This window comes from Bos indicus x Bos taurus, chromosome 23 (assembly GCF_003369695.1).
Source record: "Bos indicus x Bos taurus breed Angus x Brahman F1 hybrid chromosome 23, Bos_hybrid_MaternalHap_v2.0, whole genome shotgun sequence".
Classification (NCBI taxonomy): Eukaryota; Metazoa; Chordata; class Mammalia; order Artiodactyla; family Bovidae; genus Bos; species Bos indicus x Bos taurus.
The window spans coordinates 43,787,230-43,859,318 of NC_040098.1; the positions used below are offsets into that span (position 1 = coordinate 43,787,230).

The window sequence follows — 72,089 nt, forward strand, 5'->3', positions numbered from 1 at the left end:
TTTCTTTGCCAGGATGGAAAGAAGAGATGGACGTGAGGGTCTCCATGCGTGCATGCTGCACGATAAGTCGTCGCTTCGTGTCTGACTCTGTGCAACCCCATGGACTGTAGCCCGCCAGGCTCCTCTGTCCATGGGATTCTCCAGGCAAGAATACTGGAGTGGGTTGCCATGCCCTCCTCCAGGGGATCTTCCTGACCCAGGGATGGAACCCACATCCCCTTTATCTCCTGCATTGGCAGGAGGATTCTTTACCTCTAGTGCCAGCTGGGAAGCCCAATGAGGGTCTCCAGATCCTGCTAATATGTCACACGTGTACTAACCTTTCACCTCAATACCCCTTCCTTTCTCCTAATGACGATAACTATCTGCTTGCTCGTGTGTGACAAAGCTCTCCATATCTACTTTATGGATGAGGTTTTGATACTCAGAATGCTTTGATCTTACTCCTCCAGGACAAAGAAGGAAGTTGAATAATTCTGATGACTATTTCTTGTCTTCATTACATATTTTTTACAACTAGATATGGCTTCTAGGGAAAAGATAATGTCTGTCCAGCTGCACATTTGTTGCCCATAATTTGATAATCCGTGCGGAAAACAGAAGTTGGCTGATGCTGACTCCACAGCAGGGACATGTAGGGTAAAAAGCAGACGAACTTCAAAGGCCTTGGTTAGAACTTGGCTCTAATGCTTGTCATGTGACTCTTTCAACCTTTTCTCAAGAGTTTTACAATCTGTGAAATGAAGCAGTTGGACTGTAATCTTGGAAATCTTTCCAGCTCTAACATTCAATGATCAGAACTTTAAATCTGGTGCATGTTTTTCAAAATTGGGAACCTTAGTTTCCACTCTTTGAGAATTAACTGGGGAAGTTTCATAGGCTCAAAAAAATAACCAGTAGTTAACTGTTCTGCTTGTGCCCTCCTTCTGCACGTTATTTAGCTGCTTCTCTACATGTACTGGGCAGACTGATGCTGGGTTACAGGCACAGTTTGAATGTGTCATTTCATAAAACTTTGGTAAGAATGTAAATTGTCTAATTTGGAAACAAGTTGAAATTGTGGACATTTTACTGCCCCGGCTACAACCAGCCTACTCTTGTCCTCTGATGCATTTCACCGTTCAACTTGGACCTACAGCTTAATTATGTCTCTCTTCTTGACTGTTTTCATAATTCATGTACTGGCTCCATGATTTACACCTATAGTCAGATTCCATATTATAACTGTTTTATCAATTTCCTAGTGAAAAGTTCGCAAAACGAGCACCCATTCCACACAATATCAGTAGATGTTTGGAGGAAAAAACTTTGATGGTTTCATAAGTTTGAGAAAACATTGGATGTAATCATTGAGCAGGTTTCTTTATCTGAGTGTCTAAGACGCTTTACTGGGCTGATGCTCAGTGAGCATCTCTGAGAGGAAGATACAGGGTGCTCAGCTACTCCAATGTGCACAACCAGGAAGTCCTCTCTTCCCGGACCACCTACCTGGATATGATCCATGGCACATATTTTGGAACAACTGTTTTCATAAGATACTCTTTTTAAAAACCATGATTGTTGTAATTTTTTTTCCCCATAAAGTGTGACATGCATGGATGGCACATCAAAGAATCAAGGAATATTTGTACATCATGCAGAATAGAGAGTTAACAGTATGAGTTAAATAATGAATATTTTGGCTTCCGTTGTGGCTCAGCTGGTAAAGAATCCACTTGTAGTGCGTAAGACCTGGGTTCAATCCCTGGGTTGGGAAGATCCTCTGGAGAAGGGAACAGCTACCCACTCCAGTATTCTGGCCTGGAGAATTCCATGGACTACAGTCTATGGGGTCGCAAAGAGTCAGACACAATTGAGTGACTTTTACTTTCACTAATGAATCTTTAGCTCATTTTATCAAGAAATTCTGACAAGGTTCCCACTTGGGATATAAAGCTACAGTGTGGAAGAAGATTGGGCTTCCCTGGTGGCTCAGACAGTAAAGAATCTGCCTGCAGTGCAGGAGACTCGGCTTCGATCCCTGGGTTGGGAAGATCCCCTGGAGAAGGGAATGGCTACCCACTCCAGTATTCTTGCCTGGAGAATTCCAGGGACAGAGGAGCCTGGCAGGCCACAGTCCATAGGGTCACAGAGAGTTGGACACAACTGAGCACCTAAGGCTTTCACACTTGCACACGTGGAAGAGGATTAAGTAGCCAGCTCCTCAAGAGCTGGTGTCCTGGCTCTGTGTCACTCCACCCTCCACTGCAGGAACAGAAAAACCCCACAAAACTGTGATGTGCTGTTGTTCCCTTTCAACTAGTGATTACAGCTCGTTAAATTACGAGCTGTGAATCGTTTCATAATTTTAAAACCCTAAAGGAAAGTAATATGTGTGATGACAATATATTTAGCCATGGAAATACACAGTCCTAGCCAGAGTACCTTGAAAAAAAATCACATCAGATGGAAGCAGTGTCACCAACCAGTCCATCATACAGCTCAGGATAATCTCCATTGCTTAGTAATGGCAAATACTGTCCAAGAGGAAATAATCACCCGAGACAGCTGAATCCATTATTCTTTGAGAAGTCATAAATATAGTCAGAGGTCACAAAAATATTTTTAAATGGTACTTAAATGGACAATTACCAACTGGTGAGAGACTAATGTGGTTCTCTGTCAAGTCTTTTTCAAATTTCATAAAATGTAAAGGCTTGGTATGCATGCATGTGTGTGTGTGTGTGTGTGTGTGTGTGTGCACACATGAACGTGCAGGAGAAATGGCGGGGGCTGGGGGGGGGCAGTGTGGCTGTGAGGAACAGTATGTTCTCCCATGAATGGCATTACAGAAATCAGAGGTAATGGGAAAAAAGGAAAAGTGCAGGAGGTTTTGGCTCAGCATGTTACAAAAACAGATGTCCATTTATTGACTAATAATGTTATTTAGTATTAAAAAACAGCATTTCATAGCAGAAGTGTTGCTTTAATTCATTTTCCACATTAGACACTAAGCTTTCTTATCTATAGATATGAAACACCAAAGGGCTTAATTTATTCTAAACTACTCAGAAGGAATTTGAAACATTAAGCCAGCGCTCAGAATGACCTGACCCTAGTCCAGCACAAGTTTATTACCCAAGAGATAATTCATGCTTGGCTCAACCAAATTAGAACTGTATTGGCAAGAATCAGGGAAAGATACTAAGTTTAGGATTATATAGCATGCATTTTACCCACAAATAATACTTACTAGACATTTAAAAACATTACCTGTAGAGTATAGAATCTTTTATGTGAACCGATAAAAGCTCTGTAAGTGTTTCATCTACCACTCAAGGGGCTGAAAAATCTGAAGCCAGGAGTGACAGAGACAAAGTGCCAGAATGGTATCAAGGCTGGGCACACAGAGTGAACTTTATGAATGAACCCACCACCTAGAGGGGTTTTTATGAATGAACCCACCACCTAGAGGGGTTTTTATGAATGAACTCACCACCTAGAGGGGTTTTAGGAAGGAGAGGAATGGCCAGGAAAAAAAAACAAGAGGTTTTTGTATCTAACCGAACAAGATCATTTTGAGGAATAAATTGAGGAGTGAAACGGATTACTAGAATAACCAGAAAATGAGCTGTCTGAAATGAAGAGTTCAAGAAGAAGACCTGGTAAAGACTGAGGAAAGGGACTCAAGAAAAATCACAGGCATCACTCAGCCAAGATGGATTCCAGCAAGAAGGATTCTGGGAGAAGTTTTCTCTAGTAACCCAACCGCCGTGCACTGCACTGGCGTTTTGAGAGCGGAAAGTAGGCTAAAAGCCAGAGATTTGCCCAAGGTCACATGGGGCTGATCAGGGAACTGCAATCCTGTTCTTTCTCACATCCTGGTTCTAGATTACGTTCATGGTAGCCAGTTACTCCTCACTGCTCTGAGAACATCAGGTGAGATCAAAGGATGTTTGGGAAAGGATTCCCAAAGCCTGCAGCCCCGTTAGTTCCCACTTCTTAGAACCTTAGGCGAGTCTGCACATGAAATGTCCCACGCTTTTTCTTCCTCCCACTTACACAGTGTTGAGAAGCTACTATGAGTCCAGCACTGGGAATACGGAGATGAATAGAAAAGAATTGCCACCCACAAGTCCTCAAGAAGAGACAGAGAGGCACAAGGAGCAAACGCCATATGAAGGCAGAGACTGCGACTGGGATGATACGGCTACCAGCTAAGGAATCCCAACATTACCAGCAGCTGCCAGAAGCCAGGAGAGAGGCAGGGGGCCGATCCTCCTTGCACTTCTGAAAGGGAACAACTGTGACGACATCTTGATTTTGGATTTCTTGCCTTCAGCACTGTGAGAGAATAAACTTTTGTTCCTTAAAGCCAAAAACAGAAAAATCACACAAAGACTAAACATGATTTGAAAGATAACTAGAGAGCTGGTTAAGCAACTTAAGTAGAGAGTAAAGACATGTTTCAGATGGGTGGTTAAGAAACCCAAGTGGTATCATACATTGAAAGTCTGAGGTTAGAGTCAAGTGCATTATTTACAGGTTTAAAAAATGTTATTTCATGGGTGATTTGGGTCTCTTCTTCTATGAGCTCATAGAAAACACCTCAGGAGATAAAAGATTATTATACATTTCCGTTTCTCCCTTCAATAATCGGATGACTGTAAAGACACATTCCAACCTTAACGTCGACCAAAGCTTTAGACAGGCTTCCATGAATCTCTCTCCCGCACCAGACACCTGTCGAGAAGCACTGGACCAGCTTCTCTTGAAAACCTCCAGTGAGAGAGAAGTCAGTTCTCACTGGATTAGATTAGTGAGAAAAGTGAAATAATTGATTCAGGCAAGGATCCTCGCTGGATGCTAAGACCATCAGGTAAAATTTTTAGGGAAAATGGCCATCTGCATAGTACCAAAATTCACCACACAGATTATGTTGTGTTAATTGCACACAGGAAATGGTGAGACCTGGAGGTCACCCCCTCTTAACCGAGTGATGAGTCCGTGTTTCAAACGATGGGGCAACCTTCCACTCATGTCTCCTGATGGGATGCAACTCCAGGTACATGCCATCATCCTAAGACAAACTCTTGCCCCAAATCTGAATCCAATCACGCTTCCAAGCCTAACTCTCAGTTTACAGAAAGTAGAAGTGATAGAAGTTAAATATCACCATTTGTCTGACAGTCAGTCCAATCCAGAAGGTGGGGCATTGACAAGGTAACTGGCCTGCTTTTTTGAGTCAATGTCACAGGAAAACAAGGTGGGGGACTGTTCCAGAATAAAAGAGAATAAGATACACAACAACTGAGTGCAACGTGTGGAGCTTGATGGGATTCTGGTTTGTAATTTGTGTTTCAAATGATGAAAGGTATTTTGGGAACAAATAGAAAAATTTGAGGAGGCTGCGTATTAAATGATATTAGAAAAGTATTTTTAAGTGTTTTAGATACAATAATGATATTTTAGTCAAATTAAAGTATGTCCCTTATTCTTGAGGCTTCCCTGATAGCTCAGTTGGTAAAGAATCCACCTGCAATGCAGGAGACCCCGGTTCAATTCCTGGGTTGGGAAGATCTGCTGGAGAAGGGATAGGCTATCCACTCCAGTATTCTTGGGCTTCCACTGTGGCTCAACTGGTAAAGAATCCGCCCACAATGCAAGAGACCTGTGTTCCATCTCTGGGTTGGGAAGATCCCCTGGAGAAGGGAAAGGCTAACCCACCCCAGTATTCTGGCCTGGAGAATTCCATGGACTTTATATTCTTAGGGGAGAGAGAGCAAAAACAAATATAACAAAAGGTTGACTGTTGATGACTCTCAGTGGGTCTCTCAGCAGATAAGCATAAATTAACATTCTTAAGTTATGACAAGCACAGGTAACTGTTTCCCTTAATCTGATTCTTTCCTCATTTACGTAGAGATTCGAAAATGAATGAAGCCATGACTCTAGATTAACATATGGTGCCAATTTACTAAGTATCATAAGCATAAAACTGTGACATATTCCCAAATTACCATGACCTTGCCCAACACTGGTCATATTTAAATATCAGGTAAATTTTTTACACTTGTACTGATCACACAAGGTTAGTGAATTCCCAACCAAAATGGATTCTGTTTTGCTCAGCAGCTAGGCAGTCTGGAAAACAAATCAAGCACATTAAAACCAAAAAATTTTATTATAAAGACAATGTTTTTATTTCATCTTTCCTACTTTTGTCCTTTTCCTTAAAAAAAAAAAAAAGCACAAAGGTCTTTTATAATAGAGTAGATCAGCTTTGTCAGAAAGTTCTAGAATCTTTATTTGTATAATAAAGGCATTAGCTTAATCAATGTGTTTGAAAGCTCAAGTTTGCAATTATCTAATGTTAAAAGAAGTCCAAAATAATTGAATTTCAACCATCAGTCAGAAAAAAATCAAACGTCTAGCTTGGAAACAATAACAATTTAATGGACAAATAAAACATCACCACAATAAATAAAGGATTGAAGCACTGTCCTTTTTTCATCCAACATCATGAAAAGGTTTTTTGTTGTCATACATTTAAAACTGGTTAACACCAAATTAACTTACTGGCAACTGGGAAAAAAAAAGAAAAGAAACGAAGACTACCACATTACAGAGACACAAAGCGAGCACAGCGGGCCTGGCACAAATAGCAAAACGCACGGCGCCCACAACCAGAGCTCCCTAGAGCGCGCGCCCCCGATAACGCACCAGGCCATCTGACGTTACATTTCAGGCAAAGCAAGCCTTTTTTAAAAACCTCATAAACATATAAATCCAAACCACAAAACACCTCCTAAACATGACATTTACTCTAAGTACAAATGGATATTTGGAAATTGCATTCACAATGCCATCTAAACTAGATTTCGGGAAATTATAAGTATATAGCTATATTGGGGCTTAAATTCACTGGGCCACATCCCACACATACTTTCCCGTCATATTTACCCTGGGCATACATAGTCTCCAAGTTAACAGTTACAGAATTAAAAACTACTCTTCTAGAAAAGTATCGATTTTTCCTGAATAAACAGATTGGAACTGGTCCACTGTCTTTCACCCAACAAATGTTTCGTCACAAATACGTAAAGTAGCCTTAGTAATGCCCTTTTCTAAGAGTTATAAGTATTTAAACATTTATCATCAGTAATGAGTTTTAGGCTAAAAAACCTTTTTTTTTTTTTTGCCTACTTTCTGTGGGCATTCTATTCCCTCAAACCTAAAATCTGTTACCCAATTTCTTCTCGTAAATATATACATTCAATGTCCCCTACCTCACGAAAAGAAGTTCATTAACTCAAGTCATATAAGCTTATGCTTTTATTTGAAATAAACTGCATGAGAACTTGAATCCATTCTAAAAGGGACTTAACAGGGATGGCAATATGGGAGATTGCACTCTGCCCTTCCATTTTGTTATATACTCCCTTGAAGGGCATCAGCTTGACATCTCTCTTGCCCATCCTTTTGCCTGAGCTACTGCACATAAGCCTAAACCATTATATTTTGGTACAGCTCAAAAGAACACAGCAAAATACTTAGGTTCTCGGCACATCAAACCGTGAGCTGGAACAGCTCCTGAACTGGGCCTGGGTTTCCACTGCCACAATTTACACCAAATTGTTACAGGATTAAGTTAAGTGAGTCCATAGTAGAATTTAAAATGAAATGGGGAAAAAATAATCAAAATCCACATATAGTTATAGCAACTAATTTAAATGGAACCCCATCCAGGATAAAGGATGGTGCTGAATGAACAATGTGGTTTAAAAAAAAAAGAAGAAACTAAACTAAAATGCTTTAAGGAAAAGCTCAAATTGGATCTCCATGAACTGCTCTGACAGAATTTCAGAGAAAGCTGGAGAGCAGAAAATAAACATGGAGAAAAAAAAAAAAGGGTGTGTGTCCCAAACGAGTGGCCACATTCTGCTTTGAGGTTTACTGATGCCAATTTCCCGGCGTTTTAAGCTCTCTATAGTAATGTGACAAAACAGGCATATAGCTGAAACCACGCAAGAGGCCGGGTTCCTCTTGGCAAGTACCATGCATGGAGGCACCAGCATCTGAGCTGGAGAGGATCCAGGGAAGTGCCAACCGTGGGCCAGGGGCAGGGGTGTGCACTGTGCAAATGGGTGTGCCCTGGGGCTGCCCCCCTCCTGGGTCTACCCTCCATCCCAGGCTAAGATGATGAGAAGAGGCACCAGTTCATGCCTGACCGTCCACAAAGACTCCAGCCGCCACAGCACAACACGTCAGGCCCCGGGGTCCGTCTAGCAGCCCTGAGTGGCGGCTGCCCTGTCTCTGGGAAGACTCAGTAGCAAAGTGCTAGAAGGCTGAGCTGATCCCTGTCTCTTTTTTGCTAACACGTAAGTAGAAGTGAACATGTTACTTCCAGCATACAGGAAAACCACCGAGTCAATATCTGGATGGAAAACAGACCACAGACATATGCCCAGTGGCTCTGTTCACACCATGGGCGCCGATCACAGAGACTGTGATAGATAGAAAACAAAGGCTAAGTGACCTAACTTGACACGTGGCAAGAGGTGTCTGACTTCTCGGCGCGCCAGTCTCGCTTAAGAGGACGGTGCCAGACAGTCTAGGAATTCATGGCAGACACACTGGCAGAAGCCATACACCATCAGGATGACGAGGCTGGAGGGGACCAGGCTGACGAAGACGACCCCCAGTGTGACCTTCTTGGAGACCAGTAAGTAGATGCCCAAGGGCAGGGAGCTGAAGTACAGCAAGCCCAGCAACCACACCAGCACCCGGATGGACGTCTGAAAGACCAGGGACGTGCAGTTCCACATGGTCCAGTTGTGCGACACGGCGGTGGTCACCGAGTCGAAGCTGGAGGGCCGGTAGAACTCGACCACGGGCGTGGAGCTGAGCGAGGGCGAGCTCTCCCGCTGCACCTCCATGATGGTGATGACCAGGCAGTTGGAGGACGCGTGGGAAGGGCTGACCAGCGAGGCCAGCCGCTTGGGGGTCAGCAAGAGCTCGGTGGGGTTCTCGGGCAGGCACTTCTTGCCTTTGCCGCCGCCGCAGGTCAGGTTCAGCAGGATGTTGTTGTCGTCGGGCAGGCTGCTGACTTCGTCATCCGGTAGGCACGTCTCGAACCTGCAGAAAGGGCAGACGATGACGCCGTGCGGGGAGTCCCCGAAGTTGATGATCTTGCACAGGCATTTGGCACACACGCGGTGGCAGCACCCCAGCACCTTGGGCTTCCTCTGTTTCAGGTTGTACCGGTTGTAGCAGATCTTACACTCCAGCTCGTCTGAGACCTGAGACTCGGCTGCCTCCTCTGGCAGCTGACTGGCCATCCCGGGCTCTGTGCCTCCCGTCCTGAGCCGGACGGGCTGGACGGGTCCCGCAAAAGGAAGGCTTGGACGGCGCCTTCTCTCTGAATTATCACATCGTCCAAATCAGGCAGAGATGCACACAGGCAGGAAAAGGAGGGACAGAAATCGGCCGGGCATTTTCAGTTTCTGCGTATCGCTCTCTGTCTCAAACAGCATATTGACATAAGCCACGAGAGGGGTCTGCAAAGGAAAAGAGATTCTAATATGGTGAGCGGTTCGCTGAAAAGTGCTTTACGGAATTTTCTGAGCTTCCAGCGATTAGAAGTGGCAGACTTGAAAGGTTAAATCCCCAGCATCTTTTCACGCGTTTCTGCCTCCAGGATATAGGAAAGCATTATCTCCATGCTTAGCTTTTTTCAGTCCACAGATATGATAGTAAAGAAGGCATTAAGAATCTTAGCGGTGTGAAGTACACTGCAGAGCACTGTGTGTTCAGCTCAATAGAGAGATTTTTCTCTCTGAAATTGTACAAATTCAGCCTTTTTGAAGACAGAATGGGACACTTACCAGAAATAGATACATTTGCAGTTAAACTCCATTCAGTATAAATTAACTCTTTTAGAGGCCCATTGGTAATAAACTCCGATTGTCTAAATAACCCCAATAGTGCTTCAGAACACACTAAAGGAGGGAAAACTTAAGGATAGATGTTGAAAACGTGTTTTCAGAAAGTAATTTATACAGATGAGAGTGTATTTAAATACAGCAGACTATTCTTACCTTCCCAGTGTAAAGAAATCTGTTACAAGTGTCTTCCTTATTTGACTATTCAATTTCAAACTTTCTGTTTCAATACTAGTCTTGCAAACCATGGCTGTACACATATATTCACTCAAAGAAGAGTGAAGCATATGATACCTAAAATAAGCATTATATCCAAGTCAAGTCTAATTGCCAAGACAGAGAAGAAAACACAGAAATGGAGTTGTTCAGTCGTGTCTGACTCTTTGCGACCCCATGGACAGTCACCTACCAGTCTCTTCTGTCCGTGGGATTTTCCAGGCAAGAATACTGGAGTGAGCTGCCATTTCCTTCTCCAGGGGATCTTCCCAACCCAGGGATCGAACCCAGGTCTCCTGCATTGCAGGCAGGCACTTCAGCATCTGAGCCAAGAGTGTTTAAACACAGAACACACATGCAGTTATGTCTCAAAACATGAAGAATCATGCATGCATGGCTATCACAAAGTACTCAAACTCCAGCCACTTGCCTACTTTAGCTCATGTACTCTCTCTATGGTGAACAGAAAGCATGATGGTTGCTATTACTGCTGACTTTGGACAAATGGCTGAAGACTGATGTCACATAAACAGTCCATTCTCAATTATTAGGACTAAAAGAAGGGAGCAGCAATGTGAGAAATCTCCAAATAATTTTTAGCTTTAATATATGTGATTGGGGGGTGGTAGATTTGTCTTGGGCTTCCCAGGTGGCGATAGGGGAAAAGAATCTGCCTGCCAATGCAGGAGACTTGAGAGACATGGGTTCGATACCTGGGTCAGGAAGATCTCCTGGAGGAGGGCATGGCAACCCACTCCAGTGTTCTTGCCTGGAGAATCCCATGGACAGAGGAGACTGGTGGGCTATGATCCACAGGATCGCTAAGATCCACAACTGAGCAACTTAGCACACAGGCACGCGCAAAGATTTGTCTTAAGTTATATTTTGATTGGAAAAATATCAGAATGTATTTGAATTTCTGAGAAGACCCCCAAGGAAATAACAGCAGAGGGCGGTCATAAGAGTTCTGAGAAGTAGAATGCAACTATGCCAGCATTTTAAATTTGCCATGGACCCTACTGCCTTAACAGAGAAAAGCCAGTGTGCAGGTAAACTTGGATGGTTTTTGAAATCATGATTAACTGGTTTGTGAATATGTATTATGTTCCTTTTAAATTATGACCTTAGTTAATTTTAAACTGACTCAATATAGTACAAGAATGTATAGTGTAATGGCTAGCATGGTAAGATGTACTTTTGGTGGGAAAAGGAAGACAATCAATAAGTTAGGCTCTTACCTCTGGCATCAGCCAATAAGTATAGGTAGAGTTTTTTTAAATAGAGTTTACTATTGCAACCCACTCCAGTATTCTTGTCTGGAGAGCTCCATGGACAGAGGAGCCTGGTGGGCTACAGTCCATGGGGTCACGAAGAGTCGGACATGACTGAGCGACTTTCACATCACTTCACTTTACACTGTATATGAATGCATGTATTTCAAAACTGCTATTAAAGCTAATTTCTCTGTAACTACACTGACATGCAAAAAAGAATATATAGAACTTATTGCGATCATTTCACAATATATATGTAAGTGCCATCCGTTGGGATCCCATGGACTATATCCCGCCAGGCTCCTCTGTCCATGGGATTCTCCAGGCAAGAATACTGGAGTGGGTTGCCATGCCCTCCTCCAGGGGATCTTCCCAACCCAGGGATCAAACCCAGGTCTCCCACATTGCAGGCAGATTCTTTACCAGCTGAGCTACCAGGGAAGCCCCTATAATGCTATATGTAAATTGAATCTCAATAAAACTGAGGGAAATGAAAAAAATTTAAAGGCTGTGTGTGTGTATAAGAATACATTACATTGTCAACATCTGATAGTCAGCTGGTTACTTTAATACTTTCTGTACCCAAGCTTCCTACCATTAAAGGAGCAGCAGGAAAGTTCTATTAATATGTTGAGCCAGCACAATTTTTATTTCCTAATTCTGGGAACATAAGTTATTCACTGAGCCAATGTGTGTCTGAAAGTCGCTCAGTCAGGTCCAACTCTTTGTGACCCCATGGACTATACAGTCCATGCAATTCTGCAGGCCAGAATACTAGAGTGGGTAGCCATTTGCTTCTCCAGCGGATCTTCCTGACCCAGGAATCGAACCGGGGTCTCCTGAGTTGCAGGCGGATTCTTTACCAAGTGAGCTATCAGGGAAGCCTCACTGAGCCAATACTGAGCTATTATTTTCAATAAAGCTTACCTTTTTCACAGAACCACTCTTCATTCCTATGAACATGTTTAGAGTGTTATGATCATAACGTTCTAAAAATTCATACAGGGGCTTCTTGGTAATGTGCAAAAATAAAAATACTGAATGTTTAAATATCCAATCAAAAAAGTACCTACTTTATCTCTAAGGAGTTTTCTAGAAAACCCACTCTATTAGCTTGAAATACTTCATCAACTCCAGGCTCTGAAAGTGGCACTTCTGGGCAGGACTGGCTGACAGCCTTGAGCTCGGGTCACATCCCAGGAAATGCAGCCAGCACAAGGGCTTTCTTTCTGGAATGGCATAAACAGGGCAGTGTCTGTTCCTCTTGGGAGGATGGGGTACCAAGCTCTAGGATACTTAAATACTTCATGTGTCTCATTTTAATTCTAAGGTCCCCCTAAGTACTCAAGTAATAGCCTAAAATCTGTAACTTTATAGGGTTACAATTAGTGGGAGTTGTTAATGTGATCATCCAGAAGTTGGACACTGCAGCTCATTCCCACCCTGCATTCACTCCACAACTGTGGGCCTCAATTCAAATGCTGAATGAAAGAAACTAGACCCCGGAGAGCACACGGTGTATGACTCCATTTTTAGAAAGCTCAAAAAACAGGCAAAGGTAAGCCGTGGTAGGGATGCAAGTATAAGTGGTAAAACCAAGAAGCCAAGCCAGGAAGTGATTAGCATGAAAGTCAGGACAGCAGATACACCTGGGTGTGGGCTGAGAGGCTTGACACGGGCGGCGCCTGTGAGCGTCCCTGTCGTCCTACACCATCGGGCAGCACGTTTTTCTGTACTGGCGTTACTTTCGGAGTAAAAAGTGTTTTGTTTTGTTTTGTTTTTTAACTCCATGGCTAAATACATTTGCTACTTGGATAGCCCAGAGTTTTCTGTCCATGGATACTTTGGATCAACTTATTTTTTCCTCTGTGATCTGTAAGTTCATTCATTTTTTTTTCCCCCACAAAATTGAGATGCCAGTCATTTATTTATCACGTAAATATCCAAGCATCGCTATAAATCAATATTAAAAAGGATGGAGTCTTTAAAGTGAGCAAATCTGGAGCATTACTTGATGAGAAAAACTAAATGTATGTTTCACCAGACACGGCAAAGAATCCGGCATGCTAAACTGCCTCAAAAACAAATACGTGTGGTTACGTGAGGTGAGTGATGTCGTACCTCATCCTGTTAATCACTTTGCAGTACATCCGAGTATCAAATCATCACACTGTGAACTTTGAACTTACATAATATTGTGTACCAATTACATCTCAATAAAGCTGGAGGGAAAATAAATACAAAAGGTAGATTTTCTTTTCCTAGAAAAATATCTATTCAAATATCTGAAGCTGATATTCCTCATTAGCCACTTAAGTCTTTAATCCTTTTATAGATTATCTAGTGTAAGTATATACAAAGAGATAATCACCTACTATAATTCTTATAAATTAACTTGAGCTTTTAGACAAAGGACTAAATATTTTCATTGCCCTAAATGTGTTAAGGTCCATATAGTTAAAGCTGCGGTTTTTCCAGTAGTTATGTACGGATGTGAAATTTGGACCATAAAGAAGGTTGAGAGCCAAAGAACTGATGCCTTCGAACTGTGGTGCTGGAGAAGACTCTTGAGAGTCCCTTGCACAGCAAGGAGATATAACCAGTCAATCCTAAAGGAAATCAATTCTGAATATTCACGGGAAGGACTAATACTGAAGCTGGAGCTCCAATGCTCTTGCCACCTGATGCAAAGAGCCGACTCATTGGAAAAGACCCTGATGCTGGGAAATATTGAAGGCAGAAAGAGAAAGGGATGACAGAAGATAAGATGGTTGGATGGCATCATCAATTTAATGGACATGAGTTTGAGCAAACTCTGGGACATAGTGAAGGACAGGGAAGCCTGGCATGCTGCAGTCCGTGGGGTCACAAAGATCAGACACAACTGAGCGACTGAACAAAAAGTGTGTGGTGGTTACTACTTGACTCAAACCCACTGTCTCCACTACTCAAGTCTTTGCTATTAAAGATGCAAACTTGGCTTGTATTTCGAACCAAAGTCCCTCCAGGGGACATCTGTTGTCCACCCACCCAGGATCTTTTTTTTTTCCTTTAGACCACACTGCTCCTTCCCACCTGCCACGGCTTCTTTGGGGAAGCCTTCCCCTCACTCAGATTCTGTGATGTGGACAATGCCACACTGCCTCCCTTCTCTCCCAAGCTGGGATCCGTGACCCCGGCCTGCCTCACCCCAGGACTCCACAAACCCCGTGCTCACAGGGCCCACAGTCTAGGTGGGGATGCAATTCAAACCAGCCCTGTCACAGCACCTCCTGAGCCTTTTTCAATGTAAAGCTTGGAGGAAAGAAGAAACGTACTGAAGGCCAGGGAAGGGAGGACAGACCAAAAATAAATGTACCGGGGAACTGTCATGCCATCAAGAGGGAGAGAAGCAGAAGATGGGCCAAAAAGAGAGAGAGAGAGAGAGAAGTAAAGGAAGGCAGAGATGCAGGTAAAAACAAAAGACTTTTCCTGAAAGCTGAACTGAGCTTCTGAACCTAATCTTGTGTGAGGCGCACGTGAGTCAGTAAATCCCCATTTTTGCTCATGTTAGATTTTTTGGTAGGATTTCTGCTACTCACAACACAAAGAGCCAGGATATAATTACCATGCTGCATTTAACTTAGAGAATTTACTGTGTATTTATATCTAGGCTTCTGCTTAGTACTACAGAAATTATAAATAAATAATTGAGTAAAACAAGCCAAAGCCAATAGGAATTCTTTAAAAGTTTCATTTGCACATGTGTGTACATGTGCACGCCTGCATGCACACACACACACAAATTTATATACAAAAGCATACAAACATTATCGCCTGTGTGTGTGTGCTCAGTAGTATCCGATTCCTTGAGACCCTATGGGTTGTAGCCCGCCATGCCCTCTGTCCATGGGATTCTCCAGGCAAGAATACTAAAGTGGGTTGCCATTTCTTCCTCCAGGGGATCTTCCCACCCAGGGATTGAACCCATGTCTCCTGTGTCTCCTGTGTTGGCAGGCAGGCCCTTTACAACTGAGCCACTTGGGAAGCCCCCAAAGGCATCATTTTCAGTTCAGTTTCAGCTCAGTCGTGTCAGACTCTTTGCGACCCCATGAACTGCAGCACGCCAGGCCTCCCTGTCCATCACCAACTTCTGGAGTCCACACAAACCCATGCCCATCGAGTCAGTGCTGCCATCCAACCATCTCATCCTCTGTTGTCCCCTTCTCCTCCTGTCTTCAATCTTTCCCAGCATCAGGGTCTTTTCCAAGGAGTCAGCTCTTCGCATCAGGTGGCCAAAGTACTGGAGTTTCAGCTTCAACATCAGTCCTTCCAATGGACACCCAGGACTGATCACCTTTAGGATGGACTGGTTGGATCTCCTTGCAGTCCAAGGGACTCTCAAGAGTCTTCTCCAACACCATAGTTCAAAAGCATCAATTCTTCGGCGCTCAGCTTTCTTCACAGTCCAACTCTCACATCCATACATGACCACTGGAAAAACCACAGCCTTGACTAGACGGACCTTTGTTGGAAAAGTCATCATACATATTGTTTATTTATTAGTGGTCTCTCTATGTGTTCCCTTTTTATTTGGTTAATTTCTCCTCTTCACTTCCCTTCACTGGTATCAGCCTGAAAGGCACTCCCTTCCCTCCAATAACCCATATTAACTACCTGCTATGTTTTCTTCCAGGAGAAGGTGATGGCACCCCACTCCAGTACTCTTGCCTGGAAAATCCCATGGATGGAGGAGCCTGGTGGGCTGCAGTCCATGGGGTCGCAAAGAGTCTGACACTGCTGAGCGACTTCACTTTCACTTTTCACTTTCATGCATTGGAGAAGGAAATGGCAACCCACTCCAGTATTCTTGCCTGGAGGATCCCAGGGACAGTGGAGCCTGGTGGGCTGCCATCTATGGGGTTGCAGAGTCGGACATGACTGAAGCAACTTAGCAGCAGCATGTTTTCTTCCATATATATTCCAACATGCATATTATCTATCCATGTACATATAATTGGAAAGACACTATAAGCACAGTTTTTCCCATTATTTTTCCTAACTATTACACTATATCCAGTTTTCTGCATCTTGTTTTTCCCACTAAATAAAGACTCACTTTTAAAATCTCTCAATTCAACCAATACAGCCCCAAATTCCTTTTTAACGGCTGTATAACATTTCACCATTGGGATGAATGTAATATAGCCCACCATTCCTCCCCTGATAAGCATTCATGTATCTCCATTTTATCCTCCACACTAACATTACTGTAGAACACAATCTTGGGATACACACCCATGCATACAGTGTTTCATTTTTTTAAGAGAACAAGGAGTGGAATTCCTGGGTCAAACAGATGTTACTCCGCACACATGCTGCTGGATTGTCTTCTAAAAAGACTGTCACACAGACTTCAAAACTCAGTAATGTGAGAGCTCTTCTCCCCTAACAGCAATAGATGATATTGATGTAATTTTTGCCAGCCTGAGGGGTGATATGTCATGATTTGAGCGAGACTGTCTTCTCATTTGTTGGCCTCCAGGATTTGTTCTCTGAATTCTGTCTTCACGTTACTGTTGTTTAGTCGCAAAGTTGGGTCTGACTCTTTTGCAGCCCCAGGGACTGTAACCCACCAGGATCCTCTGTCCACGGGGATTTCCCAGGTAAGAATACTGGAATGGGTTGTCATTTCCTTCTCCAGGGGATCTTCCCGGCCCAGGGATGGAACCAGTGTCTCCTGCATTCCAGGCAGATTCTTATCTGCTAAGCCAAGTCTAATTTGTTGGCCTTCTGCATCTGCTTGACATGTATTAAAATCTCATGCGTTCCGAGATCTATTTCCGATGTTCTACTATATTGCATTGATCTATTTGTTTAGCCATCTGTCTCGACCATAGTAACTTGAGTATCATGGCTTTTTAGTATGTTTTGATACCTGGTAAGTTATGTCTCCTTGAGGAAGTCTCCTTTATTAATTCATTCAACTATTTATTAAGTGTCTTGTATGTTCCAGACACAATTGTAGGTGCTGACGATTCAACCGCGAGCAAAATCCCTTCTCTCCTGAGCTTACATTTCAGTGGTCTGGAGGGAGGCAATGGAGGAATTATTTTCTTGGCTATTAGTGGCACTTAACCTTCTGTTATAAATTTTCAGATCATTTTATCAAATTGGAAAAAAAAACCTGTTGGGATTGGAATCGCATCAAATGTATAAATATTAAGACTTCCAAGCAATTATCCTCCAATAAAAAATATACTAAGACTTCCAATCCAAGAACATGGTCTCTCACTTGTTCACAATCTTGATCTGTGTTCTTCAATATATTTTCATTTTCTCCATGTTTCATGCCTTTTAAAATTATTCTTTAGTATTTTTAGGGTTTTGCTACTATTCTAATTTGTCCTTACTCTTCATTTATAAGGGACTGTTGCTATTTTGGGGCAAGAAGGAGGCTTTGATTTTATTTATTTTAAATTTAGCCACTTACCAAATTCTCTTATGTTTACAGGATTTACTGGGGGTGTCTTGGATTTGCAAGGTATACATTGATATCACTAGGGGGAAAAGATAGTTTTAGCTTGTCTTTTCTAGTATTTATTCCAGTTATTTCATTTTTCTTGTTTTAATGAACTTACCACAAACTCTAAGACAAAGTTAACAATTCCCACTAGAATGTAAGCTCCATGAATCACAGCCTTTTCTCTTTTTTATTCATTCCTGAGAATACAGACCAATATCCTGACCCAAAGGAGATGCTGGAAAAAACATTTGTTAAATAAATAAGTGATAGAAAGGTTTAGTTACTTAATAACTAAGTATTAGTAACACTACTGTAAATTTTGTGTTTTGCTGTTTAGGATGACACTGTTTATTTTGGTAAATGGTCCACTGTACTAGGGCTTATACACCAGGGCTTCCCTGGTGGCTCAAAGGGTAAAGAATACACGTGCAGTGAGGGAGACCTGGCTTCGATCCCTGGGTTGGGAACGTCCCCTGGAGGAGGGCATGGCAACCCACTCCAGTACTCTTGCCTGGAGAATCCCCATAGACAGAGGAGCCTGGCAGGCTGCAGTCACGGGACTACAGAGTCGGATTCGACTCATGTAGTTTCTTTCCATTCTTCCTGTTTCTGATTTATATTTTTTTACTGTGTCTACACATTTTATTAAACACTTTTCAGCATCTCCTGATATGACCATATGATTTTCTAGCCCTAATTTGATCCAGTGAAGGATTTCACTGATAAGATTTCCACTCTTCTGTTCTTGGGATAAACCCTACTCAAATGGTAAAGAATCCACCTGCAATGCAGGGGACCTGGGTTCAGTTCCTGGGTTGGGAAGATCCCCTAGAGGAGGGCATGGCAACCCGATCCAGTATTCTTGCCTGGAGAACTCCATGGACAGACGAGCCTGGTGGGCTATAATCCATGGCGTCTCAAAGAGTCAGACATGACTGAGCGACTAAACATTCACACACATAAATCTCATCTATAACTTCATATGATCCCATTGCCTTTTTAAAAATAATTTTTATTTATTTTTTGGTTTTGATCACACTGGGTATTCATTGCTGCAAGCAGGTTTTCTCGAGTTGCAGAGCACAGGCTTCTCACTGTGGTGGCTTCTCTCGTTGTGGAGCAAGGCACTGGGGCACTCGGGCTTCAGTAGTTGCTGCCCAGGGGCTCATTAGCTGTGGTTCGCGGGCCCTAGGGGGCACAGGCTTCAGCAGTTGTGGCGCATGGGCTCGGTTGCCCGTGGCATGTAGGATCTTCCCCAATCAGGGACCAAATCCGTGTCCCCTGCATTAGCAGACCGTCTCTCACTCATTATACCATGAGGGAAGTCCCACCACGGCCTTTTTAAAGGGAAGATCTTTAATCACTTTTCCAATGTCTTTTATGGTATTTATTGTCTTACTCAAATTTTCTACTTTTTCCTGAGTCAAGTTTAGACATTTATATTTGGCAAGGAAATAAGCCATTTCAGGTTTCTGAAACTTTATTGTCCTGGAGCTGAATGAAGTTACCTTTTTTAATCTTTGTTTTTATTTATGTATTGGTTTGCACTGGGTCTTAGGTGCAGCACGCCGGATCCTTTATTTCTGTTGTGGCATGCAGCGGGATCCTTGCTTGCAGCCTGGGGGATCTCGTTCCCTGACCAGGGATGAATCCTGGGCCCCCGGCATTAGGAGCACAGAGTCCTAGCCACTGGACCACCAGGGAGGTCTCAAATGCAGTTGTGTTTGTTATCTTCTTTGAATTGCTCCTGTAGCTCTGATTATATCCTTTTTCTCATTTCTAGTCTGTAAATTTTTCACTCTCTATTCATTTCCTAATCAGACACAAATCTTTATGTCTTATCTTACTGTTTCAAAGAACCAGCTGTTTACAGCTGGATCCCAGGGACAGAGGAGCCTCATGGGCTCTACAGTCCATAGCGTAGGACACGACTGAGGCAATTCAGCACATGTAAATTTAGCATACGTATTTATCCTTTCTATTATTTTTTATTTCACTAACTTCAGCTTTTGCTATTGTCTCCTTCTGATTACTTTAGTTTGTTTTGTCATTCTTCTTTCTCATTTCATGATGAGGTACACTTTGTCTCTATTCTTAAATAATGAACACATCCCAAGGCTGTAAACTTCCACTGCCTATAGCTTTCATTCTACCTCACAGCTTTTAGAATAAATCATGCCCCCTTTATTGATTTCTAGATATCGTGTAAATTGACTTTTGCCTCTTCTTTTGATACAAAGGCCATAAAGAGTGATTTTAAATTTCCAAGTAAAGTTTCTTTTTTATTACCTTCTCTTGTTCATTTCTAATCTTACTGGATTATGATCAGAGAATGAGATCTGTAAAAATCTCTTTTCCTTTGGCTTTGTTAAGGTCTTCTTTGTGGTCAAGTATATAATCAAGGTTTGTAAGTAAACCAGAAAAGAAATATTCTGTATTCAAAGGATGTAAGGTTCTTGCATATCTGTTAAATCTAACTTTTTTACTTATTCAATTTCTCCATCTTAGAGGTCTGCATGAACTTAAGATGGGTTGAGACAAACGAGAAAGGCTTACTAAAGTGTCTCATCGTAACTGCATTTCTAATCCTCTGCTTTACAGATTTAATGGCTATGTTCTTTATATATACAGGCTTATGTATCTTCTTCATAAACTGTGCTTTTTAAGAATCATTATATAATCTCTTTCCTTATCCTAAGTATGCCTTTATCTTAAATATAACTTAAATACTAAACCTAATATTACTAGTTCTTCTGACTCTCTGTATTGACCTGGGATCTTTGTCTACCGTTTTTTTTTTTTTGTTTTGTTTTTTCAACTTCCATTACTTTGTTTCAAATGTTTCTTAAAAATACCATATAGCTGGGTTTTGCTTTTGAATTTAGTCTAATAGTATCAAATTTTTAATGGGAAAATTCAGTTCATTCACATTTAATGTAAAGACTATTTGAACTTACTCTTTCCTTTCCACTTCAATTAAATGGTTAATTTAGAAATTAAAAAAAAAAATTCCTCTGCTATTATCTCTGCTCACCTTGAAGTATTTCTGATTAACTTTTGTTTAGATGCTTTTCACTTGATACTCTTCTTAAGTACTTTTGTTAGAAAATGGGTGATGACATCTCTGAATTTTTACGTAACAGTAAATTTATTTTACCCTAACAGAGAGATGGTAGCTTGACTGTGTATGCGATTTTCACTTTTGTCTCCATGGTCTATGGAAGGGACTCCACTATCTCTAGTTTCTGGGGTCATCAGTGAGAAATGTGTTGCTAGTCTGCTGCTGCTGCTGCTGCTGCTGCTGCTAAGTCGCATCAGTCGTGTCCGACTCTGTGCGACCCCATAGATGGCAGCCCACCAGGCTCCGCCGTCTCTGGGATTCTCCAGGCCAGAACACTGGAGTGGGTTGCCATTTCCTTCTCCAATGCAAGAAAGTGAAAAGTGAAAGTGAAGTCGCTCAGTCGTGTCCGACTCTTTTCGACCCCATGGACTGTAGCCCACCAGGCTCCTCCGTCCATGGGATTTTCCAGGCAAGAATACTGGAGTGGGGTGCTATTGCCTTCTCTGATAATCCTTAAATGGTAGGTAATTCATTCTCTCTTTCTGGAAGCTTTTAAGGTTTTGCTTTGTATTCTTAAAGAGTTCGAGAACTTTTCCTGTATTACAGAGAATTTAGAAATCTTGCCTGGAACTTGATGAGACATTTGAATGTACAGACACAAGTCTTGATTTTCAAGCTCAGAAAATTTATTTCTTATATTTATTTAATTATTGCCTTTCCTCCATCTGTCCTTTTCCTCCCTCTGGCTCTCCTGTTACTCACATGTTATATTTCCTAGATCCATTTTCTCTTGTGATTTGGATCCCTTTCTTTATATTTTTGTTCTATGCTTTCAGCTTCTTCCACTTGAGAGACCTGGCTCTTCATTCAAGTCTCCAGGAAGACTGTCATCTCCTTCAATTCATTTACTGAAATGTTTGATGGGAAAATCATGCTTTTCCTCTCTAGGAAGTCTTCTTAGGCTGCATTTAAATCTCCTTATGTGCTCTTACTATATTTTGTCAGGTCGGCGTCTGTCTCCAGCTGCCACTCTACCGCATTAACCATGTGTTCATGGAACCATTATTTCTGTTATATCCCTGGGGATCTGGCTGGGAACGGGAGGACCCACGTGACTACACTTCCATGAGGGGACACAAAGGTCTCTACTCTGTGACCTCGCAGAGTGACAGCAGGCAGCCACCATTTATCATCATCCTACCTAAAAGACTTCCTTGAATACTTTGAAGCTGCCTAAGAGATCCTTGCAATTTTTGTTTGTGTTAGAAAGTTCTTGGTCAAAAGAAAGTCCCCTGTACCTTCCTCTATATATAAACTTTTATAATTTTTACTATAATTACTTCTGTTAATTAAGAGACTTTCTCTAAGAAACTGAAAAATTTTAGAAACATACATAACCTTCATAATAATGAAGGGCACCATCATTCCTATTTAATAGACATATGCTGTGCTGTGCTAAGTTGCTTCTGTCGTGTCAGACTCTTTGCGACCCCACGGACTGTAGCCCCCCAGGCTCCTCTGTCCATGGGGATTTTCCAGGCAAGAATACTCAAGTGGGTTGCCATGCCTTTCTCCAGGGGATCTTCCCGACCCAGGGATCAAACCCTTGGCTCTTGTGTCTCCTGTTTTGGCAGGTGGGTTCTTTACTACTAGCACCACCTGGGGAGCCCTAAAGGATATGTAAATGGACACAAAAGATAAGCATTTTTTCTAAGATCACATAAGAAATAAGAACAAAGGGAGCTCAAAAAATAAGCCATCAAATGTGATGCTATTTTGTCGCCTGTCCAGGGCTCTGTCCTCTGCCTCACTCCAGTGTCCATATAAATTATCTTTATATGTCTCAGGGTGAATTTAGTTTCTTCCAATATTTCTCATACTGGTTTCATTTAGCCTGAATCATGCTCACGGAGTCCATCAACCATTTTAATTTGGCATTAACAGGACAGGTTATATTTTTTCCCCTTATGAAACAGCAACACTGCCAAGTCTCAATTCTCATTTCCTGGATCCTCCTCCAATCCTGGAAAATAAACAGTATTAACATTGCTTCCTACATGGGTAGACAGTATATTTTAAAGGGTTCTCTAACCAAAAAACTGATCCAGATTGAGCAGCAGTCACTTACATTACCTATGGTTCCTGTTTTTAGAGATGGTGCTAAAGACTTGCTTCTATCTTTAATTTCTTTTTGTGCAAAACTGGAACATCATTATTCAAACATTTTCGGTTTTTGATCATCAGTTTTTATGACATCTTAAATTCTTGACTGATAGCTCTAACCCACCCCCCACCCAAAAAGTGAAAAACAATATGAGAGATGCCAGCACTTGCAGCACCATCCTTCTTTGTGAATAACCAAGGCAGGACACTGATGTTAAGCTCAGCTACTAAAAATGACACATACTGGCCATATAATGCTAAATCGCATTCACAAATCCCTACACTCCAAATCTTAGTATTATGGCCCTTGAGTCTCAAAGTAAACTTATACCATATATGTGGCATCTACCTTCAAGAATGTCCAGTCTTTCCATCCAGAGATTCATTAAGTTAGCTTCCAGTTAGAGTCTGAAAAACTCACATTACTGTTAATAATTACAAATTGCCAATAATATGCTGATTTCAGTCCCAGTGATCATAGCGCCCCCTTAGGGAACATTAACAACATTTAAGCTTTTGTATAGCATGATAAGCTCAGATTGGTGGGGGTGGGGCGGTTGCTGTGCCTTTTCATTAAGAACAATCCTTCTTGCTATTAAAAAAAGGCTCTAACTTAGAAAACTCTGGAAGAAGAGGCTCAGTAGATGCCGAACGCTCATTCTTGAAGGATCACCAGCCGACTCTAAAACGAATTTAACCTCCAACACCAATAACCCTTAGTGGTTGCTTGGCAGCCTTCTGAGCACTTCCAGAAAACTTCCGTCAAAGACAGAAACTCTTACTTTACCCCTCCTCCACAACCAGGCAATTTAATTTGATGGGGAATCATAATCTATTTATTAGAATACAGCAGAATTAATGACCGAGCGCTCCAGGCTTTAACTGCTGGATGAGAGGCCACTGTTTATACAGATGGAGGAGGGATTTAACGATTCATCATTTGCCAACTCTCTTAAACCAGTGTGTATGTCCAGCAATGACGGAGAAAAGTCAGGTTCTCCTCACCCTACGTATATCCACACCTGCAATCTCAGCACTTGTGGGGAGTCAGAGGCATGGCCATCACTTGAAGGCAGTCTGAAATGAGTCAGGAGACCCAGATGTGGGGCTCAGCTCTGACACTGACAGGCTATCTGATCTTGGACTAAGAAGGAACACCTGTCTCAGCAGTTGTTGTAAGGATTCAATGAAATCATATGGGTAGAAATATTTTACATAAGTAAATACTATACGGATGCTGTCAGAAATTTATAAATAATGTATCCACTGATATTTTTAAGTACTTCGGCATTCTAAACCGGTAGCAGTTATAAGAATATGCACTGAACCAAGCAACCCAGGTTTTCTATCTATAGACAGAACTCACAGCAAGTAAAACGTTATCTACCAAACTTACAGGATTCTAATAATCTCCACGACCTGATGAGTTGAAAGGGAAATTTTATTTTATTTTTTTTCATGAGTATTCTGTCTGTATAGGACATGAACAGATGTCTTATTAAGTCTTATTAAGTTTTGGCTTCCCTGGTGGCTCAGATGGTAAAGAATCTTCCTGCAATGTGAGAGACCCAGGCTTGATCCCTAAGTCAGGAAGATCCCCTGGAGAAGGGAATGGCAATCACTCCAGTATTCTTGCCTAGAGAATTCCATGGACAGAGGAGCCTGGTGGGCTACAGTCCACAGGTCACAAAGAGTCAGACATGACTGAGCGACTACACTTTCTTTCATTCTTTCTTTTATAAGTTTGGATTGCTTATCTGGTATCTTACTTTACTTGGAAGAAGCAAAAGTAGAATATAAGAAGATCAAGTGTTAACAGGAATATAGGCTACAAATTACATTGTTAAAAGTGACTGAATCCTTTCCCATTAGACAAACCTCTTTGCTATTAATCCTTCCCCATAATTTCCCTTGGCCAAATTGAATAAAAGTCTCTAACTATATCAAGAAAGAATAACATGATCAAAGAGACTAACGTAGGTGCTTTGCAACATTTCTACAACTTCAAACTTAGGTAGAAATAAGTTAATTATTTTAATGCTGATTTCAAATAAAACTAATACCACACATACACACATACTCAAATGCTCCTTCTCCCAAACGAATGTAACTGCCTTTCTTTTGGAAAACAGAGGAAACATACCTACTGGTCAAAAAAACTACACAATCATACGCCCGAAATCATAGCTGAAAATCAAAGACTTTCAAAACATTTTAATCAATATATTAGTAATTGATAGGAAAGCCATCTTCAATTCCTACAGAAAATACTTAAAAGAGCAGTAGTTGGATTTTAATTCCGATAGACACATGATGTAGCCCTCTTTTCATACCACCTCTTTCATTTAATTATTCAACAAGTATTTACCCAATGCCTATGATGCGTCAAGCTATGTGCTAGACGTTGAGGATACAAAATCAAGTAAGATGAGATTTCTGAAGGCAGAAGTCGACTATAAAGGTAATAAATGGATCCTTCTCTGCCTTCATCTCGTTTCACCTCTCTAGAGTTTTCCACCCACTGCCCACGGCCTTCCTCCCCAAACCCTCTCTGCTCATCCCTGCCAGGATGCCACATTTCCCCAGTTCTCTTCGGGACCACTCGTTCTCTGCCAGCTCCTCCTCTACCACGTCTCTGAAGGTTGGGGCACCCGAGCACTTGGTCTGGAGCCACTGATCATCGCATCTGCTCCCACAGTTTTAAGTGCCACCTGACAGCCCCCCTGACTCTGGGTCTACAGCTCACACCTTTCCCCTGAGTCACAGACCGCCTACTAGACCCCACCCCTTGTCTTCTCACTAACATTTCAGATCTGAATTCAATCCAAGACCAGTTTTTGATCTTCACTTCTAACCACACCCAGTACAGTTTCTCCATCATAATGAATGGCACCACCCTCCTCTGCTTTTTAAATTAATGATTAGTTACCTTGTAAACTGGGATAAAACTGCTTTACAATGTGTGCTAGTTTCTCATTCTCTGTTTTTCAGGTCACAACCCAAGAGTCCTGCTTCATCCTACCCCGCGTCTCACTCCTCACATCCAACTCACTAGGGAGAAGAGTCAACTCTGCCCACAACGTGTCTCCAGTCTTCCATCTGCACCCACGTGTGACCTTGTCCATTACAATTGCTGTGTTTGACTCTTTGCAACCCCATGGTGGGACCCCATGGGTGACCTACGTGGTCACCCCATGTAGCCTGCCAGGCTTCTCTGTGTCCATGGAATTTTCCCAGCAAGAATACTGGAGTGGGGTGCCATGCCCTCCTCCAGGGGATCTTCCCGACCCAGGGATCACACCCACATTTCCTGCATGTCCTGCATTGGTAGGCAGATTCTTTACCACCAGGACCACCTAGAAAGCCTATCTGTTAGGATATTGTCTCCTAAATAATCTTCCTGCTTCTGTTTTGCCCCACAACAAACTATCTTCTTTGCAGCTCAAATATGAACTTCTAGAAATGTAAATTAGATTATATTTTTATAGACATCAACCTAAGGAGGTATACTTTGTCATTAAGGTTTCTATATTTTCTCTAAATATTGTTTTATATATGAATATTAATACTAAGTTTCCCTGGTGGCTCAGAGGATAAAGTGTCTGCCTGCAGTGCAGGAGACCCAGGTTCGATCCCTGGGTTGAGAAGATCCCCTGGAGAAGGAAATGGCAACCCACTCCAGTATTCTTGCCTGGAGAATCCCATGGACAGAGGAGCCTGGCGGGCTACAGTCCACGGGGTCACAAAGAGTCAGACATGACTGAGTGACTTCACACATTAATACTAAGCAAAACAGTCACCATCACTGAGTAGTTTTCCATTACATAGAGATTAGAGTCCAGACTCCCTACGGCACAGTCTGGCCTCTACATTCCCTTCGGTCTTGTCTGGATTCACCACTCATGTCACCTTCCTGTCACATCCCCATTTGCTAGTTCCAGGAATAGTCCAAACTCATTCCTGCTTTAGGTTGATATGCTGCAGCTGCTGCTGCTGCTAAGTCGCTTCAATCGTGTCCAACTCTGTGCAACCCCATAGACGGCCTCCTACCAGGCTCCCCCGTCCCTGGGATTCTCCAGGCAAGAACACTGGAGTGGGTTGCCATTTCCTTCTCCAATGCATGAAGGTGAAAAGTGAAAGTGAAGTCGCTCAGTCGTGTCTGACTCTTAGCGACCCCATGGACTGCAGCCCACCAGGCTCCTCCATGCATAGGATTCTCCAGGCAAGAGTACTGGAGTGGGGTGCCCTTAAATCATACCATCTAGAAAGCCTCCAATATATGTTGAACAAATGAATGAATTCTTTTATCTTCATCATTGAAAATCCCATTTTCATAAATATTTATCCACAGTCAGCTTCAAGTTTAGGCTCCTAGATACTCATCAATAAAAATCAGAGATTACAACTTCTGTAGGATTGTTTGTCTGTAAATATCAGGACATCAATCTGAAGAGGTATGCTGCTGCTGCTGCTAAGTCGCTTCAGTTGTGTCTGACTCTGTGCGACCCCATAGACGGCAGCCCACCAGGCACCTCCATCCCTTAGATTCTCCAGGCAAGAACACTGGAGTGAGTTACCATTTCCTTCTCCATGAAGAGGTATACTTTGCCCTTAAAGCGTTTTAAATTTTCTCTAAATGTTTCCTTATACACTAAGTAAAAATGACCACTACTAGTCTCGAAACTCACAACTTTCTCAAAATTATAAATATAGTAAAAGCCAGAAAGGTATTCTTGCTATACTATTATTCTAAAGTAAAAACAAAGTCACAAATGAAAATATTTTTCCTTTTCATCTCTCCCAAAAGTGTTTTGCTCACTTCCCATAATTCTAAGGAATGTATTCTCTCTCCTCCATCTTCAATAGAAATGCCTACATATCCTGAATATCTGTACTTACCAAGGCCCACCTGTGGTCTGACTCAGTAAAATGTGATCAATCCGATGAACAAAATACTTCAATTAATAATGGGCAAAGATTTTTAAAGGAAAAAAAATCACTTTCTAAATTCTACCACATTTACTATTTGCCTTAATATAAGCTTGGTAAGCAGAAACAGAAATATTAGATTAAGTGTTATTGAATTTGCCCTGAAGGGCTTTTCTCAAAAGGCCTTTCAGCCTCAATCTTAATGAACGTGTCACTCTGCAACAGTTACATAAAGTGGCTTTATTGATCGACACATACTCAACTGTGAAGATTAGGATAAAGCAAAGAGCTTCAATGTTTTTTTAATGAGATAAAAATGATGTTTGTATAGGAAAAGCAGCACACTGTTAGGAAATAAAGTTTTACATTTATTACACATTAGGGTTAAATGATTTTGTTGTGTGTCAGACATACTAAATACTCACATCTTCAAAAGATAAAAAATAAAACATTGCTTCCCTTCTTATCAGTGCAGAAAATAATGGGTTTGGGGAAGTTTTCAAGTCATGAAAAAAAAAATTCCTCCTAATTTTGTGGTGTTGTTATTTAGTTGTTTAAGCATGTCAGACTCTTCTGCAACCCCATGGACTGTAGCCTGCCAGGCTACTCCATCCTTGAGATTTTCCAGGCAAGAATACTGGAGTGGGTTGCCATTTCCTTCTCCAGGGGATCTTCCTGACTCAAGGATAGAACCCTCATCTCCTGCATTGGTAGGCAGGTTCTTTACCACTGAGCCACCTGCTCGAGCCCCCCCGGTGGCTCAGTGGTAAAGAATCGCCTGCCAATGCAGGAAACTCAAGAGACTGGAGTTCAATCCCTGGGTTGGGAAGATCCCCTGGAGCAGGAAGTGGCAACCCACTTGAGTATCCTTGCCTGAAAAGTCCCATGGACAGAGGAGCCTGGCGGGCTACAGTCCATGGAATTGCCAAAAGCACACACACACACACACACACACACAACCAGTTTTATGGTTCAGAGAAAAGGGGTTCAGCTTCTGGTATCTGAAGATGGTCAGAATTCATCTGGAAAATCTTTCCAGAAAGAAGGGAAACTGGTGGTGTGGCAAGATATATTAAATAGAGAAATGTTATAAAGCAGTCTAAAGCAAGGACAGCCAGCAGATATAGGGCCAGACCAGAGACAGGGTATAGCCGAAGATGGAAACGGAGAGGGATCTGTAGACAAGTTTCAGAAGGCTTTAAACCCATCTTCAAGATCGTTTCATTGATCAGCCAACCACCAGGGACTTCAAGAGGGACAGGACTACATTGAAAGGTACCTCAGGAACACGGTATACTCTCTTCTCTTGGATCTTATCTTCGGTTGTTAAAAAAAAAAAGTAGTCAACGTTTAAACATCTCATCCTTGACAATAAATATAGAAATAGAAACATCGGAGCTCAGCGTTGGAGACAGGGCTCTAGAGTCATGTGCGGAGCGGGGATAATTAAAATCGTGAACCCAAGACTGGCAAACCACGAGCTTCCCAAGCAAGTCAGAGAGAAACGCGGAGGTGAGATCAAACAAGATCCGGGCACATTGCTGGTGGGTTGGGAAAAGAGAGGAGAGGGAAGCAAGCAAGAGGAGGATGAGAAGAAAAACTAAAGGTCGCCCCTAAATCCAAGGAAAGAGAGGGTGACAAGGAGGTGTCAAAAGCAGCAGCAGGGCAGCGACACCGACACTTAAAGGAGACCTCACAGAACCTCAAATAACTGAGGGGAAGACAGAGCCTGTGGGTTTAGGGTGAAAGTCCGGCCACAACAGAGAGAAAATGCAGAGCGAACTCAGCGCTAAAACAAGAGAGAGAGGAAGCGAGAAGGAGCATCGGAACAGTCCACTGATTGAAGAGAACTTTGGCTGATTCACCAGGAGAGAGCATTTCAACATTTCTGACAATGTTAAATTTGAGCTCTTTAAATGTGTCCGTTTTTTCCCCCACTTGGCACTAATGAAAAACCAGAGGGTATTAAATCAAATTTCAGATTGCAGGCTAACTAAATAATATTGCATTGTGAACACTTAAATGTCAATCTCGCTTAATAGCAGTGACTTAGCCATGATTAAAAACAAATGTTTTAACACAGATTAAAAACTATGGAAAGCTATGTGAAAGAATCTCACTGTTGAATTTGAAAAACGTGTTTTTCTTACCTGATAAAACTGGAAACCAGAGCATCGTGGATTCTACAGCTGCAGAAGGAGACCACTTATTCTATAACAACTGTACATCAGAGCCTTTCTGCCAGGGATATAAGGATGCCTGGGAGGAAAGGATCCAGGACTGGGTCTGACATAGAATGGGCACTCATTTAACACCTGCCAAAGGAAAATATTTGAGGACATCTGTCCTTGAGATTTAGATTCACTCAAAGACAAAAAAAATAATAATAACAATAAAATAAAGACGTCTGGGAAGTGCCACACGGCTGCAGTTTAACTATTAAGACAACAGCCGAGAGGCTCTTCTGAGCATGTACAGGGCCCAAGTCTAGGAGGCCTGAAATATCGACCATGTCACAGATCTGGAATTCCATGATGGTACTTTAAAAACAAAATGGTCACCTCTGGAAGATGCTAGGAAACCAACACCATATTCTGAAGGTGGATAATAAACAAAGGGAAAGACTCCAGTATTTACCCTGCTTTTCCTTTACAAACAGTTGCTTAGAGGAGCCGAATACCAGATGAGGTCAAATTCTTTACAGAAGGCTTTCAGTGAATAAACAAAGAAAGAATGATAGAATCATATCATCTTGCAACCCCTTATGAAATAATTGATGTAGGTCAGGAGTCAGCAAAAAAATTGGCCAACAGGCCAGACCTAATCTGGTAAGTAAAGTTTTATAGGAACACAGTTATGCCCAGTTATTTACATGTTACCTAAGGCTGCTATGTGCAATGATGGAGACCATATGGCTCTCAAAGTCTGAAATATTCACTATCTGGCCCTTTATAGAAAGAGTCTGCCAGCCCCTGATCTAGACAATAATTACCAGTGATTGCTAAAACCACCAGGCACAAAGCAGATGGGGGAGTTTATAATGGATGTGTCAGGCTGACGACACTTGTTCGCAGGTCAAACTTAACCCTACAAACAGGAAGGCCAGGTAGCATGTGGCCCCTGATGTCCTGCAGGACAAAGTATACGTGTGTGTGTGCTCAGTCAGTCGTGTCCAACTCTTTGCAACCCCATGGACTGTAGCCCACCAGCCTCCTTTGTCCATGGGATTCTCCAGGCAAGAATGCTGGAGTGGGTTGCCATTTACTCCTCCAGAGAATGTTCCTGATCCAGGGATCAAACCCATGTCTCCGGTACTGCAGGCAGATTCTTTATCACTGAGCCACCAGGGAAGGTCACTAGAAAGCATATGCCCCCTACCCCAAAATCTGCCAAAGCTCTGGTTCTAATTACCAGTTTATGGGAAATACAGGGGACAGGAAAATTAAGCTACATCAGGGCTATACAATTAGCAAAAATTCATACTGTAGGAAATTCTACAGGTGAAGAATTTGGTTTCTGCAATAAATCGCAAGAGGAGGGAGAAAAGGGTGAACCTATAGATTAAAAGAGGCCTGAGACATTTATCAACTAAGCGCATGTGTGGCCCTTATTTGGATCTGATTCTAACTCACCAACTGAGAAAAAATTTACAAGACAATCAGGGAAATCTGAATACGCATCAGATATTTTTGATGACAGCAAAGAATGCTGTTTTCTGGTGTGCTAATAGCATTGTGGTTATTTTTTTTTTTACAAAGGCAAGTCTCTTTATTGTTTTAAAGATACACTCTGGCATAGTCACAGATGAAATAAGACATCTGGGCTTTGTTTAAAATAATCCAGTGGGGAGGGGCAGATGAAAGAAGCTAGATTGGCCATATGTTGACCATTGTTAAGGCTTCATGATTAGTGAAATACGGATTCATTCTACCATTTTCTCTACTTTTGAATACATTTAAAGTTTTTCCATAATAAAAAGACAAAAATAAAAACCACTAGCAACGCTTTCTGTCCCTACTTGCCAATGTTTGTGTTCAGGGATGCTTACTTTGTCCTGCTGGGTGTGGGCTTAGTCACTCAGTCGTGTCTGACACTTTGCGACCCCATGGACAGTGGCCCGCCAGGCTTCTCTGTCCACGGGGATTCTCCAGGCAAGAAGACTGGAGTGGGTTGCCATTTCCTTCTCCAGGAGATATTCCCAACCCAGTAATTGAATCTGCATCTCCTACATTATAGATGGATTCTTAACCACTGAGCCACCAGGGAAGCCCAATTAACACCTAAAACAGCATAAATGAAAAGATTTGACATAAGTAACAAAAATGGTGCATTTTAATCTTTGAAATTTTTAAAACGCTCTAATGCTCACATTTAGGCAAAATAAATAAAGAAAGAAAAGAAAGGTTTGGGTTTTTTGTTTTTGTTTTTTAGATGTGTGTTGGGTTTTTTTGGACTTCGCAGGTGGCGCTGGTGGTAAAGAACTCACCTGCCAATGCAGGAGACACAAGAGATGCGGACTCAATCCCCTGGGTTGGGAAGAGGCCCTGGAGGAGGGCCTGGCAACCCACTCCAGTATTCCCGCCTGGAGAAGCCCATGGACAGAGGAGCCTGGCGGGCTCCAGTCCATAGAGTCACAAAGAGCCGGACAGGACTGAAGCAACTTAGCACGCACGCAGGTTGGCTGTTCTGTTGTTATTGTCATGTTGCTATTCTTTTATTTCTGCCGAAGCTATAGCACTGGGGCTAGGGTGGAGGGGGAGGGCCACTAAAAGCCATCTGGCAGATGGAGGCAGAAGTATCTATACAGAGAGTTCTGCTAAGCCATTAACGGGCTCAAGGACACTGCTGAGTCACTGTCATCTCCACCCACCGACAACTTCACCTTTTAAGGTTATTTTTCTAAAGGAATGCAGTGGAGACGCTGTGGCAGTTTGACATTTGATAAATATGTTCTGTGATAAGGACATCTTAGGGTAAATTTCCAAATCGGGCCACAATAATTTGTCTATTCCAATCCCAGCTCTGTCTAATGAGCAGGCTCTGGGATCTTGGAGTAAATCACTTGGGGAAATCACCTACCCTTTCTGGGTCATGACATTTTCATCCAAGAAATTAAGATTCTGGACTTGATGGCTAAAGACCTCCCTGTTCCAACATCACAAGGATCTAGGATTAGGGCCGGCCTTTCCATAGGTATTAAGGGTGTCGGCAGTCATTCAAATGACAGCTGAGAGCATTTACATCTGGACAAGGCAAAGCACTAGGAACAGTCTGACTTTCTCGCTATTCAGAGTTTATTAGATCTTACTAAATTTTCCCCTTAGGATCTGACACCTAGTAAGCAGCTTATCGATATTAACTGCTACTAATGTAAATTACTTCTAAGAAAAGTAGATTGCTGTATAGCAATATAACACTGGTATATCAGAGTCAGATCAGATCAGATCAGTCGCTCAGTCGTGTCCGACTCTTTGTGACCCCATGAATCACAGCACGCCAGGCCTCCCTGTCCATCACCAACTCCCGGAGTTCACCCAGACTCATGTCCTTCGAGTCAGTGATGCCATCCAGCCATCTCATCCTCTGTCGTCCCCTTCTCCTCCTGCCCCAAATCCCTCCCAGCATCAGACTCTTTTCCAATGAGTCAACTCTTCGATGAGGTGGCCAAAGTACTGGAGTTTCAGCTTCAGCATCATTCCCTCCAAAGAAATCCCAGGGCTGATCTCCTTCAGAATGGACTGGTTGGATCTCCTTGCAGTCCAAGGGACTCTCAAGAGTCTTCTCCAACACCACAGTTCAAAAGCATCAATTCTTCGGTGCTCACTCTTCTTCACGGTCCAACTCTCACAGCCATACATGACCACAGGAAAAACCATAGCCTTGACTAGACGAACCTTTGTTGGCAAAGTAATGTCTCTGCTTTTGAATATGCTATCTAGGTTGGTCATAACTTTCCTTTCAAGGAGTAAGCGTCTTTTAATTTCATGGCTGCAGTCACCATCTGCAGTGATTTTGGAGCCCAGAAAAATAAAGTCTGACACTGTTTCCACTGTTTCCCCATCTATTTCCCATGAAGTGGTGGGACCGGATGCCATGATCTTCGTTTTCTGAATGTTGAGCTTTAAGCCAACTTTTTCACTCTCCACTTTCACTTTCATCAAGAGGCTTTTGAGTTCCTCTTCACTTTCTGCCATAAGGGTGGTGTCATCTGCATATCTGAGGTTATTGATATTTCTCCCGGCAATCTTGATTCCAGTTTGTGTTTCTTCCAGTCCAGCGTTTCTCATGATGTACTCTGCATATAAGTTAAATAAACAGGGTGACAATATACAGCCTTGACGAACTCCTTTTCCTATTTGGAACCAGTCTGTTGTTCCATGTACAATTCTAACTGTTGCTTCCTGACCTGCATACAAATTTCTCAAGAGGCAGATCAGGTGGTCTGGTATTCCCATCTCTTGAAGAATTTTCCACAGTTTATTGTGATCCACACAGTCAAAGGCTTTGGCATAGTCAATAAAGCAGAAATAGATGGTTTTTTTGGAACTCTCTTGCTTTTTCAATGATCCAGCAGATGTTGGCAATTTGATCTCTGGTTCCTCTGCCTTTTCTAAAACCAGCTTGAACATTAGGAAGTTCACGGTTCACATATTGCTGAAGCCTGGCTTGGAGAATTTTGAGCATTACTTTACTAGTGTGTGAGATGAGTGCAATTGTGCGGTAGTTTGAGCATTCTTTGGCATTAAGGAATGAAAACTGACCTTTTCCAGTCCTGTGGCCACTGCTGAGTTTTTGCTGGCATATTGAGTGTAGCACTTTCACAGCATCATCTTTCAGGATTTGGAATAGCTCAACTGGAATTCCATCACCTCCACTAGCTTTGTTCGTAGTGATGCTTTCTTAGGCCCACTTGACTTCACATTCCACGATGTCTGGCTCTAGGTCAGTGATCACACCATCGTGATTATCTGGGTCATGAAGATCTTTTTTGTACAGTTCTTCTGTGTATTCTTGCCATCTTTTCTTAATATCTTCTGTTTCTGTTAGGTCCATACCATTTCTGTCCTTTATCAAGCTCATCTTTGCATGAAATGTTCCTTTAGTATCTCCGATTTTCTTGAGGAGATCCCCAGTCTTTCCCATTCTGTTGTTTTCCTCTATTTCTTTGCATTGATCGCTGAAGAAGGCTTTCTTATCTCTTCTTGCTATTCTTTGGAACTCTGCATTCAGATGTTTATATCCTTCCTTTTCTCCTTTGCTTTTCGCTTCTCTTCTTTTCACAGCTATTTGTAAGGCCTCCCCAGACAGCCATTTTGCTTTTTTTGCATTTCTTTTCCATGGGAATGGTCTTGATCCCTGTCTCCTGTAGTAGGTGAATGTAATTTCTGTGTATCTAACAATTTTTTGAAGACTTTAATTTTTTTTAGAGCAGTTTAAGACTCACAACAAAATTGAGAGTAAGATACAGAGATTTCCCACTTACCGTTTCCCATCACACCTGCACATCCCCCCACATAATCCGTATCATTCATCTGAGCAGTGTATTTGTTACAACTGATGAACCTTACCTAATAATTTTTAAAAGCTATTTTCAAGATTGATTTTTACTTTCTATAATAAAAAGTATTAGATCCAAAATTAACTAGCTCTAAAAATTAAGCATTCTGTGTTGTTTCACTTAAAATAAAAAAACCTAAACAATAATTTGACACTATAAATATTTGTGTTTTCCAAATCGTAAAAACAATATGATTCTTTGCTGTTGTTCAGTCACTCAGTCGTGTCCAACCCTTTGTGACCCGCTGGACATGCCGGGCCTCCCTGTCCTTCATTATGTCCGGGAGTTTGCTCAAACTCACGTCCATTGAGTCGGTGATGCCATCCAACCATCTCATCCTTTGTCGTCCCCTTCTCCTCCTGCCCCCAATCCCTCCCAGCATCAGGGTCTTTTCCAATGAGTCAGCTCTCCGCATCAGGTGGCCAAAGTATCAGAGCTTTAGCCTCAACAACAGTCTTCCCAATGAATATTCAGGGTTGATTTCCTTTAGGAATGACTGGTTTTATCCCCTTGCTGTCCAAAAGACTCTCAAGAGTCTTCTCCAGCACTGCAGTTGGAAAGCAGCAATTCTTTGGCGCTCAGCCTTCATTATGGTCCAACTTGCACATGCATACATAACTACTGGAAAAACCATAGCTTTGACTGTACAGACCTTTGTCAGCAAAGTGATCTCTTTGCTTTTTAATACACTGTCTAGGTTGGTCATAGCTTTTCTTTCAAGAAGCAAGCATCTTTTAATTTCACGGCTGTGGTTACCAAATGCAGTGATTTTGGAGCCCAAGAAAATAAAGTCTGTCACTGTTTCCACTGTCTCCCCATCTATTTGCCATGAAGTGATGCATGTTAAAAAGCAGAGACATTACTTTGTCAACAAAGGTCCATCTTAGTCAAGGCTATGGCTTTTCCAGTGGTCATGTATGGATGTGAGAATTGGACTATAAAGAAAGCTGAGCACCAAAGAATTGATGCTTTTGAACTATGTTGTTGGAGAAGACTCTTGAGAGTCCCTTGGACTGCAAGGAGATCCAATCAGTCCATCCTAAAGTCCTGGATGTTCACCGGAAGGACTGATGTTGAAGATGAAACGCCAATACTTTGGCCACCTGATGCGGAGAGCTGACTCATTGGAAAAGACCCTGATGCTGGGAGGGATTGGGGGCAGGAGGAGAAGGGGACGACAGAGGATGAGATGGCTGGATCACTGACTCGATGGACGTGAGTCTGAGTGAACTCCGGGAGTTGGTGATGGACAGGGAGGCCTGGCGTGCTGCCATTCATGGGGTTGCAAAGAGTTGACATGACTGAGCGATTGAACTGAACTGAACTGATGGGACTGGATGCCATGATCTTCGTTTTTTGAATGTTGAGTTTTAAGCCAGCTTTTTCACTCTCCTTTTTCACCTTCATCAAGAGGCTCTTTAGTTCTTCTATGCTTTCTGCCATTAAGGTGGTGTCATCTGCATATCTGAGGTTATTGATATTTCTCCTGGTAATCTTGATTCCAACTTGAGATTCATCCAGCCCGGCATTTTGCATGATGTACTCTGTATATAAGTTAAATAATCAGGGTGAAAATACACAGTCTTGACGTTCTCCTTTCCCAATTTGGAACCATGTCCAATTCTAACTGTTGTTCCATGTCTGCTGTTCCATGTTCGATTCTAACTGCTGCTTCTTGACCTGCAAACAGGTTTCTTAAGAGGTAGGTAAGGTGGTCTGGTATTCTCATCTCTTTCAGAATTTTCCATAGTTTGCTGTGATCCACACACTAAAAGTCATTATCAAATTTTTGTAAAATTTCCTTATATAGTCATGATTAATTTTACTGTAAGAAGTAATTCAAAATAAAGCATTCATAAGACCAAAATTATAATAACACTGCAGGTCAATTTATGCAAAACAATTTTGTCTCTTAGCTACTGATATATTTTGAGTAAAATTTCCCTAGTTCAAATTTTGCAAGATGATTTTTCAGTCTTTCCAGTCTAGTTATTGTATCTTCAAGAGACTCCTTGATTATTCCAAGATTCTAATCTAGAGAAAAAAATTGCATGATCATACATCTGTCAACTTAGATCAAATAAAGTATAATGACACTAAGAATACTTTTGTGGAGCTCCACTTCCATAAAGAGTGAAGTAGTTGCTATCAGACCAGTAATCCCATGAAGAAAGAGGAGATAAGATTGAAAAAAGCAAAAAGCTGTTCGAGTCCTTAAACAGCAACCCAAGCAACCAGGACTTGAGAGACAAGTTGCTGGAGAGAAGGGAAAAGCACTAAAGTGGGTAACTTGCCATGATCTGCCACGTCGATGGTCAAGTGCACACAATTTCTGTGTACACTTGGGGGCCAGTAGACCATGAAGAAAGTGGTGGTTCAAATATTTTGGTTCAGCGGTATGTGCTCAAGAATTAGAGTTCAGGTTTACCAAAGTGAGTAGGACTGGATGAGCCAAGACACCAAAGAAAAGATAGGTGCAGAGAGCAAGACTAACATTCCACAAAACATTTCCCTTCAAGATTCCTAAGCTGCACACTCTGAGAAGCCAGAAAACAGTGGCACACGTGAGGTTAAAATACTCAGCAGAGATTTTGGTAGATCTGTAGGACTGAAGAAAAGAAAGTGGGGCTCAGGCTCACCAAGAAGGAAGCCCCCAGCAAACACCTTAGGTTTCAATTGGGATCTCTAAAAGCTTGTGCCCCAGGAATAAAAGAATATCAAAGTAAGATATTCCTCAAGAAGAATAAAACTCTGCCACGGTGGACCAGAATCCACCCACCAATGCAGGGGACACAGGTTTGATCCCTGGTGGGGGAAGATTCCACATGCCTCGGGGCAGATAAGCCCGAGCGTTACAACTACTGAAGCCAGCACACTAGAGCCCGGGCTCCCCAACAGGAAAAGCCACCGCAAGGAGAGCCCGAGCACCACAAGGAAGGAGAGCCTCCATGTGTCACAACTAGAGAAAGCCCGCACAAAAGCAGTGAAGACTCAGGGCAGCCAGAAAAACAAACGAAACTCAGAATCACATCGTCTCGATTCTTGACCGAATCAAAACAAGCAGCCCCCTAACTGTCTTCCAGAAGAAAACTTACTGCACTCTGAAGAAAGATTGCATCATTCAGAGCTTCTTACAATTTTTACAAATACACGCTCTGACACTCTAGCAAAAATATCGTGTGAGGGGATAAGACCAAATGTCTAAAATCAGGGCAGAGGTGTGGGGTGGGGAGACATGAGATAAAGTGACTCCACTGGTGATCCAAATACTGGAAGTTATCCAACATGGACATTAAAAGAAATATGATTAATATGTCCAAAAAAAATAAAATGACAAGTGAAGAATTACACCAGAGAACTGGGACCTGTTTTAAAGAGAAAAAGGAAAGGTAAAAATCAAATAAAGATTGTAAATCTCAAAAATACAATAGCTAGAACAGATTCACTTTGGCATGATGAAGAGGTTGATAAATCATCTCCCCACAAAGCAACTATAAAGCCAGTCAGAACTGTCAAATACAATCATTTCGGCATTCTGAAAATTCCAGCAAACAACAAACAGAGGGAGAACTCTGGAGAGCTTAACCTAAGTATTGAGAGCTCTTGCCTGGGCCCTCCCATCACCCCCCGCCCCCGCCCAGCAGCATGCTACTTCACCCAGGGCACGACCAATTGCGAGAAACAGCAGCTCCGCTGCCACTGTCACGGAAGCTCACTTGATACGAAACAGTGTTGTTCAAGGTGGTGATCTCGGTTACAAGCTAAGAGAGACAGCATTTCTGCTAGCCTAAGAAAACAATTTGAGACAAGCCATAGGCAGGATGTTCCGGAAGTTAAGATGGCAAAGACAGGCTTGAAAACTTTTCCACATAGCCTGGGGTTAACCAGAGGCTGAGCACATACATCTCAGAGACTAATGTGTAACACACGAACACATTCACAGCAGAGTCTGAATACCTGCATAGAGAAGACATGAGTGCCCGTGGAAGTAAAAACGAGAGCAGACTTGAAAATGCCCTGAACTCGAATGGACTTCCCAGGCCACATGCAGCTCTCTCCATAGAGAGGGGAAGTCTTCCTGGCTTGAGAAAATTGCGCACAACCTCTGTCTCTGGCTGAACGTACAGCTATGCACACACAGAAAAGATCCCCAGGAAGCCAAGCTTTAAAAATAAAAGACGAGGGAAAAAAACTCAGCAGAGACATCAGTGTGTAGACTCATCATGGGGAGACAGACTTCATAGCAAGTGTCTAAGTTACCTAAAGGTCAAAGGAAAAAAGTACCATGACCATTTTAAAACATCTTGAGCAGAAAAATTAAAATATGACATCAAAGCTTCTAGGATGCTATTAAAACCACAGTTTAAAGGAAAATGTAGAGTTGTGAATGCATACATTAGAAATGCAGACTGAAAATCAATAATCTAAGTATCTTTCTCAAAAAAGGTAGACAACATCTAATTTTAGTCCAAAAAAAGTTAAACTGGACACAAGAAACGGTATATAGAAATATGTCTAGGCCTGTACTTAATATAATTACATCCATAATATAAAACTTTGCTACAAAGAAAACTCCAGTCTCAGATGCCTTCACTAATAAATTTTCTATCAAACACTGAAGACAAAAGTAATACCAATCTCTTCCAGAGAACTGAACAAAAGAGGGAAACACTTCCCCATTGATTTTATAAGACCAGCATATCCTTGATGCCAAAACAAGGCAAGTTCATTACACAAAAGGAAAACCACAAGCTAACCTCCCTTCCCAAACACAGAAGCAAAATTCTTAAAATATTAGCAAATTGAATCCAATCAAACACAAAAATGATAGCACATCTGTTGGGTTTATGACAGGAACATGAGACTGTTTTAATGTTTTTTAATATGATTACCATGTTGACAAAATAAAGGAGAAACAAATTATATGACAATCCAGTAGCTGCAGAAAAAGCATTTGATAAAAGTCAACACATGTTCATAGTTAACTGCCTATCAAATTAGAAATTAGAGAGTTTTCTTTAACAAAAAAGTTTTCAACCAGACTCCTAAGTAAATGCCCTACTTTAAATACTGAAAGCTCTCCTTCCTGATTTTGGGAACCAGAAATATATGTTATCATCACTACTATTCAAAATTATAACTGAGGCCCTAGTGCAACAAGGCAATAAAAAATAAATAAATGGAAAGTATAAGAACTGGACAGTAAAAAATAAAACTCTTCCCTACATAAAATGATCATGCACAAAGAAAATCCAAATGAATCTATGGGTAAACTATTAAGACTAAGAAGTGAATGGAGCAAAATCCTTGGAAACGAGGTCAATACAAGAAAATCTATCACATTGCAACAGATTTGTACAGGCAACAAAAATTAGAAGATGAAATGGTAAAAGATGTCATTTGCAATAACAACAAAAAGAATATAAGTTGATGAAAGATATACACGAATGCTACCAATAGAACTTGAAAATATTAAAGACAACCTGTAGCATTCATTGATTAGAAGAGTCAATATCGTAAAGACAGTAAACTCTCCCAAACTGATCTACAAATTCAATGCAATCCCAACCCAAGCCTCGGCCAGGTTTTGTGTGTGTGGAAATTGATAGAATGATTCTAGGATTTTTATGTAAATGCTAAACACTAAGAAAGAGGCAAAAAAAGGAGAAAAACAAAAATGAAAGACTTACTCAACCTGACATCAGAACGACAATAATTTAAGGCATTTTATTAAAGAAATAGCCCAGTAGAACAGAATACAGAGAGTCCAGAAACAGATTCACAAACATTACATGATTATTTGATTGATGAAAGAAGGGCCACTGCAATTTAGGGGAGAAAGCATGATCTTTATAACAGATAATGCTGAGTCAACAGGATATTTACATAGATATAAATAACCTTCACCCCTACCTCACACCATATACAAAACTCAATTCCAAGAGGATTATAGATCTAAATGCGAAAGGTAAAACAGATGATTACACAGGTGATAACTAGTGACTTAGTGAAAATGCATAGAGCTGTATGTCACGTTCTGCCTTGTATACCTTTCTGGCTGCATGCTAACTATTAATGACACAAGTTTACTTAAAAAGAAAAACAATGCTTCCTTAAGTCTCTACATGATACACAAAACACAAAACAGATAAAAGAAAGTGATTCTGAAAAGTCTACACTCAGCAACCAGAGAGATTTTCTAGAACTCAAAAGCAATCACTTATGCCCCTGCTGAAAATACTGTGCTGTTGTTTAGTCACTAAGTCTTGTCCAACTCTTTGCAACTCCAGGGACTGTAGCACACTAGGCTCCTCTGTCTTCCACTGTCTCCCAGAGTTTGCTCAAATTCATGTCCACTGAGTCAGTGGACATGACTAACCATCTCATCTTCTGCCACCTCCTTCTCCTGTTGACTTCACTCTTTCGCAACATGAGGGTCTTTTCCAAAGGGTCAGCTTTTCAAATCAGGTGGCCAAAGTATTAAGCTTCAGCTTCAGTCCTTCCAGTGAATGTTCAGGGTTGATTTCCTTTAGGACTGGCTGGTTTGATGTCTTTGCAGTCCAAGGGACTCTCAAGTTTTCTCCTGCACTACAACTCGAAATCATCATTTCTTTGGTGCTCAGCCTTGTTTATGGTCCAACTTTCACATCTGTAAAGAATCTGCCTGTCAGTGCAGGAGATATGGGTTTGATCCCTGGGCTGGGAAGATCCTCTGGAGAAGGCAATGGCAACTCACTCCAGTATTCTTGCTTGGAAAATTTCATGGACAGAGGAGCCTTGTGGGCTACAGTCCACGGGGTCACAAAGACTCGGACATGGCTGAGTACACACACATGCACTCACATCCATACACGACTGCTGAGTACACACACATGCACTCACATCCATACATGACTGCTGAGTACACACACATGCACTCACATCCATACATGACTGCTGAGTACACACACATGCACTCACATCCATACACGACTGCTGAGTACACACACATGCACTCACATCCATACATGACTGCTGAGTACACACACATGCACTCACATCCATACACGACTACTGGAAAAACCATAGCTTTGACCATACAGACCTTTGTCAGCGAAGTGCCGTCTCTGCTTTTTAATTCACTGTCTAAACTTGTCATAGCTTTCCTTCCCAGGAGCAAGTGTCTTTTAATTTCACGGCTGCAGGAACCATCTACAGAAGTTTTGAAGCCCAAGAAAATAAAATCTGTCACTGCTTCCCCTTTTTCCCTTCTATTTGCCATGAAGAGATGGGACTGGATGCCATGATCATCATTTTTTTGAATGTTGAATTTCAAGTCAGCTTTTTTCACTCTCCTCTTTCACCCTCATCAAGATGCTCTTTAGTTCCTCTTCACTTTCTGCCATTAGAGTGCTATCATCTGCATATCTGAGGTTGTTGATCTTTCTCCCTGAAATCTTGATTCCAGCTTGAAAACATTTTAATGTCTTCCTAATCTGACTTCTGCTTCCTCACCAGCCACTCCCTCATCCCCTCCCCACTTCACTCCATCCCTTCCCCAACTCTACCTGTTCTAGAAGCCATATTCTCCGTAGAACAGATTCTAGGATTTCAATATGCAAAGTTCCCTCCTTTTACCTCTTGCCTACTCTCACCAACCTGGCCAGTTTGTTTTCTGTTTGTGAGTCTGTTTCTGTTTTGTAAAAAAGTGTATTTGTATCGTATTTCAGAGTCCACGTGTGATATCATGTGATATTTCCCTTTGCCTGACTTACTTCGCTTAATATAAACCTTGGGTCCATCCATGTTGCTGCAAATGGCATTATTTCAATCTTTTTTAGGACTGAGTAGTCCTGGGTGTTCACTGGAAGGACTGATGTTGAAGCTGAAACTCTACTTTGGCCACCTGATGCTAAGAGCTGACTCATTTGAAAAGACCCTGATGCTGGGAAAGATTGAGGGCAGGAGGAGAAGGGGACGACAGAGGATGAGATGGTTGGATGGCATCACTGACTCAATGGACATAGGTTTGGGTGGACTCCGGGAGTTGGTGATGGACAGGGAGGCCTGGCGTGCTGTGGTTCAAGGGGTCACAAAGAGTCAGACACGACTGAGCGACTGAACTGAACTTAACTGACGTTTCCCATTGTCTATATGCATATATATATATGTACATATATACATACACCACATCTTTATCCATTCATCTGTCAATGGACATTTAGGTTGCTTCCATGTCTTGGCTATGTAAACAGTGCTTCTATGAACATTGGGATGCATGTATCTTTTCAATCTTGAGAGTTTTCTCTAGATGCACGCCCAGGAGTAGAACTGCTGGGTCATATGGTAGCTCTATCTTACTTTTTTTTTTAAGGAATCTTCAATATAACTTTTAAAAAAGGCACTACCACAATATATTTAACCTAAATCCCACAATTAAACCACAGTTATTTTAATTTTATTTTTCTATCCTGATTTCAAAAGATGGCTCCATCTAAAAAAAATAGCTGCTACATGAAATATGCTTATAAAACACATCAATTGATGAAAATGTATTTGTAGAATCAGTTTAATAAGAAACTCCAATTCTATTCACGGAAATATCATTGATGCTGTAGTTAGTATGTCTGACATTTTAATATGCTAAACTATTAAACAGTATATATATCATTTATTTTACCTATGTAGATGAATATATTCTCTTATAAAACCAAAAAATTCATGGGCTAAATATAGGGTTGACACCTTCAAAAGTAAAAATATGCCTACCTGAAATGTAAAATTACATATTGGACAGCATCCGTCTAAAGATTAAAATGCCAATACTATATCTAAAGAGCATGGTTTGGAATCACTGGTTGTCATGGTGACTACAAAAAATGGGTGAAGCCTGTGCACGAAGGTCACGGGAATATTACTCAGGATGTACGCAGCCCACGTGCAGTATCTAAGCCTTAAATCTGTGATCCATAAGGAGCCGTATTTTAATGAAAAAGAGTCAAACAGTAACTTGAAATCAATGTGGAATGGGATGATAACAAAAGTTCACCTAAAATGGTACCTCCAGCTTACCCGAAATAATACACTTCTTTCTAACGGGTAAGTGCCTCTCCAATCTAGACAAAGTTTAGAATCAGAGACTCTCAGGTGGCACAGGAGTAAAGAACCCCCCTGCCAATGCAGGAGATTCAAGAGACTCAAGTTGGATCCTGGGTCAGGAAGAACCCTTGAAGTAGGAAATGGCAACCCACTCCAGTATTCTTGCCTGGAAAATTCCACGGACAGAGGAGCGTGGTGGACTCCGGTCCACGGGATTGAAAAGAGTCAGACGAGACTGGGCGTGCACAGTAGCATAGAGACCACAAGGGAAATGAGACTCACGTTAATATTTTTTAGAATATTTTAGAAATATGTTTTATATTAACTGGAACAGTTTGTGCATAATTATTACGTTTTTAATGTTTAAAAGAATCTGACATAAACTGACATGTGATTCTCCTTAAAATGTGAGCTATATTTAGACATATGATTTATTTAGATTGAAGTGTTTAAGAGGATTTGGCTATGTCTATAAAATATTAATTTTGTAAGTGATGGAATAGTCAAAGGAAATTGAGCTAAGTACTTGGAAAGGCTTCACTCATTTGAATCATACATTTGCCCACTGAGCATCTGATTTGTTTAAAAAGAAAATCAAATATATTAAATAAATATATACAATTGAAAATATTTTAGGGTTTAAATTTAACTAAGTTTACAAACGAGACTGATAGTTTAAGGAACTCAATCTGTTCAATTTGAACTAAAGTTTCATCAAAGAAAAAGGGATTGTGATTGCTCACATTTAGCAGATTTATAAGCAGAATAAGAAGATATGTAACTTAAACGCTTAAAGGCAACTCGATATTTATTTTTACCTGTAAAAACTTAAAATATTACCGAAATTGTCCTTTCTGCAGACAAAATTGATTCTTAACAGCTAATAAGACTTTACAAATATTAATTCACTTAACCCTCACAACCCAACCAAGTAAGTAATATTCTCCCCATTTTATAAGTCAAGAAATGAAGGCACAGCATTATTAAGCCACCACCCTAAGGTCATAGAGCTAGATGGTAGCACGGCCGGAGTTCAAATACAAGCTGTCTGGCATCAAAATTCACGCTCTTAACCACTGTGCTTTGCTGACTCTCAGACTGCCCTTGAACATGAAAGAAAGAGCTCATCCTGACAAAAATAACTAGTTGTTCAAAAAGGTAAGCTTTTACACGCTGTTAAGATATTAACGAAAAATCTCGTTTCTCTTTTTTTCCCAGTAACTATCAAGAAAGGTTTGCGCTAGGAATTCCAGGAAAAACCCGTGATGCACAAGGGAGGGACCTAAATGAGAGCAGTTTCCAAGGTTTCTAACTTCATCCTGACCTTGCGACTCCAGGCTGCTGGCGTTCTAAGACAAGGAACTCTCCCGAAGCGACAGAGAACATGTTGCTCTGACCCTCAAAGAAGTCCAGCCTGAGGGAAATGACACGTATTGAGTTACTTTTCATTGCATTTCTTTTCATCCTACAACATCTCATCTGGCCTCTTTTTGGGTGTGTGTTGCCGGGGGCGGGGGGCGTTAATTCTGAATCCAGGGCACAGTACAAAATAAAACAAAATAAACTCAGGAAAGAGAAGATAATTCCTTTTAATTTTGTTTTTAATTCTAAAAATAGATTGGGGGAGGGGGAGACTTTGCCCCCTCCTTCTACACCAAAACCCTATCTGGGGGTCTGAGGCAATGAGCATAAACAAGGACTATGGTTTTGATTACCTCCTGAGAACCATCTCCCCCTTCAACACTGACCATACCTACCATCCTGAATCTTCCCCACCAGGCAGCCACTCTTTCCAAAGCAAAGGTAATTAAAATGCATGTTCACTGCAGCAGGAAGGCATTCTTTGTTGACTGGCAATTAACAAAGCTGCTGCTGCTGCTGCTGCTAAGTCGCTTCAGTCGTGTCCAACTCTGTGTGACCCCATAGACGGCAGCCCATCAGGCTCCCCCATCCCTGGGATTCTCCAGGCAAGAACACTGGAGTGGGTTGCCATTTCCTTCTCCAATGCATGAAAGTGAAAAGTGAAAGTGAAGTTGCTCAGTCGTGTCTGACTCCCAGCGATCCCATGGACTGCAGCCCACCAGGCTCCTCCGTCCATGGGATTTTCCAGGCAAGAGTACTGGAGTGGGGTGCCATTGCCTTCTCCGATTAACAAAGCAAGCATAGTCAATTTCAGATTGTGACTTATCACACAGATGATGGTTTTAAATTTACCAACCTTGTATGATCTTGGATAAGCTATTTATTAGCATTTTATAGATGAGGAAAGAAGAGTGATTGTGAAGATCAAGAGATAGTTTGTATAACATACTAAATGGACTACTGGGGTGCCAGGTAAGTGATCAATAAATTATAGCTATCACAATATTTATTATTAAAAGAACCTACAGAACTGTGTTTCCTTACTTGCTTTTATGGACACCTGTCTCTTATTTAATTTTGCTTTTCATATAGCTTAAATAAGAAAAGCCCCCTGAAAGTAAAACACTTGATCACTCTTCTATGGAGACAGTGAGAACATGAGTTTATAATGGGGTGGGGTAGATAGAAGATAAAATAGTAAAAGCAATGTAAAGACAAATGTAGATGATTTTTAAAGATCCATTTTTTGCTCTCTTTGACTTGAATAATCAAAAGCTTATGCATAACTGCAAGTATAAACTTCAGCTCAGTTCAGTTTAGTCACTCAGCCGTGTCCAACTCTTTGCAACCCCATGGACTGCAGAAAGGCTTCCCTGTCCATAACCAATTCCCGGAACTTGCTCAAACTCATGTCCATCCAATCGGTGATGCCATCCAACAATCTCATCCTCTGTCGTCCTCTTTTCCTCTCGCCTTCGATCTTTCCCAGCATCAGGGTCTTTTCTAATGAGTTAGTTCTTTACATCAGGTGGCCAAAGTACTGGAGTTTCAGCTTCAGCATCAGTCCTTCCAATGAATATTCAGGATTGATTTCCTTTAGGATGGACTGGTTGGATGTCCTTGCAGTCCAAGGGACTCTCTCAAGAGTCTTTTCCAACACCACAGTTCAAAAGCATCAATTCTTCGGCGCTCAGCTTTCTTTCTAGTCCGACTCTCATATCCATACATGACTACTGGAAAAACCATAGCTTTGAATAGATGGACCTTTGTCAGCAAAGTAATGTCTCTGCTTTTCAATATGCTGTCTGGGTTGGTCATAGCTTTTCTTCCAAGAAGCAAGAGTCTTTTAATTTCATGGCTGCAGTCACCATCTGCAGTGACTTTGGAGCCCAAAAAAATAAAGTCTCTGTTTCCATTGTTTCCCCATCTATTTGCCATGAAGTGATGGGACCGGATACCATGATCTTCATTTTCTAAATGTGGAGTTTTAAGCCAGCTTTTTCACTCTCCTCTTTCATCAAGAGTCTCTTTAGTTCTTCTTCACTTTCGGCCATAAGGGTGGTGTCATCTGCATATCTGAGATTATTGATATTTTTCCCGGCAATCTTGATTACCGCTTGTGCTTCAAAATTAAGCTAGCTAGAGTTTTTTGTGATATATATATATATATATATACACACACATACACACACACACACATAGGTGAGGTGAAGTCACTCAGTCGCGTATACACACACACACACACACACACACACACACACACATAGGTGAGGTGAAGTCGCTTAGTCGCGTCCGACTCTTTGCGACCCCATGGACTGTTCCCTACCAGGCTCCTCCCTCCATGGGATTCTCTAGGCAAGACGACTGGAGTGGGTTGCCATTTCCTTCTCCAGGGGATCTTCCCGATCCAGGGATCAAACCTGGGTCTCCTGCATTCCAGGCAGACGCTTTAACCTCTGAGCCACCAGGGTGAGCCACAGACACACATACATAACCTTTTAAGATATGACCATCAGGAATCCAAATAAATTGAAAATGAAACGATGATCTTTGATTTCTTATGTTGTATTTCAAATAACTAAAAGCTACAGTGATTTTCAGCGCCCTGATGACACACTGGAGCTTGGATAACTGAAGTAATGCTGCTCTGTTTCCCCCATGGTGCTGTGGTCTCTCTGCCAATGCAGGAGACAAAAGAGGCGAGTTCCACCCCTGGGTGGGGAAGATCCCTGGAGGAGGTCACGGCAACCCACTCCACTATTCTTGCCTGGAGAATCCCCATGGACAGAGGAGCCTAGTGGGCTACAGTCCATAGGGTCGCACAGACTCAAACATGACTTAGGATGCACGCATGCAGGAAACCTGAGTCACTTTCCTAAGACCCTAACATTGACACTTGTAAGGTCCTCAATACTGACTTTGGAACTAGACTTTAAAATAATCTTTTTATATCACATAAAAAATCTTTTAGGCATTCATTTAAGGAAAGCACATTTGTATTTATCTTATCTTTGCAAATGAATAAGGCATAGTTCTTGTTTACAGTCTGGCACACATTTGGTAAAGAATCCACCTGCAATGCAGGAGACCCTGGTTCGATTCCTGGGTTGGGAAGATCCGCTGGAGAAGGGATAGGCTACCCACTTCAGTATTCCTTGACTTCCCTTGTGGCTCAGCTGGTAAAGAATCCGCCTGCAATGCAGGAGACCTGGGTTCAATCCCTGGTTTGGGAAGATCCCCTGGAGAAGGGAAAGGCAGCCCACTCCAGTATTCTGGCCTGGAGAATTCCATGGACTATATAGTCCACGGGGTTGCAAAAAGTTGGACAGGACTGAGCAACGTTCACTTTCACTTCACACACACAAAAAAAAGATATATGTGTTTTCAAACAACATGCTAAGTTGTTTTTCGGTTTTGGTTTGTTTTTTAAATAGGTATAGACAGAGTTCTCTTGGAAGAGAATGAGTGAGAAGGGAATATTACCTGGTCCTCAGGACATGAGAGAGCTACTGAGAAAAGACCAGACGAGCCTACAGCTCAGGGAATGATAGCCATTATCTTGTAGTAGCTTACAACGATTATGCTGCTGCTCCTGCTGCTGCTAAGTCGCTTCACTCTGTGGGACCCCATAGATGACAGCCTACCTGGCTCCTCTGTCCCTGGGATTCTCCAGGCAAGAATACTGGAGTGGGTTGCCATTTCCTTCTCCAATGCATGCGTGCATGCTAAGTCACTTCAGTCATGTCTGACTCTGTGCGATCCCATGGACAGCAGCCCACCAGGCTCCTCTGTCCACAGGATTCTCTAAGCAAGAATACTGGAGTGGATTGCCATTTCCTTCTCCATACCATGATTATAACCTGCAAAAATACTGACTCACTGTGCTGTCCACCTGAAAACTAATATAATACTGCAAATCAACTACATTTCATTATTTTTAAAAAGGTGTGCCTAGACTGATGATACACCACATAAGGCAATCCCAAATAGACAAATGTAAAAGATACCTTCACATGTATATAGCAAAGCTAACACCACCGAAAATATACATTCTTTTAATATATGAATACAAATAATAAGTGAAAGAACAACTATCTTCAAAAGTATCTTTTCCATAAATTAGTCTGTTCTAGTTTTTAAGTAAAGAAAATACTGACATAGGTCACAATATGCTATGAAGAAATAATTCTTGCTTTATTCTTGAAGAAATCATTCTGGCTTTAGGTTTTGTTCCTTTTTATTAAAATAAGGGGAAAAAAACGAAGTACCATTACAATTGACGCCTTTATTTCTACACTTGATATCAGTTAATTAAAAAGCAAAGTTTGCTGCATTCCTTGACATAAAGAAGCCAGGATTCTGGTACATATTTTGCCTGCGTGCTTGTGTGTGCTCAGTCATGTTCCAATCTTATGACCCCATAGACTGTAGCCCACCAGGCTCCTCTGTCCATGGAATTCTCTAGGCAAGAATACTGGAGTAAGTTGCCATTTCCTCCTCCAGGGGATCTTCCCAACCCAGGAGTCGAACCCGTGTCTCCTGTGTCTCCTGCATTGGCAGGTGGATTCTGTACCGCTGAGCCACCTGGGAAGCCTCTGTACTTTTAGAATAATATAACAGAAAGATCACATCAGTTTCCTCCTTCTTAAAATGGGGATCACAGTAGTACCTACTTCACAGAGTTCTTAAGAAGATTAAATAGATTGATATTTGTGAAGTATTCAGAAAAGCGCCTGGCCATTAAGAAGCACTTGCAAGGATTTGACTGATAGAAAAGAGATGGAACTGCAATCATGCTAACCAGGGTCTAACGAAGCCATATGAAACAAGACAAAATGCCAGATGAGACCACACAGAAACCTTTCATTAGAGATTTACAATTCAGGAGTTTGAGTAATCATCTGTCCTTCAATTCAACTCTGCCTGACACATCACGTAGTAATAAAATTGTGTAAAATGCCATGTCTTCCTTGAACAGCTATGACTGTAACAGAGGGAAGATGGTTCACAATAGACTGATACTCAGAGAAACAATTTCTCATTTAAACACCCCCAAATACATGGGACAAACCCATAGTTTTCTTTTCAAGCTCCATTACTGTCTTGGCTATTTAACTGCTCTCCCTGACCAATTATGGGCTTCCCCAGTGGCTCAGATGGTAAAGCGTCTGCCTGCAATGTGGGAGACCCGGGTTTGATCCCTGGGTCAGGAAGATCCTCTGGAGAAGGAAATGGCAATCCACTCCAGTACTCTTGCCTGGAAAATTCCATGGACGGAAGAGCCTGGCAGGCTACAGTCCATGGGGTCGCAAAGAATCGGACATGACTGAGTGACTTCACTTTTCCTGACCAATTATACACTATAATCATGTGGAAATCTTTATTCTTATGTCCTAACTTGTGGTTTATAATATTAAAAGTGCACTTACATCCCAGTTCAGGGGAGTCACTTTTTACTCGGTTGTAAGGAAAAGTGGGGGTAAGTGAACAGAACAGCCTCTCTGCTGTAGGAGTGATCAGTCTCTGGAAACCATGTAAACACTCGCTGGGGAGTTGCTTTAGGATTCTGGACCACAAGGTGCTGAAGAGATGATCTGTGTCATCCATCTTTTTCCTCCCCTTCACCCGGTCCTGAAAGGTCTCAGTATATATTAATCTCAAATCCCTTGGACAACAAGGAGATCAAACAACTCAATCCTAAAGGAATTCAATCCTAAATATTCATTGGAAGGATTGATGCTGAAGCTGAAGCTCCAATACTTTGGCCACCTGACGTGACTCATTGGGAAAGACCCTGATGCTGGGAAAGATAGAGGGCAGGAGAAGAAGGGGGTGACAGAGGATGAGATGGTTGGATTGCACATGAGTTTAAGCAAACTCCAGGAGATAGTGCCAGACAGGGAAGCCTGGTGTGCAGCAGTCCATGAGGTTGCAGAGAGTCAGACACGACTTAGTGACTGAACAATACTTTTTAACTCACCGAACTCTCCATCTTGAGATTCTTTGGCTTTCACTTCAATTGGTTATGAGGTAAAGAAGCAGAGATCTAGATCTAGGCAGTTAGGGAAAACAGCACTTCATCACCTAACAGGATTCCAGATTTTCCTATCCACCACACGACCTTTGTACATGTCCAGAATGTGAAATTAAGGATTATAACATGGCCTGGATGGGAGGGGAGTTTGGGAGAGAATGGATACATGTACATGTATGGCTGAGTCCCTTTGCTATCCACCTGAAATTCTTACAACACTGTTAATCAGCTATACTCCAATGTAAAATAAAGAAAGCTTAAAAAGAAAAAAAAAGATTATAACATGAATTATGAGTTTTTTAATACACACCATTATAAAGTAAGTTTTCTAATATTCTGGTTGAAAAACAAATTAACCAACTTATATTTTCTAAAAGCCCTGGAGGGTATAAAATTACTTACAAAGCATTAAAGAATTAACTGGTAACTTTTCCCCATAAGAAAAGGAAGGCTAACATAGAATATTTGGGTATTAGGTATCATAAACAATGAGTTACACATATAATAAGAATAATCGTAATAGTTGGAAAACAAGTAATTCCTCAACTATAAAATCTCAGGTGACTTTATCAAGCAATATGGAATAAAGAAAAGGAATCAGCTGATAAACATTTGCTGACTGATGTCCAAAACTATTCTATATAATTGCTACAAAGAACTGGCACATATGGAAATCAAGCGTTGATCTCGAACTATGTTTATAACACTCCAATTCTGTGTCAGACTGAATAAATATATGCATTTCCCATTTTGTAAAGTGGTTTACAAAATGGCTTAAGAGATCTTACCCTCATTTTAACTGAGAGCAGGAAAAAAATGAAACACACGCCCACAGAAGTTTCTCAGCCTCTGTCAATCTCTACTAACTGTCCGTAGCACAAACACCCCTTCCTATCACCACAAGCATGGATTCCCATGCCTTTTCTCAGCACTGTGGTTACAATCAATACTCACCACACACAGCAGGTCAGCTGACAATACCTTACATTTACAGCATTTTTTCCTTGAAGTCCCAGGGCTAACATTATTCTCCCCAGCCACAAATCCAAATCCAAGTGTTTTGGCAGTGAAGAAATTATGTTTTAAAAAACTATCATCTTTTTCACAAATACACTTTTACAAATGCTACAACACGTTGTACGAGACGCTAAATTACCAACCAGTCATCACGTTATCACAGAGCTAGAAATTGCTGGAGAACACTGACCCAGAAACAGCCAACAAAGCCTCCAACGGCCTAATGCTGCCCGTGCAGGCTCATATGGTTAAAAATATGACTTTCAGTGGCACAAGAACAATGTTAATCTGACTTAAATGAGAACATTTCTTGACTCCTTTTATCTCTTTGGACATGCTCGCTAAGTCAAGTTACAGAATTCTTCAGGCTGTGTTTATAATTATCAGACCAAATTTTACAACGTATACCAAAAATTAGGACCAGGGTTTTATTTTAATTATTAAATTAAGACTATAAAATTATGATGTTACAAAATTATAAAATAATTTTACAAAATTGAGACTTTTCTAATTTTAAGGCTCTGAAGCTTAGAAATGCAAAAGATTTCTACTACTATGAATGAGCCGGTGACAACTGGCATATTACACCTAAGGATGCTCTGTGCTGTTCCCTACTTCCACCAGGTGGCCGATCTCAACCAGGGACCTACTGCACACTCCCATCTGCATTTCCTAAGGGGCTTCTATAGATATCACAGCTTTTTTTTTTTTTTTTTTTTGGCTTTCATTCAAGGAGATCCAACCAGTCCATTCTGAAGGAGATCAGCCCTGGGATTTCTTTGGAAGGAATGATGTTAAAACTGAAACTCCAGTACTTTGGCCACCTCATGCGAAGAGTTGACTCATTGGAAAAGATTCTGATACTGGGAGGGATTAGGGGCAGGAGGAGAAGGGGATGACAGAGGATGAGATGGCTGGATGGCATCACTGACTTGATGGATGTGAGTCTGAGTGAACTCCGGGAGTTGGTGATGGACAGGGAGGCCTGGCGTGCTGCGATTCATGGGGTCGCAAAGAGTCGGACACGACTGAGCAACTGAACTGATTTGGTCATGCACATACCTCGTGATGCTAGTAACATATATAAATATGCCAAATTATTGTTTTTCACTTCACTGACAAAAGCTTCATTTCTTGCCTCAGAGCTTGTGTAAATAAACCACTAGGACAAAGCTGTGCTTGCAATATATGCCTGTTTATTTCTGATGTTTACTGACTTTATTTTCTTGGCAGAAAGTGATCCAGCTTTAAAGATGCCAAACTATATTGAATCCTGTGCCTTGGGTGAGCTAGTAGCAAAGGCAAAACACGAGTTATCACTGTGCTGAATTAACACTGGCTATCACCAATCTTCAGAATCCAAACCAAGGACCACAGACTAGAACTCATAGTGAGGGGCCCATGTAGCTGAAAAGCAGGTCCAGAATCCTTGCACTTGAATGTTGGATTTGCTAACAAAGGTATGAATAACGCTGTACTGTTGCTGCCTCAGAAAGAACACAAAACTAATTATTTTTAGCACAAAACATGAAACGATATTCTGTCTATAGAACAGGACAAGGCCTCAATATTCATCCTAGTTGTCTTTCATGCTCAAGTGAAAAAATGCTTATTTTTCCTCTCCTGGTTATCTTCTGAAAACAGATCAACTTCATTTTAATCAATGTACCATTTCACTACCATCATTGCAGAGTGTCTGTGAATCACTCTACAGGTTAAGATTCAGTTTAATAACAAAACCAATTGTGAAATAATCTGCAAATTGTTGCTGCAACTCAATTCTTAATAGTTTCCAATACAATCTTCTAATGAAGTGACATTACTTAAAATTACTAGCAAATATGAACAGACTCAGAAACCTAGTAATCAGCCAGCTAACAGGTGTTGAAATCCCAAAAGAGAGAAGTATCAGATAATCACTTTATGTCTGACACCTCAAGTAGCTTTAATATCCATAATTCTAATCAACTTAACTGCAATTCAAAATGATCAGTGCCAATGGTTTCTTCTCATTGACTACCTTTAAGCAAAAATACAATTTCTTGCTTTCCATAAAATTTTCTCTGACCTCTTCCAACTTAAAGATTATTTTGCTAAGTTGGGTATACAATTCAATATCTTCCTATTATCCCCTATTTCAAAAAAATTAACAAATACCTTATTTCCTTCTGCACTGATCAGCTTCTTAAAAATGAAAACTGTCTTCTTCCACATAAGTACACCTAAAGATGATATCTAAGTCTTCACAATTCTATTTTTAATCTACTCTAGGTCTGCTACAAACTAAATATCACGAAATGATGGCAAGGTTGGGGCCCGTTGAGAAAGGAGGAGACTACCCATAACTTGAGCAGGTCTTCATCCAGTAACCCTATGCCCTTGACAACCGATCGTAACCCTCTCACCACACTCATAAATAGACGCAAACACCGCCCAGACACCTGCCCTCAGAGGTGCTTTGGTTTGCTTCCTCACATAGACAAACCAAAAAAAAGGCATTTCCAGTTCCTTAAAGCAAGAACACATTGCCTTCCAGAAACAACAGCGCTGACACGGGTGCCAAGCATCTAATCTACAAGTACTGGTCCTGTTAACTCTCGTATTGCCAGAAGGAATCCCAGGCTACCTCTCCCATTTAGTTACAAGTGCCAGCACCCATTCCAAAGATAAAGGTGCTGATGTTCAAAAGCCCAGGGAACTTTAAAAGCGCCTCAAAATGCTCCCGTCCCAGGCATGGAAACCTGGGCTCACTTTTCAGAGATTGTTTTAAAATAATAATAATAATAATAATAAAGTCTCATTTGTTCCCTTGGCGACCTATGGCATCATCCCGCCCTCAAAGAGGATCAACTCGGCAACATCAAAGTCCCAGAGGGAAATATTTTCGTATCTTTTTGTCTCCCCCCCCCCGCCCCACCCCCACCCCCCCGCCAAAAAAGCCTCGCTAACACTCCAAAAGAGACAGAGAAGGACGGATAACGTAGACAGGTACCACCCCCGCCTCTCCGCACGGCCTCACCCCGCGCACCCCGCTGGCTCCGGGCACCCCAGCGCCCCGCACTCGGTCGAGCGGAACCGGGACGGGCCGGGCCCGTCGGGCGCGCCCGCCGCGAAGTTTGCCGCCCGCCGCCGCGCCCCGGGGCGCCGTCCGGGATTGCGGGGCGGCCCGGCGGAGAGACCTTGTCCGGCGGGGGCGCACCCCTCCCCGGAGACCCGCTCCCCGCGGCAGGTGGACGCCCCCCGTCCCCACCCCCCGGCGCCCGGCCCGAGCCTCCGCCCCCGCCAACCCCCGGGCGGCCGGCGCGCTCGCCTCACCTGACCCGCGGGCGGCCGCGGCAGCGGGTGTGTGAGCGGCGGCGGCGGCGGCGGCGGGCGGCGCGGGCCGGGGAGCCGCTCCGGCGGCGGCGGCGCCCGGGAGGGGAGGGAGGCGCCGGCGGAGGAGGAGCTCGGGCGAGGAGCGGGCGGGCGGCTTTGTTTCCACGGCGCGGAGCCACCGACCCTGCGTCACCATGGCAACCGCCGGGGGGGCGGGCCCCCATCCCGGGCCCTGCGAGGACCCCTGGGCATCCCGGGTCCGGGACCCCCGCCTTTCCTCTTCCCAGTCTGGCTGCTCCGAGGGGACAAGGACCACCCCGACCCCCAACCCCCCACCACCCCACAAGTAGCCGCCACCACCGCACACGCCCCTCTCTCAAGGGCCCAAAACGTTCGTCTGGCCCCAGCAAGAGGGGAAGAGGGGGCGAAAGGAGCCCACCCCGGGCCCGATGCCTATTGGCATCCCCCGTAGGCACCCTCTTTGGCTTCGCACACTGGACATTCCCAAAGCCCACCACCACCAACCACACCACCACCACCACCACCCCACCTTTCTCCTCTCTGGCGCTGTGCCCTCAACATGGAAATTCACTGAAGAGAGGAGAAAGCGGTGCAAACAGATAAAGTGTGGAGCAACTGGTCCCGGTGCATCTGTTGCGAGCTGCCGCAGAAGCCCGGCGCTGCCAAGAGGCTCCGGCGCCCCGCCGCCTCCCGCCCTGACCGAGCTGCGCCTCGACGGGTCTGGGCTCGCTCCACCCAAATCCGTATGTTTCGTGGGGGGCTCCAGTAAGAGAAGAGAGAAGGGGGCTTCGTGTTTTTTGGTGTGTGTTTTTGTTTTTGTTTTTTTAATTTAAACACTGGATACACTTGTAACCTCACGCTAAAACAACTTGGAGGCTGTCCTTGTGAATCTCTGCTGCTGCTACTGTTCGGCTACTGGCCGTGACCGCTTAAGCGCCTACCTTGAGCGCGGGCTCGCTCGCTCTCTCTGTGCCAAGCCCCCGAGCCGTGCACTGCAGGTCGTGGTGCTCCGGGGAAGATGAAAGGGTGAGGCTGACCTTGGCACCTGGTAGGCATCCTCTCCTATGGAAATTCTTGGAGAGGGAGGGAAAAGTACTAGCACGGTCACAGTAATACTTCCTCTGAAGGACAGAGCTGGAGGACAGCTACCACCGGGGTGAGTCATCACCCCATCCTATGTTTTCCTGAAATATCAGTGATTAAACCTAGGACCTACAGTGTCTTCGTTTAGACCCCGGGGAACGCGGCATTTATTTTCTGGCACTTGTGAATCACCAAAGGAATGTCAATAACATAATAAAACCCCAGGGTAGCTGATGTTTTCTGGATTTGCTCCCTATCTGAGAAGCCATAAAGGAAAACAAGGTTATTACCAATGGAAGCCACACATTTTAATTAATGAAAATAGAAGATTCATTTTAGGGTGAATAGAAACAGCCTGTTCCTCAGAACAACTGGCCTCTTTCCTGTACTGGGAACATTGGTGATTCCAGACGAAGTCCAGAGACAAGGACTTCTCACAGGCTCTTAAGCAGTCTGACAGTATTTGTCAAAATTTTAAATGTACATCCCTTTCTCCTGGCTAGCTCAATTCTCAGAAATTTGTCATGCGGAAATACACAAGTGTACGATGATAGATTTACAAGGATGTGCATTCCAGCAATTATTTATTAGCAAAAAATTGAAACAACTTGTTTGTCCATCAGGTAAATAAGTTTGGCACACTCATACCATGTAGTCCAAAGTGACTTGTTCAGTAAGTGCAAAATGCTCACCAGATTCCAAACACTTGGAACAATAACCCCCCAAAAGTATTGCTACTGCTAAGTCGCTTCAGTCGTGTCTGACTCTGTGCCACCCCACAGACGGCAGCCCACCAGGCTCCCCCATCCCTGGGATTCTCCAGGCAAGAAGACTGGAGTGGGTTGCCACTTCCTTCTCCACTGCATGAAAGTGAAAAGTTAAAGTGAAATCGCTCAGTCATATCTGACTCTTAGTGACCCCATGGACTGCAGCCTACCAGGGTCCTCCATCCATGGGATTTTCCAGGCAAGGGTACTGGAGTGGGGTGCCATTGCCTTCTCCGCCCAAAAGTATAATATCTCATTAATAATCCTTATATTGATCACATGGTGAAATAACATTTTTAATATATGGGGTCAAATAAAACATATTAATTAAAATTAGTACAGTTTCTTTTCACTTTAACATGCTTACTAAAAAATTTTAAATTATGTAAGTGGCATATTGGACTGCTCTGTTTTAGAGCTAGTGTTTATGCTAAAAATCAGCAGGAAATCCAAAGTTAACTTTTAGTTAAAACAAGATATAATTTTCACATTAATGTTTTCATACATGTGTCATAGCAATTTATGTTAAATATTTTTTACTTATTGAAAATGTTAAACATAGACAAATGTTAGAGATAAAACTAGCTCATTTGTTTATATTTTAGAAAGACTTTACCACAAGCACTAAAGTTCAATTACCTGGGCCTGAATCCCAGCTCTCCTACGTATCAGCTATATGACCCAGGCAAGCAGTTTAATACATCTGGTCCTCAGTTTCCACATTTGTTAAATGGGTCCCATAATAGTACTTACCTCACTGAGTTATTTTGAGAACGAGATAAGTGAATGTGTGGAAAACTCTAATTATGATGTCTGATCATATACAATGCTGAATAAATTTTAACTATTTTTTTTATTATACTTTGTCAGATCTGTCACTATTCTATTAATCTTCAATTCTGGTTAGTCTAAATTTGTCTGGTTAGTCATAACAAATCTTTTCATCTTCCTTTAAGTAAGCTGATTGGCACTGTGACTGAGACATGAAATTTAACCCTCCTCACCCCTGAACTGGTTATAAAATTACTATCAAAATCAAGGAGATATTTTAATCCATTTAAAAATAAACAAAAATGTTCAGTTACATCATCAGTCGTATGTTTCAGAGTCTCCAAAAGATGCTCAATTAACATTCTCAATTCCTTTATCAGAGTGAATCTCTTGGAGAAAGAAAGATCCAACCAGATGACAAGAATGTCACCTAACTTGAAATGAGCTCTGTGCATCAATTCCTTCATCACTGGGAATTTCTTGGAGACATAAAAAAAATCCAACAAGCAACAGGAATGTCACCCAGCTTGAAAGGAGCATTTTGTGTAAAGTGTTGGTTGACGAAAGGCTATGCATCCCCAAATGGCTCTAGTCAGGTTTCCTACCAATGCCAAAGTGAAAGTGTTAGTCACTTAGGCATATCCAACTCTTTATGACTCAGTGAACTGTAGCTCGCCAGGCTCCTCTGTCCATGGAATTCTCCAGGCAAGAATACTGGAGTGGGTAGCCATTCCATTCTCCAGGGGATCTTCCTAACCCAGGGATTGAACTTGGGTGTCCCACACTGCAGGCGGATTCTTTATCATCTGAGCCACCAGGGAAGCCCATCAAATGTCAAACAGACCCATAACTGCTTACAGGAGGACTAATTTTTCATTGCAATCCATTCCACAAAGATAAAATGAATTTTGAAATTCAGTACTTGAAAGTAGCAATGTATTTACTGAGCTATCTGACATATCAACCTCAGTGTGAGAAACTGGCTGCTGATTAAAGAAATGTATCCTGTAAAAATCCTGGAGGATACAGGCAAAAGTAGATAGGATTGAGAAGTACTGTCCATTTTATCATTTCTTAGCTCTGGTGTGTATTGTGCAGCCCAATTAAAAATATATACATATTCTGTGCCAGTGGGGAAAATGGCAGGGAAACAGAGAGTTAAACAAATACATCATAGTTCTTTGCCAAGAGCTCCCTATGGAGAGATTCCACATGATGTCTCAGCCAAAAGTATAATTTGATATCGACCAGATCCCATTAAAGTTAACTTTTGATGTGCTTTAATCTGGTTTAAATAAGTTTTGTTTTAAATCAATTAATTTGGAGCTGTGTTTAAAAATGTCACAGTTTAAAGATGTTGCTTCCTTTTTTTGAGTCATTAATAGAGCCTCACACCTCTTTTCAGGGTTCCCTGGTGTCAGACTTTACCCACACTCATAGCTTATCTCATTCCAGTGGCAAAAAGTGTGTCAGAATATTAACCAGTTCAACATGATGTTTTAAATTCATATGTCATTTACTTATTGATCCCTGACATAGCTCTCAGCAGACTGGAAATGATTTGTTTCTCGTTTCCTCGCCTATAAATTGAGGGTACTGAAGGCTGCTCTTGTTAGCGGCAAAGGATTTCCTAAGTCTAAATTAGATCGTTCAGTAAAGCTCATTGATCAAAGGTTCTGTGCAACTCTAATGCTGTAACACTTTTGAAGTGAAAGACTAGAATTGGTGTCAAAAGGAAACCCTGTGCTGTACACATCATTAGAATAGTAAAATGATGTGAAAGGCCTTCTTTGTGACTAGCTCTTTTGAACATTATAAACGAAGAACTCTGTGCCATCAAAGCCATGGATATTGTGACCAGACAGGCTCTCCGTGGATGAGGCACACAACACAGGGAAGGAAAGATGGCTCGGGACCCTTCCACTGAAACCTCACCCTCACTCTGAGAGCTTACCTTGCTCTGCTAGACAGGCATAGATGACCGGAAGTACCCACTTGTAGGCTTGTTTACTGTGGCCAGACAGGGTAGTTCAAGCAGAGGGGAGAGAGACAAACTCTGCTCAGTAGGGTGGCAGAACTCCAGACAAAGGGCAGGATAGAGTGACCAGGTAAAATACAGGACACGAAATCTGGGGGACATGCCAGTACTTTACTCCTTGGAAGGAAAGCTATGACCAGCCTAGAGAGCATATTAAAAAGCAGAGACTACTTTGCCAACAAACGTCCGTCTAGTCCAGGCTATGGTTTTTCCAGGAGTCACGGACATGAGAGTTGGACTGTAAAGAAAGCTGAGTGCCAAAAACTGATGCCTTTGAACTGTGCTGTTGGAGAAGACTCTTGAGAGTCCCTTGGACAGCAAGGAGATCCAACCAGTCCATCCTAAAGGAAATCAACCCTGAATATTCATTGGAAGGACTGATGCTGAAGCTGAAGCTCCAATACTTTGGCCACCTGATGCGAAGAGCTGACTCATCGGAAAAGACCCTGATGCTGGGAAAGATTGAAGGCAAGAGGAAAAGGGGACAACAGAGGATGAGATGGTTGGATGGCATCACCGACTTGATGGACTTGCATTTGGATGAACTCTGAGAGTTGGTGATGGACAGGGAGGCCTGGCGTGCTGCAGTCCATGGGGTCGCAAAGAGTTAGACACGACTGAGTGACTGAACTGAACTGATCCGATACGAAAACATTTTTATGTGTTTATCCTAAGTTCAAATCTAACTGGGTGTCCTCTATCTGTATTTCCTAAATCAGGCAACATCAGGTACAGGAGCAGCTCTGGGAAAGAATCTATTCTAGTGGCAAAGCAAGATCTCTCAGTGACGCGATGGTCAGTGCTACTAATGGCGGTGCCCACGAGTCGTCCACGAAGGAAGTGAGGGCCAATGTGAGGGCGCTCACGGGGAGGAAGAACAGTTATTAGAACAAGGAACAAGATCAAGGCTACACTAACAAGAGTGAGCTGACTGTGAGTTCCAAAATAGTGGGTGGCAAGTGTGCTTCTCCATGTCTCTGCCTCCATACCGTTCCCAGAACCCGACAGTCCAGAGAACCCGGAGGTGTATCAAATTTCCCAACAGGAGGTAGAGGCTTAAAAAAGCCACCCTTCAGCTTCTAATCGTAAACGAGGCTATCTCCCCAATTAGCAGCTTTTTGCACATCCCTCTGGTTGATGGAGAATGGATTTGTGGTGAGCAAGATGAAAACAGGGAAACTCACATGTGTATCAGTTTACTAGAGCAAGTGGCAGATGATTTTGAGCTGGACCGGGTGGGTGGTGACAGATGAAATGGCGAAAAGTAAAAAGATTAAAGAGGCATTTTAGAAGAAGAACAGAAACCTCTTCAGAAGGTTTCCTCCAGGTCATGGAGGAGAGGACTGTGCCAAGAATGCCTTCTAGGTTTCTGGCCATGAAAGGTTCTGTGCTGAGGGAGGTCACCTGAGCCAATTAGATTCTCTCTCTTGAAAGAAGAGTGGGGGACGAGTAGGTGGAAGTGGACAAAGCTGGGATATATGATGCACGGCCAATGCAGACCGCCATGTTCATCCCAGGGCCAGAGAAGGACAAGCTACTGCAAACAGAGAAACAGACATCATTGTGTGACCTGCTAAGAGACTAAAGCCTCACGGGCTTGCTTTCTGCTGTCTGAATACATCAAGTCTATTCCTGTCTGAGTCCCCTGCCCAGATCTCCTTCCCTCGTGTCTTTCGGCCACCCACTAAAGCGTCACCCACTCAAAGACGGCTTTCCCGACCAATCTGCAAGAACACCCAGTTTCTCATCATCATATCAGCATCCTCTTTTAATATTTTCAAAACGCCACCTTCTAAAACTGTCGTTCATTCATATGTGTGTCTCCCACCACCTCTGCCTCTAGAATGCAAGCTTCCAGACCACAGGGACTTGCCTGGCCCTTTCAGACTGACCACCTTCCACCTCTAGAACAACACCGGCATGGCCAGACACTCAGCAAACACCTGGTGAGTCGGTTCTGATCTGGCCGGCTTCCCAGTGCCGGGTTCTAGCTCACAGAGATCCAGCCATAAACTGCTTTCTACCCTTGGCTGCTGTAAAATCGCCACATCCTCATAAGAATCTTTTCTTTTCCTTGATCTTATTTGAGTGACTTCTTGACCTTACCAACAAAAGGGCTGTACCAGAATACACATAGAAATCTAAGTCAGTAGAGGGCTGGACAAAGACCAGGAAAGGTGCCAAAAAGATCAACCTCTAATAAAAAGAAAAGCCACAGCTTTTTTTGAAAAAAAATTAGGACAGATACATCAAGGGAAGAATACTCCACTAAGACACTAGCCTGTCTTACTGCTGACGAATATTAGCTAATTCAAAGGTTTTATTCCTTCCATGTGCAATCTCTGAGCAAGGCCAGGGATCCAGAGATGAAGAAGGGGCAGCCCAGCTGTGAGGGAAGGCAGCGTGCACAGGGCAGATAAGAGTCTCGGTAATGGTAGCATGGGAGATTCCCAGGTGGCGCTAGTGGTAAAGAACCTGCCTGCCAATGCAGGAGACACAAGAGACTCGGTTGGTTTCCATCCCTGGGTCGGGAAGATCCCCTGGAGTAGGAAATAGCTACCCACCATAGCAGCCCACTCCAGTCTCCTTACCTGGGAAAATCCCACGGACAGAGGAGTCTGGCAGGCTGCAGTGCATGGGGTCCCAAAGAGTCAAACACGACTGAGCACACCCGTAGCTCAGGTGGTGAGCCTTCTGTAGCAGTCTGCAGATCAGGCTTCAGGTACTGACAGCCACCAAGGAGGTACTGCTGCTGCTAAGTCATTTCAGTCGTGTCCGACTCTGTGAGACCCCATAGACGGCAGTCCACCAGGCTCTCCTGCCCCTGGGATTCTCCAGGCAAGATCACTGGAGTGGGTTGCCATTTCCTTCTCCAATGCATGAAAGAGAAAAAGTGAAAGTGAAGTCGCTCAGTCGTGTCCGACTCAGCGACCACATGGATTGCAGCCTACTAGGTTCCTCCGCCCATGGGATTTTCCAGGCAAGAGTACTGGAGTGGGGTGCCATTGCCTTCTCCGCCAAGGAGGTACGTTTCCCATTATCTTGAGATAATGAAGGAAGGAGGTCATTGCAGGTAGAGGAAGCAGCAGATGTGAGGCGCTAAAGATGCTGAGCCAGGGTATCAAGTTCTGAGCCCTTGATTCAGTGTGGCCAGAATTCAGGGTGTTCAAGAGCCAGTGACAGAAATGATACTGAGACAGTAGCAAAGACCAGACTGGATGGACTTTTGTAAGGAAAAATCATTTTCTTTAGTAAATAAAACCCAAGACAATAAAATCTAGTCCTGGAAAAAAAGTCTTGCCTGGTGAACAGGAACTCACAGAGCCTCTGCTCCCTTCTGGATTTTTCCCACCTCCTGGCAACTCTCAATACTAACAAGCCTCAGGGGGACCCTTGTTCTTCCAAGCTGGAGAGCTGGGACTTTATTTTCTAGCTGACCACACACACATACACACATACATATCCTTTCTTGAATGCTATTTGACATTCTCCATGAGACTGCCTTCAAAAGAGCTGAGCAAATATTAAAGCCGCGTGTGATTATTAATGAAGTGCATTGGAAGTTAAGAGGCCGGCTGGTCCCAGTCCAGGTTCCCATGGATGGATATCCAGTGTCGCCAAGACCAGCGCCATTGTCAGCCTCCTCAATGACAGCTTGCCAGAGGAAGGCGGCGAGCCAGGAATCCTCCAAAAGCTGCCTGTTGTGTAGGCTGCCGGGGATCACAGCATCACAAGGGGCTTCAATTCACGCATTTAACAGGAAAGACATTCATTAGAACAGTTTGATTTTCATGAAAACAAAACCTGTTGCCTGGGAGGTACTCTGTCCTCTCAGAAACATTAGGGAGGAAACCCGGGGTAAACTTTTTCCTCTGCTTTCTGGCAATTTGCCACATTCTGTCAATTCCATCTTTTTATTTAAATTTCAAACCCACCCTCCTGCTTCACTTTCATTCTCATAATTGTAGTAAGGACTTTAGTATATTTTTATCTGAAATATCATAATAGCGTTTTAACTGGTCACGTGATTGTCCGTCTCCCCTTAGCATCACTCATCATTGGACTCATTGTTTCTGGCTCCATCTTCCTAAAGCAGTGCTTTGAACATGCCATGCTCTGCCCCTGAGCTCTCTGTAACTCCCCGCTGTCTACAGAGAGACATCCTTGCCCAACTCTCACTCTCTGTGCTCTGGCGCTAACTCACCTTTCCCACTGTAACGCCTACTACTTCGTCTTCATATTGCAGCTGAACTAAAACATACTGTCCTTCTGTAGTGACAGGTTTATTCAGCTTAAAGTGCCCTTTTCTCCAACTTTCCCCACCCTTCAGTGCTGACTTCAGATGCCCACACTTCACTGAAGCAATCTCTCATCCTTTGGTGGGGATGGACTCGCCTAGTAGCTCCCATAGCCCGTGACCTCACATCTCTCTTATAGAGCTAATCCCCTGGCATTTTGTGCCAGAGTGGTATTTGCATGCACGCCTGTGTGTATGGTGGGTGAGCAAGCTCAGTCGCTAAGTCGTGTCCTACTCGTTTGCAACTCCATAGACTCTAGCCCACCAGGCTCCTCTGTCCATGGGATTTCCCAGGCAAGAATACTGGAGTGGGTTGCCGTTTCCTTCTTCAGGGGATCTTCCCAACCCAGGGATCGAACCCACATCTCCTGCATTGGCAGGAGGATTCTGTACCACTAAGGCGCAAGGGAAGCCCGGTATTTTCATATGTCAAGAATAAAAACTCCCAAACCACAAAGTGCGTGTCTTCTTTTGAATCCCTCATAGCCCCTAGCATGGCCTGTCTCTCCCTAGCCTAGTGTCTCGCCCTCGCTGGCAGTCTGTCTGTTGATTTAATGACGTTAAGTATTTGCTCCCACATAGAACTCCCAGCCCAGGTGTAACTTCATGCGGCATTGTGTTTAGTTGTCAGACAAGAGTGCCCACCGAGGATTTGTTTCATTTTTCTGTTTTGTGCGGGAGGAGGTGATTGGCTGTTGGGGGTTTGGGGCAAAAGCAGACTGAAGAGGTGCCCATTTGTAAAACGTGGCCTGGAAATCAACTAAACCCCTGCCCTGAAGGGGCTCTTTCTGGCACAGAAGCCCAGCTTTGGCTCTGCAATCTGCGCTTCCTTTCCTGCGTCCCTAATTACTCACGTGGGCTCCTTTGTTGGGGGTTTTTTCCATCTTGGACCTTTGCCCTGCTTAACAGCCCAGAGCACCCTAGCGCTAGCAACACATTTGTTTTGTCAGCTTTTACTCCGAAAGGATTTTATAGGATCAATTTGCTTAGGCAAACTTTTAATTTGATTTTGTTTTCTCTTCAGGGACTTTATTTGTAAGAACTGAAACACTTGTGTGCAAAATCGGATGATTAAAGTGCTTGAAATGCCAGGGAGCAGAAAGACAGCTCAGTCTCAGGGGGCGCCGAGACGAACTAGCGGCATACATCCCAGATGTTCATCTGGACTGTTTGCACGTTTGCAGCGGCAAAACGTGCAGTGGTTACAGTACCTGTATCTACGTCCTTTCAGGCTGCTATAACAAAAATACCACATACTGAGTGGCTTCAACAACAGACATTTGTTTCTTGTAGTTCTGGAAGCTGAAAAGTTCAAGATCAAGGTGCCAGCAGATTCCTCTTGGCAAGGGCCCACTCCCCAGTTTATAGATAACCATCTGTTTGCTCTAACCTCACATGGCAGAAGGAGAAGAGCTATCTCTGGGGTCTCTTTTATAAGAGCACCAATCCCATTCATGAAGGTTTCACCCTCATGATCTCAGCATCTCCCAAAGGCTCCACCTCCTAATACCATCAGATGGGGGCAGAAGGTTTCAATGTAAGAATTTGGCGGGCGATGGTGAGGGAGCTGGTGCACAAGCATTCAGACCACAGCAACTTAGAGCAGGTAAGACACCTTCAACTAACAGGAAGGAAATAATGATTAAAAGTCGTCCTGGGACTACTCTGGCGGTCCAGCGGCTAAGACCCTGCGCTTCCAGTGCAAGGGGCACAGGTTAGATCCCTTGTCGGGGAGCCAAGATCCCACATGCCATGGGGGCATGGTCAAAAAAAAAAAGTTTTAATAAAAGTAGTCCAAATAATTGTGTTTATTTCATCAAACAAGACATCTAAAGGAAGGTACATCTATAGGAAGGTAGTTCTAACATCAGCAAAGGATAGGACTCTTGCTGTCTCCTTGCTCTCCTCTCCCAGTAATTAGCAGGGTCCCCAAATGACTGGCATGACTGCAAGTATCACGTCTTCACACAACCACATCCAAACAGGAAGAAATGGGGTGTGACAAACGGCCTTTCTCATCCTGCTGCTCCTTTTCATCAGAGAGGAACTTTTTCCCAGAATTCTTCAGTAGCTTGTCTTGGTGGACTGAACTGGGTCACATGTTCATCCCTGGACCAATCACTGTTAAAGGGAAATCCTGAAGTCCTGATTGGTGTAGGCCAATGACATCATTTGCAGGAGCTGGGCAGCTTGTCAGATAAAAAAAGAAATGGGTTCTGAGAGCAAGAAAAACAGGGCATGGTTATTGAGTAGGCAGCCCACTTTACCTGCCAAGTGCTGTACACGGCTCTTCATCTTGTTCAAAATCAAGAACGTATTTTTTGTGGATAATCAATCAGTACTAATAAGAGTGAAAGGATTTCTCATTACTCCAAATCAAATATTAATAATAGCCCACTGTTATTTTATTGTTGTTATAATTATCGGCATCATCAAACAGGATGATGATAAAGAACAGAATCTAAAAGACCAAGACTGTCTTCCCACTTTAAGCTATAGTTTGTTTTATTGTCCTGGGTATTTTTATACAGGGTTACTGAAAATATTTATCTTATGTTTACTTGAATTAAGCTGAAATACTATCACTATTTATTCTTTTCACATCAATTGCTAAATTAAATAGTGGCTTATGTATAATTACTGGGCCTGGAGGCTTATCCCAACCTGTGGGAAAATTCCTCTCCATCTGTATGTCACTGTGAGTTTTCATTCAAACTGAGTCACCCAACCTTTGACCCTTCCTGCTAGTCCAGCCACAGCTGTCATTTACCTTTTACCACTGCTTCCCAGGACACTTCCTGCTAGCCTTTCTTCCTCAGTGGTTCTGTCTCACCTCAAATTTATTTCCTTTATTTTTGCGTGGGTGGCTCTTCCTCTGTGTCCTGCATTCACTGCCACGTTCTTCTGAACACATTGCAATCTGACGTTGCCCACAGACACAGACATTCCCCCAAGGGAAGCTGTCAAGGTTACAATTCCAGTGTAAGACTGCAAATATCAGAGTCTTCTTTGAAGCTGTGCTCCACTTTGAACCTTTCAAGAAACAGCGATGGAACAGACAGAGCAGTTGAACAATTCAAGGAGGACGAAAATGCCAGGGAACAGAAAGATAGTTCAGGCTCAGCAGAAACTCGGAAGACCTTGGACCAGATGACTGCCCTTATTGTAAAGAGACAGGGGAACCTCAGAGCTGTCGGAGGTCTGTTCTAGGAGGCTGGTTTAGTGAATAAGAGAACGGCAGGGGAACGGTGATGGCGAATTTGATCATACGCTAATTCTGAAGGCTTTTATTGGTCCTCTGTCTTTAAATCAGGCTTCCCAGGTGGTGCTAGTGGTAAAGAATCCACCTGCCAATGGAGGAGATGTAAGAGGCGTGGGTTCGATCCCTGGATCTGGAAGATCCCCTGGAGAAGGGCATGGCAACCCACTCCAGTATTCTTGCCTGAAGAATCCCATGGACAGAGGAGCCTGGTGGGCTACAGTCCACAAGGTTGCAAAGAGTCGAACATGACTGAAACAACTGAACATGCACACACGCCTTTAAGTCACTTAATAGGATATTAAGGTTTATCCCTGCTCTCCCATCTTTCTCCATAGCCTGCTGCTACCCACACTCTTCCTAACTAGATTTAACAGTGAAGCAGAAATGGCATGTGGAATACCTGAGTTTCTCCTATAAAAAAGAATCCCTCTAACTTCAAGCAAGATCTCTCTGCAAATTTAGTTGCCTTGAAATCCTCTGATAATACATAATGAAGAATGAGACAGGCACTATTTCGTGGACATGCTTGCATATTATTTCAGTTTCTCTCTCATAAATTCCCAAATCCCCAACCAATTTTATTGCCTGCTCCATCATTTTCTTCTATTTAATACTCCTGCAACGCCGTCTATGCAGTCTGACCTACCTCTCCCCCTAGATTCAAAAGTAATAAATATGGAGTTTAAGAAAAGACTGTCTTTCTGTGTATGCAGATGGCTCAGACTTTGTCCTTGCTAGGCCTTCTGTATCTGAGTGACGGGATTCATTGGAGAGCCCCAGCTCGGGCATATGTGGCAGCTGCACCCTAAGTGTGCCTTCTTTTCCTGTATATTAGCTCAGCTGGTAAAGAATCCACCTGTAATGCAGGAGACCCGGGTTCAATTCCTGGGTCAGGAAGATCCCCTGGGGAAGGGATAGGCTACCCACTCCAGTATTCATGGGCTTCCCTCGTGGGTCAGATGGTAAAGAATCCCCCTGCAATGCGGGAGACCTGGGTTCAATCCCTGGGTTGGGGGAGATCCCCTGGAGGAGGGCATGGCAACCCACTCCAGTATTCTTGCCTGGAGAATCCCATGAACAGAGGAGTCTGGGGGGCTACAGTCCACGGATTCAAAAAGAGTCGGACATGACTGAGTGACTAACACACACCTGTAAAATAAGGAAGATTAAAAGTTTCCACCTCATGAGATTTTTGAGAAGATCACAAAAATTAACATATGAAAAGCCTTCAAAGTTTTACATAGGTAGCCATAGGGGACTATGGATTCTTTTTGGTTTTTTTCCTCTCTTTAACAGCTTTATTAAGGTGTAATTCACATATTCACCATTCACCCAGTTCACCCATTGTATGAATCAGTGTATTTACGGAGTTGTGCAACTATCATGACACTCAATTTTAGAACATTTTTATCACCCAGAAACACCATGCTCTTTAGCGATCACCCTGTCCCCTCACATCCCACCCCCAGCCCAGGGCAATCACTAATCTGCGTCTGCCTGTGTAGCTCTACCTGCTCTGCACATCTCGTATAAATGGAACCACACACCACGTGGTCTTTTACGACTGGCCTCTTTCAGTTGCAGCGTAGTGTTTTCAAGGTTCATCTATGTTGTAACACATGTCAGTGCCTCGTTCCTTGTCATTGCTAAATAATATCCTTTTTATGGATATCTTCATTTATCAATTAATGGACATTTGTGTTGTTTCCACATTTTCACTATTATGAAAAAATGCTGGTATAAATATGCATGTGCGAGTTTTTGTGTGGATGTACGTTTTCATTCCCTTTGGGTATAAACCCAGGAGTGGAATTGTTAGTTCATTTTGTAGCTCTAAATTTAATCAAACCGCCAGACTGTGCTCCAAAGTGGCGGCACAATTCTTCATTCCCATTTGTAATGCATAAGCATTCCGGTTTCTCCACATCGCTACCAACATTTGCTGTTTTCTGACTTGTGGTTTCTAGCCATCCTTAATGGGTGGGAAATGGTATCTCTTTGATTTGCATTTCCAGATGGTTGGATGGCATCACCGACTCAATGGGCATGAGTTTGAGTAAACTCTGGGAGTTGGTGATGGACAGGGAGGCCTTGTGTGCTGCACTCCATGGGGTCACAAAGCGTCGGACACGACTGAGTGACTGAACTGAACTGAATAACTAAGGATGTAAAGCATTTTTGCATGTGCTTATTGGCCACTGGTAAGCTATGAGTTCTTACAAAATACCTCTTGTTGATGCTTCAGGAAACTTACATCACAAGAGAGATTCTGAGAGCAGATCTAGCTCCTACGTTCTCTTGAGATTTTGAAATGATCCAGATTACTCCTACAACTCAGCCCTTGCCAGGTGGGAATACTAGCCATGTTTTTAAACATACCAATCAAAAGAAACTGAAAGAACAGAACAAGTTCATCTTATGTTCAATACTTCTCCTATTTAGCTTACATTTCTACCCAGGCCTCTTCTGTTTCTATGAAAACTCTTTTATTGCAGTATCTCCCCAAGATTACACTTACCGTAATTTGGGTTTTCTCAAATTCTGCTGCCTTGATGTCTTTTTGATGTGTGTAAGCCGTCCCACTGTAAAGTCTTCAAAGATACGGAACATTTACATCTTTCACAATGCACATGGAAGCAGTCTGTACATACTGAACGAGAAGGTCAAAGTCTTCCCACGTCTCAAGAAAGGGCCTCCTTAAACCAGCCAAAGCAGTTTAAACCAGATTTATAAACTTCAACAAGTTAATTCACTTCCATTTCCACACTGGTCAAATGAGATTCATAATTTCTAATTTATGGAGCTCTTGTGGATAGTAAGAAGTTGTATATATAGTATTTGGCACAGTGCTAGTCAAATAATAAGCACAGAATAAAAGGAATATACCTACAAATCCATTTATGCCAACTTTAAATTATTGTCTAAAATCATGTGCATGCTGGCTCTCTAGTCTCCAGGGACCAGTGATACACATGAGGACTCGAGTCAGGGGCTGCCCAAGAATACAATTTGCTGAGAGGGTGAGAAAAAAGAGAGAGAGACTCCAGACCCACAGGGGCCAAGGGACAATGCTGAATTGTCAGAGGCACTTCCAATTCTTAAGGCTTGACCTGAATGAGTCAAGGCAGGAGGCAGAGGCCCTGGGCAATTCAAGGAAAGCCTCAGCCATATGCACTCCCTGGATGACCTTGGCCTTCCCATCCAGCCTGACCCTCCCTATTTGACCTTGATGGCTACTTCAGTGCTGCTGGGGTTCTCCAAAGCCACAGAAGAAGAATCAAAACAGAACGGAATTCTCCAGCTCTAAAGACGAGGGCTACATCTCAGAAAACAAAATGAAGTATCCGTCAGAGATGCAATCTGTCATCTTCCACGTTCTTTCCTTTACCAGGGTTTTACAACAAGGGGCTGATAG

General features: G+C 42.6%; 1 protein-coding gene across 3 annotated transcripts; it reads right to left on the reverse strand.

Annotated features, from left to right (window-relative positions):
• Window positions 1-6,190: 6,190 nt before the first annotated feature.
• On the reverse strand, window positions 6,191-57,115 carry RNF182 (ring finger protein 182). Of its 3 annotated transcripts, none has more exons than XM_027524827.1 (2): window positions 56,986-57,115; window positions 6,191-9,539 (listed from the first exon to the last, which is right to left on the reverse strand). In XM_027524827.1, exon 2 carries the CDS (start codon window positions 9,318-9,320, stop codon window positions 8,571-8,573), a length of 750 nt encoding a protein of 249 aa, XP_027380628.1. In that variant the 5' UTR covers window positions 9,321-9,539; window positions 56,986-57,115; the 3' UTR covers window positions 6,191-8,570. The 3 variants fall into 3 exon arrangements, with proteins under 3 accessions (XP_027380628.1, XP_027380627.1, XP_027380629.1); XM_027524826.1 differs by lacking the exon at window positions 56,986-57,115 and adding an exon at window positions 56,436-56,482; XM_027524828.1 differs by lacking the exon at window positions 56,986-57,115 and adding an exon at window positions 10,333-10,371.
• Between the last annotated feature and the right edge of the window lie 14,974 nt (window positions 57,116-72,089).

Bases quoted from the DNA above. Each gene is read 5' to 3' on its own strand.
- RNF182 (XM_027524827.1), bottom strand. From the start codon at position 9,320: ATGGCCAGTCAGCTGCCAGAGGAGGCAGCCGAGTCTCAGGTCTCAGAC.